We start from the raw sequence: 71,833 nt of genomic DNA on the forward strand, positions 1-71,833 counted from the left end.
TGACTTCTATGATTCTGAGAACATGTAAAGGCAAATGTGCATTTCAGTAAGGAAACAAAATCATCGACTGGTGTGTACTTTGCAGTTCTAAACAATTCAGGGTTGCCAAAAATCTCCACCTACGAGTCTTCCACTCAACTCCTAATTTCTTACTGAACACATCATCATATGATGCAGAAATCATCAAAACTGCACACATGTGAATCCCTTAAAGAGAAAATGCCTCAGAAAAATAACAGATACTAAAAAGAGTGAAATTTCATGACACATACTGGTTTATTTCAGAGTACAGCAACTTATTTCCAAAGTTGTTCAGAAAAGAGCATGGAAACACCCAAGAGAAGCTGCTATGAAACAATGGAAAGCCATAGAGAAGACGCAAGCTGAAGGGGTCCTTCCTTCGAGCAGCCTTTGGGGAAGGAAAACCCATTGGAGAGCAGAATTGAAAAAGGAGGTATTGGCTTTGGCCAGTGTAGTATTTGACAGCATAGGAAAATGGGGATTCAAACTATCACTGGATATAACAAACCTAAACTTTCTTTCCTAAAGAGCAAGTTTACCTGGAGAAGAACCTCAGCCACAGAAATGAGTCAATGCTGACATTTGTGGCCAGCACTGATGTGAAGCATCAATTGTTTAGGAAGAGAATACACGTGCTGTCAAACAGGGTTACTAAAGGTGAACAGACAATTTATGCTCAGAGCCTTGAAACCTTAAGGGTTACTGCCTAGGCCTCCTGAAAAATTAGTCTAGATGCTCTTTATTATTTTCTTTGACTGGAAAACAGATTAGGACCATGTGATATATGCATGTGAAGTGGACACAGCTTCATGTTGCTAGCATTCACTAGAGATTCTCACATCCACTCTTTGGGAAAGAAACATAGGGAAATGTAGGTTATGCAAGTGTTCCTCTGCCTTTGTGGTCTGTTCTTTACTTATCCTGTCACCCGATACAATGCTCTTCTGAGAGAAATCTAGACATGGTCACACTGAAAGAGCACAACATTTCAGTGGTATAGTATTTTATCTCCCCTTTGGCTTTATTGATCAACCATTAGCTTCAGATGAAATGCAGCACTGTGATTTTGATTCAGCTGCTGGAAGACCCTCAACTATGAAGCCTAATCTCTTACGCCCTGAATTAATTCCTTAAGGTAGGTCTAAAACTAAGGCTGAAGTGTTGGGAAAGATTGTTCCTCCCTCTGCCACATTAACACTTGTCTTTGTTACGGGTGTAACCATTAATAGTTCCATTGTGGTATGGAGAAGTATTTGTGAGGAAACTCTCTCCAAGAAATGCTCTCATACGCCTTCAGCCACTCGGGAGTAAAGTAGAGATCATGCCCACACTGGCTTGCATTGCTCATTCCCAGGATGTTAGCAGATCTAAACATTTTTGCTCAACTTTGACTTTTAAACAACCAGTTCTTTCTTTCAAATGAAGCAAAATCATTGCAGGAAGATTCTTGGCAGCACTTTTTGCTGTGGCTTCCTGAGGAATGTGCTCGTTTTAAAAGCTGAATGAAAAACCAATGGCACATAAAACTGCCTTATGACAATGCTGGCAGATCTACCAATTTCTTATCCACCCACATTTACCAAGCACTATGCATAATGTCAGAATTGTAACTTTGAAATGATAACCTCTGAGGACATGCTTTTTAATCACCAGTATCTCATTTTCTACTTTGTGTTGCAAAAGTGCTAATTGAATAGTGGGTACCAGATTTTAAATGTCTACAGTGATTAAAATATCCTATTAATGATAGTATTGAAAAAGTCCTTCTGCTGAGACCTTTTGGATTCTCACATTCAGAGTCAATAAGAATATTTTAGCCATCTGTACACCTGATATTTGCTACTGCCGAGATCAAAAATCTCAGTATTTTCCAGTCAGCTTAGGTCCACTGTGGAACACCTCAGTGGTCTTTTGGCTTCAGAAAACATCCTATTATGGTGACAGTTTGGTTATTCCTGCTTTATATCCCATGGAACAAGTATGATGCTTAGTATGGTTTTAAAAAGCCTCTTGAGAAATATTGACCTTCCTTTGCATTAGTCCATTTTTTTTTCTCAGCAATTGAAAACAAAACCAGTCTATAAAGATGAAAATATTCCTGCTCTAAATAAGAACAGTTTGAAGTTTTGTGGCTGAGAACGTCAGCATCAGATTTCCAACATGACATGCAGAGCTGAAGACCTAAATTAGAGGCCACAACAAACACAAAAGCTTAAAAAACAGCCACTTCCCTCTTCCAAAAACTCTCTTGTATGTTTTTGATTTCCCTAAGAACAAATTGTTGATGATGGTATTTTCCTACTGTATTTACACAAGCCTAGAGTTATAAAAACCAGGCAGGCAGCACTACCCAGGTGCAGTTGGAAGTCAAGATTCACTTGAGTAATGGGTGCCTGGTAGATAGGGCAGGCTTCTTGCATAGACTCAGATTTGTGGCACGTGACTTTCTTTCAAGCTCTGCCTGTAGCCCAAGCTTCAAGTGTGATCTACACTGATTCCTAGTTGCAGTTGCTCAGTATATCTGAAAATCATGTGGTCAGTACATACAGGTAAGGGGCTTAACTCTATATGCTTTGCTTTGATGGACTGGTACTTTTTTAGATGAAAATCTAAAAGCTATAATAGCTTTTCAAGACCAATAATAAGATTTTATCATATTAGAGTATGATCCCTTTAGTGGCACAAGCTGAGTTTTACCTAAATAGCTTGATGAGGCTCAAATGCCTCATGCTAGCCTCTTGCTCAGTGGTGTGTCAAGTGCAGAAAGCAGAAGAGGCTGAGATGGCCACTGCTACCACATGGACATGCCAAACATCAGCAAGGATCTGACTGAAGCAGACACACCCAGGTAATTATGGCTGGTGATCCATGCCTTCTTCCCCTCTGCCCCTTGCTGACCTAAGACATCCACTCCCAGGTCAGTGTGTACAGAGGATGGTTCCTACAGCCATATCCAATCTTTGGGACACCAGGCACTTCCAATCCCAGCTCTGCACATGCAGGAGGTTGGCTTCTGCCCCTTCTCACAGGCAAACCTCTTCACTAAAAGGGATGGCCTGGGGTCCCTAACCAGTGTCTGTGTTAATGTTGGTTGCTTACTTGCAGTCATAGGCACATTTTGGTGCACATGATGGGCCATCGGTGATTTCACTCAGTGCCTCCTGAGAGATACGAAGCTGAAAGCTCAGGCTAACCTGTGCATTTTAGAAAAAACCATCACCATGCGCCATCACCACATGGTGGTCCTGTTTAATATCTTTAATATCTTTATTGATGATCTGGATGAGGGGATTGAGTGTACCATTAGCAAATTTGCAGATGACACCAAGTTGAGGGGGAGTGTTGATCTGCTCGAAGGCAGGAGGGCTCTTCAAAGGGACCTGGACAAGCTGGAAAGATGGTCTGATTCCAACGGGATGAGGTTCAAAAAGGCCAAGTGCCACGTCCTGCACTTTGTCCACAACAACCCCATACAGTGCTACAGGCTGGGGACAGAGTGGCTGGAGAGCAGCCAGGCAGAAAGGGATCTGGGAGTTTGGATTGACAGGAAGCTGAACATGAGCCAGCAGTGCTCATGAGCCTGAACATGAGTCAGGTGGCCAAGAAGGCCAATGGCATCCTGGCCTGTATCAGGAACAGTGTGGCCAGCAGGACCAGGGAAGTGATTCTTCCCCTGTACTCAGCGCTGGTGAGGCCACACCTGGAGTACTGTGTCCAGTTCTGGGCCCTCAGTTCAGGTGCTTCTCCCAGGCGACCAGCAGTAGGACAAGAGGGCACGGTCCAAGCCGTGCCAGGGGAGGTTTAGGTTGGATATTAGGAAGAAATCTTTTACGGAGAGAGTAATCTGAACTTGGAATGGGCTGCCCAAGGAGGTGGTGGATTCACCATCTCTAAACGTTTTTAAGATAAGACTGGATGTGGCACTTAGTGCCATGGTCTAGTAACCACAGCAGTGTTGGATTTGATGATCTCGGAGGTCTTTTCCAACACGGTTGACTCTGTGATTCTATGGCTAATCGTTACACTGACTGCTGATAGCTCGCAATATTTGCTGTTTGCGTTCACTGTCCTGGAATCATTCACACACACACTCCTCACGAAGAGAAGATAACGATCGCATTCAGCGTCTTAATGCTGCAGGCATGCAGTATTTATAAACGTAGTGTGTATGACGGGGCAACACTGCATTTCCTTTTTTTAAAAAAAAAAGCCACAAACCACCCAGCAAGCCGAAGTTCCCGGGGAGCGCCCTGCCGCGGGCACGCCGCTCCGCCTCCGCCGGCGGCGAGGAGCGGCCACCCGCGCCTCGCTAGCACCGGGGGCGGCCCAGAGGCTGCGCCACCGGCACCGCGGCTCGCTCGGGTTGCTCCGCGTTGCGCTCCGCCGGGGAGGGGGGGTGATCGAGATGAACCAAGCCGAGCCCAACCACGCAAAGCCGAGAGTAGTCGAGCCGCGCCGCCCCGCCCCTAGTCTGTCCCCGCCCCCGCCGGTGCGGGCCCACCCCCCGGCGGCGGGGCCGCTGCGCCGCCGAGCCATGCGAGGCTTTAAGCGGCAGGTGCGGGGGAGCGGAGCACACGCACAGGCGGCGGCTGCGGCGGCCCGGCGGTAGCGGCGGGCGGGCGGGCGCGCGCCTTTGGGCTCGGCGGGAGCGGCGGCGGAGCGGAGCATGTCGGTGGTGACCGGGGGCAGCGAGGCAGCGGCGGGAGGCGGCGGCGGGAACCGCGTTTTCTTCCAGAGCCCCCGCGCCGGCGGCGGGAGCGGCGGCTCCTCCGGCAGCACCTCCCGGGAGGACTCGGTGTCGGCGGCGGCGGCGGTGGTGCAGGTCCAGCAGCGGCGCCACCAGCAGGGGAAAGTGACGGTGAAATACGATCGGAAGGAGCTGCGGAAGCGGCTGGTGCTGGAGGAGTGGATCGTGGAGCAGCTGGGGCAGCTCTACGGCTGCGAGGTGCGGGGCCGGGGGGTCCCTGGCGCGGTTGCTGCCGCCGCAGTCCCCTCGCCCGCCGCTGCCTCCCTCGCCCCCGGCATCCTCCTCCCGCCCCGCCTCGCTTTTCGGCGGTGGGCAGGGGAGCGCTGTCACCGCCACCTCCAAATGACATTCCTGGCCCGCCGCCCCCTCCCTGCCGCCGCCCCGCGCCTCCGTGGTGCCCTGCCGCAGGGAACAGGGGAAAGGCATTCCCCGTCCTGCAGAAGGGGTGTCCCCCGTACCCTCTCGAGCTGAATGGGAGGGGACCGCCCTGTGGGGACGGGCGGTGGCTACCGCACAGCCGGGCACGGAGCGGCCCCTCTCCTCCGGGGGTGGCAGGCGGTGCGCCCGCAGCGTGTTTGGCCGGGAGCAGCACCTGTCCCTGCAGCCCTCCAGGGCAGGGCGGACCGGGGCTCAGGGCCGGGCGAGCTTCGGTCTCCGTTAGATGCGGGGCTGGGCGAGCGCCGGGGCGGCCGGCGGGCCGGAGGAGGCAGCGGTGTGCGGCGGACGCAGGGGGAGGAGGAGGGAGCGGGAGCTGCACGGGGGCTGTGCGGAGGTGGCTGTTGTGGAGGAAGGACTCCGGTGCGGATACGGTCCCCTCTGGACCGTGGTTTTTCATTACCCCGACCAATAGAAGCGGAGTAGATACTGGCCAGGAAATTTCAGTGGGCAGTTCGGAGATCATTAGGGCGAGAATCGAAAACACTGGGGAGTTGTATGTACCTAATTTGTAGGTATCAAACCTGTTTTTCTGTTACTCTGGGCAAAGAGTGAGTGTTGCCAGAATGAATTCTCTTTTGTAGAGGACAGGTGAGCAGAACGATGTTTCAAGATTGTTCAAAGGAATGGCAACTGTTGTTGTTCTTATAGAGATAACAAAGTTGTAAGTAAAGGAAGTACCAGTACATTGTTTTGTCAAAGCTTCATTAAAAATGTAGACCTTCTAGTCCCCAGGAGATCCTACCTCTCTTCCACCTCAGGTATTTACTGTTATAAAGGATCAAAATGTTAAGGCTGACCTGACGTTTGCACATACTTTTCCCATCAGTAATCTAATTCACTTTTATTAGAGACTTCTGAAGTGAGATTTCTTCAAGCCAAATGTGAATTTTGCAGCTAGCATCTCTAGAGCAAACATCTCACACCAGGGCTCCTGGACATTCTGGAGCTAGGAAGGCAAAAGCTTGACAGTCCTTGAGGTGTGGATGTGAAAACATAAATAACCTGCATGGAATATCTAGCACACACGTAATACAAATGTTTAAAGAAACTCCTTTAATCTCAAAACCAGTTTATCAGCCAATTTGTTGGAAGCATGCATAAAAAACGTGCATGTGGCAAGTTAGACTTCCTTAACTATTCACATCCATGAGCTATGGGAAGGAAAGATACAAATGGAGACTCTGGTTAAAAATAATAAAAATAAACAGTTCTTACTCTTTGTTTTGGTGTGACTTGCCTCTCCAGTCTCATGACTTGTTTGGCCACATAGCCTGTAGGCTGCAAGGATTTCTCTGAGGTCAGGAGTGTTTACAGTTGTTTGTGTGAACTGATGATTTTGTGTCTGCGCAAGCTCATAATGTAGTTAGTGTCTGGTCTGCTGGATCCATCCTCTGGTTTGACTCTCGCTGTTCAAAAGCACCAGGCCTTTTTGGGCTGCGTGCTTTTGACATACAGGCGTAATTGTTCTGTTTATAAGAGAGTGCAACATATAGGATGAAACCAAAGCCCAGAGGAATTTTTGCTGCTCTTCACAGTATTCAAATCACAGACGTGTTGAAGGAAGATCTTTCATTCTTTTCCTTATTGCGCTTTTTGCCTCCAACTAAAATAGAAAAAGATCTGCTTTAGAAGGAGGGCTCTTCATTAAGGTGGGAACCGTATATGGCTGCATAAAACTTTTTTGACGATTTGGTTTCTGAGGTAACTCTTAGGGGTAAAAATGGTTTGACACAAAAGATGAAAATGCTTTTAGCTTTGAAGGCTGAGGGCAAAATGTTTGTCATCTTCTGCTCTTCTTTGCTATTATGCATGAACTTTATCCAGTGCCAGCACAGATGATGGTAGTGAAAAGGTCAAGCAATTAATATGCTGTAAGAATAAAGTTGAAGATGCATGATGAGTGTAGTGATTAAACACAACGGCAATTTAATGCAAGATGCTTTCCCTGAATCTGCTTGAATTACTTTTAGGCTTAGAGATATAGCTCTCAGGCTGAAATTTAATCACCTATGCAGACAGTTAATAACCCTGTCTGAGGGCAGGTTGTGTGTAGGGGGGAGGGGGTTGGGAATTGCTCACTTTAACTTCTGTGGAAGACAGAAGTTAACTTCCCAGTGCAATGACACTTAAATTCTGAAACAATCTGAAGTCTTTCATAATGTCAGAAATAGCCATCAAATTGTTAATCCTGAAAGAGCTAACCAGTGTCAGTGTTTCGTTGCTGTTCTGGTTTAGAGCTCTGTTTCTAAGGAGCAATGCACTTTATTCCTGAGAAGAGCAGAAATAGGTAAAGGGCACTTGCAGTGTGGTGCTCTGAAAGTCTGCAGGAAGACTTGAGTGTCTCTCTGTGGGACTGCATAAATGTAGTGCCTGTTCACTGTTTTCCATTTAAATAATCTTTCCTATTATGCTGAGATTCATCAATAAGTGGATACTTGCAGAAACACTCCCTTTATTTGAAGCTAAATATGTATTCAGAGTCTCTCAAGTCGGCTATAAGCCTCTCTTGGCTTGATGACAAAGTTTAGGAGATGAGGTTGGGAAATAAAGAGACAGGTTTGTTTATGTTCTTTTTCTAGTGGATCTTGTCTTTACTGATACACTTCCAGTTTCAATAATTGGATGCCAAGCAATATAATGGTGTTGGGGGGAGTGGTTTAGAAGGAGCTATTTGAGACTATTTTTAATGCAGACCACAGTTATATGATACCAAGATCAGCTTTAGAAAGGTTACTTCCACAGGATGCAGACTTCAGGGTTAAAAAACAGCCTGAATGGTAAAGGGTTACCAATGTAGGAAACTTTAATAGGACCAGAGAGACTTAAGCAGGATTTGTTGGGCACCAAAACCTTCAGGCTAATGTACTCAGGTCAAGTGCTTCAGGTGAGTGTCAATCTGGCTGTTTGTTTCTGCGACTGCTTCATTAAAAAAAAAAGTTTTACAACCTGTTTGTTCTGGTTTCTATGAATGCTGAAACAGGTTGTGGTCGCAGGTTAGTATATTGAAAATGCAGTGCCTTAATTGCAGGATTTGGACTGACTTCAGTGTTGACCTTTACTAGGTATCTTGTTCTAAAAATAGTTTCTCCACAGATGCTTTGTGTTTTGGGCTAAGTCCGTTATTGGTTAAGAATTGCAAAATAATGCAGAGAACAACTTACATCATCACTGTTCATTCCCTAATGGTTTGCAACTTGTAGTTCAGCATGAAAGTGATGACAGTCTAGTTTTCCAGATGTATGATCTACGTTGTGTGCACCTGCCAACCTTGTACAACTTTATATATGAAAAAAAAAGACACCACTGGATTTGTCCCCAGAAATCATTCAACTTTGCAGGTGAATTTCTGTTCTCTGGGATCCTATGTGCTCACAGTTGTAGCATTTGCTATAAATGGCACACAGATTTTGCACAGCAATGAAGAAAGATTTTGTTTGTACTATGAGTTTGTTGCTGAATGTTTTTTAATGTAGAGATTTGCATGTGCAAGTCAAATGGGCCCTTAGATTCTGCACTCTAGAAGCTGAGTATTAGACTTACCTTCTAATATGAGATATTAGATGTTGCTAACCTTTGCTGAGTAATAAACTATTTTATTAGAGTATGTCTACAGAAATCAGTACTTGTCAAAGGATATGATGTTGGTCTGGAAGTAAGAGGGTGCTACATCCAAACATACTCCTCTTCCATTTCAGAAATGGAAATGCCCTGGGATTCTGTTTAAAAATTCCCTGTGCAAGAAAATATAGTTGGAAGAGCTGCCCATGAAGGCTCTTCAGGCATTTCCTTTAGGAGTACAAATCCATGCCAGACTGAGAAAAGGGAACAATTTAAATCAGTACTGCATGGATCGAGAGCTCTCTTCCCCTGGGTGCTCTGTGACTGCAGTGCTGGAGAACACCCTCTTTGGCCATCCTCCTGAAGCTGCTGGGATATGCTAACAGTGACCACTGGTCCGTAATATAGCTCCAGAAGGTCTGTTGGTCTGTGCACGCTTCAATTTGAGCTGGTGGTTGCTAGGCAGGAGAAGACAAGAGGAAGGCCCTTATTTAGGCTGGAAAGAGTGATCACAAAAGTAAAAATTTCCTAGCCTTCCATTTCTTTTCCTGCTGCACAAATGTCTTGGCTGCAGTGGTCAAAAGCTAGTGGCAAGGTCTAAAAGTTGGACTGAGGGTAGGGAGGAAGGTGAGCTGTCTATCTTGTATGAGGCTTTCTGAAAAGGATGGATTTTTGCAAGAGGGGCTCTAGTCAACCCTAAGTTCTGAACAAATTGACTATATTTTCAAACTATATTTTAAATACTGGATATATTTAAAATATATTTTAAATACAGTTGCAGACTGATGGGAGGTCTACCAGGAGCAGTGCTGCATATGCTGAATAAAGTTCCTCTGCATTTGCATCCAAGCATGCATTGCTTGTGATTTGGTGAACTTGTTTGTAGCTGTTTCTCCACTACTGTTTGGGACTATATTTATATGGGGCACTGTCCTTTGGCACAGTATGGACCATCTTCTCCAGCCCACTTGCTCATGGGTCACAAGATTGCCCTGCAGATCCTGTGTCTGAGACAGCTGACGTGGTTACCAGTGATCCATTCTGTTTTGGGGTTGGAAAAATGCTGGATAAAATGGTGCAAGGACTTCAGGGCCAAACCTTTCCATCCCCAAATTCTGTTCTTTCCAAAACAGCCTGGTCAGTGTGCTGCTAAGACTGCCATGTTGTGATGTGGGCTTGAGGTGTGATCAGGTACTACTTATGCTTCAGGCTCTAGTAAGATAATGTTTGAAATTCATTATTCATTTATCAGAAAGGCATTTGATAGGAAAATCCACTGAATAAAACACTACAGGAGCAAACTTTTGCCTACTGTCTGACTCTTTGAATAGACTTCTAATTTGTACTAAGATCTCAGAAATGGTAATCATGTGTGGACTCCTTTCTGAATTGATCAAAAGTGAAAAGAGGCTGAGAACTGGAGAGAGTTTCACCCCTCCAAAAAGATGCAAGTCAGTAGGACACATAATAAAGGATTTATTTCTTCAGGAGATTGACTGTTGCAGTCTAGATGCATTGGAGTGGAGTACTTGGAGGTCCATCAAATTGCTTGTAAATGTATTTGGAGTATATATTATTTTATATCTTAGTGGTCTTGTGGACCACTAATGCAGATGTCAGATCTCTGTGTTGTATGGCATGAACTTTGGAGAACTCTCTTAGTGGCAGGGATGCTGCTCAACATACCTGTGTCAGTTGAAGAGCTGCTGTGATCAGGGACCTACAAAGTTGCAGGCAACACAGGTGTAGCGAAGGCTTATTCTGTCGTTGGCAACCACAGAAAGGTATTTGAATCCTAAGAACAGAAAATAGGAAGCTTAAAGAAATGCACGTTGTCGTAAAACAAACCTTGCAAAATGTGTGCTGTTGCTTTCAGAGGAGTGGCTTAAATACCTGTGGGGTGCCATCATCTGATTGTGATGAAGTCAAGAGTCTTTTGTTTCTAAATTCACTTCTTAAACTCTCATCTTTCTAGTAGGAAAGGTACCACCATTCAGCTACTTTCCTTCTTTTTACATGCAAAATTTGCACAACATCTCAAAGGAATTCAAGAAGAGAGAAGTTCATCAAAGTCAAGTGCATTTCCAAGCAAAAATACAGGCTGGGTGGAAAATGAATTGAGAAAACCCTGAGTAGAAGGGCTTGGGGGTGTTGGTTGATGAGAAGCTTAACATGACCTAGGAATGTGCACTTGCAGCCCAGTAAGCCATCAGCATCCTAGGTCACATTAAAAGCAGTGTGGCCAGCAGGTCGAGGGAGGCAGTTCTTCCCCATTTACTCCAGTCTTGTGAGACCCCACCTGGAGTACTGTTTCCAGCTCTGGGTCCCCTAACATAAGGAGAGGGACCTGTTGGAGAGAGTCCAGACGAGAGCCGCGAAGATAATCAGAGGACTGGAGCATCTCTCCTGTGAAGACAGGGTGAGAAGGATTGGAATTGTTCAGTCTGGAGAAGAAGGCTACAGGAAGACCTTAGAGGGGGCCTACAAGAAAGCTGGACAGGGACTTTTTACAGGGGCATGTAGTGAGATGACAAGGGGGAATCATCTTAAACTGACAGAGGGCAGGTATAGATTAGATATTAGGAAGAAATTTAATTACTGTAAGGGTGATGGGGCACTGGAACAGGTTACCTAGAGAAGTTGTGGACTCCTATTCGTGGATGTGTTCAAGACCAGGTTGGATGGGGCTCTGAGCAACCTGGTGTAGTGGAAGGGGTTGAAACTAGGTGATTTTTAAGATCCTTTCCAACTGAAACCATTCTATGATTCCAAGAAAATGATTTTTTCTACTATTTGATCTTTGTATAGTCTAGATGTCATTTCTGCATTGGTCATGGTTCATTGTTTTATCTGAACCAGCAGCAATGTTCTTCACTTCCAATTTAAGGCTTCACAACACAAATTATCTTTCATAAGCTATTCCATAGCAATTTTTTTGTCCTTTCCCTCTCTGTTCAAGATTAAACTGGTCTCTTTGCTGAAGCAGTAGGTGTGGTTGTTTTATAATAAGGTGAATAAATAATTGATTGCTTACATCACTTAAGATTTTATAATTGTACTTCTTATGAACAGTATCTTCCAATCTTTGTGGCTACAAAGACTCTTATACCTTTGGGCAAATTGCTTTACCTAGTGCCAGTACTTGATTATCCAGGGTGAGAAGGGAGAAGAGGGGGTGGAAGGGAGAACATGGATACAATGGAAAAACTGTGGATAGAAAAAATAAACTGTAAACTATGCTACAAATCATGCAGTGAATGTACAGCTGAAGGGAAAGAGGGGGAACTGGTCATTAATCTACCTCCTTCTGCCATTGAAGTTCATCACACAAACTCATTATATTGCTTTTCGACTCGAGTCCACCTTGGATGTGTCTGTACTTGTAGTACAATTAAACTACAACATGGATGATCTATCCACACAGAGGCGAGAGTGGGTTATGCTGCGCTTTGTTGAGGGTGCTGGGCTGACTTAGGTGCTGTTGTTCCCTTGTACTCCTGTGTTAGAGTGGGATCTCTCCTTATTCTCATAGCTTTGCATTAGCTGGTCTAACCTGTGCTATGGAAGCAAATGCCTAAAACAAAAATAACCCCGTTTAAATGAGGAAAATAAGTATTTCATGGCATGTTTTACTCTTCTTTTAAGGCATTGGGAATGTTTCTAAATAGGTGTTGTATCTAAATAAAAAGAAGCGAAATAAAATCTTACTTCAACTAGAACAAGTACTGTGATAGTTTAGCCTCATGAAAACCCTAAACTAATTGTCTATTGATTCATGCTTTGCAAAGGCTGGCTGAGCTCCTGTTTGCGTTCTTATAGTTCTCCCTTTAGAACAGCTTATGTGCAGCCACTTAAAAAAACACTGTACTTGGCCCCAAGCCCAGCCAAAACACCCTATACAATTTTGTAGTGCATATTACTGTACATAATGTGTACATACAGTATCCTGACAGTGCAGGAGATGCTGATAGAAAAAAAAAATGCTATCCCATCTCTAACCTGATTCAGTCTGAGTTATGGTCACCTTGTCTCTTGTCACCACAGGTGATAAAGCAGCAGCAGCAATATCAATCCATTCTTTCAGCAGCCCTGTGTCTTGCCTGCAATATTCAAAAGCTAAATTCTCATTTCTCCCTGTCTTACATCTAACTCCAGAAACTTCTATTTGACAGCATAAATTGAGTAGGTTAGACATGGCTATCCATCTTTGTCACTGCAACTTTTGGCTGCCTGTTGTAAAACATTAGCAGTTTGTTTTGCTGTTTCTCCCTGTAGAATGGGGAATTATGGAAGTCAAGATTTCTAGAACTTACTAATGCTGGAGAAGGGGGATAAAATCTTAATTGTAGGCAGTCCATACAGCACTCCATACCGTATGAATGTATTTCAAAGGGTAGAATAAATTTAGCATGTTAAAGATTTTCTTGGAACAAGGAATTGTTTGGGCAGAGGTACACACTGTAACAAATCAAGTCTTCTTTGAAGTGATAAGTATTTGATTCTGAGGATCACATTTGAATGGCAGAACTGTTACCTCACCACCACACCACCACTCCCCCCACCCTGGGAGCATGGTATCTATTCTCGGAACCAGTTCAACATGACATCTTAAACTATTTTTGGGGAACACACAGATTGCAGGCCCAGAAGGCATCTTGTATCTTTTCAATCCATGTGATATTTATCAGTAGCATAGATCTAGTGGATCTAAACCTAGAGAAAAATCACAACTATACATGCACTATAGGTCTTTAATTATTAGAATGCTTGTAGATAATTAATTCAATGTATTACTGTTCCGCCTGTAAAGCAAAGCTAGTACAGAAGACAGCATTAATTTAGTGGCATAATGGTAAGTAAATAAATGGCTACCTTGTGCAGTGGTGCTAGTCTACAGGTGACACTTCAGTGGTGACTGAGAAGAGTTTACCATTCTAAATGTGCTCCCAACAAAGGGATCACACACTTCAGTCCTGTGTGTCGGACTTCATAAATGCAAATGATGGCACAATCAATGCCTAATGAAAATCCTCTTACCAGACTGTCTTAATAGGATTACTTTCCAGAACACAGAATTGGGAAGGATCTCCTAGGTCACATGGTCTTCCTTGACATTTGCAGATAAACTCTTTACATTTGGTATAATTTTTTAAATGGAGTAACTCAGTTATATGATGTTTGTTTCCACATTATTTCATATATTTAAATATATGTTTTAAACCTTTTAGACACTAGCCACTTTCCCACCCCTTCCATAAAATGTAGAAAGACATAGACAGAAGATCAATACTTGCTTGGAATGAGCTTGCCTGGACTTTCACTCTGAGGTGAAGTTTAAACAGATTGTAAATGCACTTTGCTGCCTGTCCTTACTCTGGGCATCACTGGGCTCAAGTGATGACCACAGTCGAGGGGCAGAAGTATAAAGACAGTGATTCTGCTATAGTTCAGTTAATACTGCAGTATTTTGAGTAGATGACTGCAGACTCTGGGAGAAATATGCTTACTAATATTTCATGGAATTAATTTGCAGTACTTGGAAAATATATGTTAGTGGCTTAAGATCCTAACTTATTTTAGCACTTGAATGATAACCTCTTTGAAGCAGATATCTAAATTAATTCCAGCATGGTAGAAACAATTTGTTCTACTTTAGGTGACTGCTATATAACATTTTGACACATTTACTTTAAACACGAAGAATGCCCTAAGCCTTTACAGTTGTTTGCTTTACATTTTGAAGATAGTACCCGAAGAACATAGTGCACTTGTTTTGTCAGAAAAGAAGTCTAAATGTTCTGGAATATATTACTGTGTCTTTTTTTTTTGTTGTTATGCTGGTAGTAATCATGCCATTTTAGTCTTATGGTCAAATTCTGTTTTAGGCATGTTGAGGTAAAACTGTGTAGTCTTCTTTCTTAAAAAGCTAACAAAAGCCCCTAAAATTTGGATTATGTTAATATTGAAAACTGAATTCTCTCTGAGTGGAGAAACTGGTGTGGGGAGGAGCACTGGTGGTAACTGGCTCACTGGCAGGCAGAAGCATCTCAGCTCTTACTTCAGCTGTTGCTGTAGTACTAGTTTACTAGTCTGCTTAGCTAAAGATTTAATCAACTTGCTTATAGGTATCCAGCTGCTATTTGTTTATCAAACCCAAACTCTTACACATAAGGTTTGCTTTAGTGTCTTGAAGTAATTCTGATAACCAAAGAATGCATTTATATGAGGAAGCAAGATATCAATCTTTCACTTATAATTTGGAGACTGTCTTGTCTCAGGTTGCCTGCAAAAGAGGCTTCCAGGACTGTTTCTGTAAAAGCCAACACCTAAACAAACTTTCTGCCTTCTTTTTCAGTGTCTCTGAGCATTTTTTGCTCTCCATTTTTTTTTTAAATTTGTATCGGATTTCACCTTAAAATATGTGATGACTACATTTGATATTAGAATTGTTAGCTCTTACTCTCTGCTAGTAGTTTGTAGTGCATTGAATGTAGCAAGTGGAAGGAGGTAGGACAATGTGTCAAAATACATTTCTGGGAATCTGACAGTGAGAAGCATGACTGGAATCAAACAGGGGTCCCATACAGTCTTTAACTCCCTTCTCCCAGGGTATGTCATCCATGGTGGGATAGTCATGGCAGATTATCCCACCTCCTGGATCTGGAGTTGTTTGCAAATTCATTTTAAAGATCCCTCAGGCACTTTTCCATATTTTGCAGTACTGGGACTTGCTGGTGTAGCCAAGTGGTGTCTCTGGCCCCTGGGGAAGAGGAGTGTCTGCTTTAAAGCATGTTAGAACTCCTTCTGATATTTCTTGACATCAGTGGACCAGAGCCAAAATGCATTGACTGCCAGTCCCTGGCCTGTCTGCTGCTCATAACTAGTATCTTGGGGGAGGGAGAGGTCTAGCAGTCATCAGTGTGTAGAGCACACTGTTATGCCCAGGCAACACTTGAAGGAATGACTTGTTACAAACCATGAAAGCAATCTAGATCTCTTGCAGACTCAACTTCTTCAACAAGAATATTATGTTCCTTGTAGATTCTGCAGGATGCAAGAGCACTTGTTTTGATACCGCTCAATAAAACATTTCCCCCTAAAGCCCCAGAAAGCAGACTTCTTGTCTCCCATGTTAAATCAGAAAGGACGTAATACTTCTGACTAAAGAAATATTGACAATTCAAAACTGTCTCCTATTCTGACCAATAACACTTTAATTGGCTGGCAAGGCAAAAATGCGATGAGAAGACCCTAAGTGTGTCAGATGCTTGGTGTATCCACACTGTATGACTTTTATTGCAGAAGTCAATTTACACACAGCTTCTCAGGGTAAAGAAAATCAATACTGGAGACTAACAGACTGTTTTTACAGGGCTGCTGAAACTGAGGTGAGGAGAGCCATTTAGAAGCCTCATTATATCATGTGCTCTTTCCTTGTGTTCTTTCAAACAATCTGATGGAGTAATTAATCCTTGAAGTGCCTCAAGAGGCAAACCTACTTAATTGCACTGCTGTTTAGCCTAAATTCCCAGAGTGCAGAGGACCTGGTGTTGATCCTGTTTGATCAAATTTTTTTCAGAGTATATTCTTTAGGGGTTTTTCATCTCCATTCTTACAAAAAAGTAATCAGTCTGTCAAATTTGACCTAGTATGCCATTGTCCTAGTTGCTATTGCATTCTTCCTGTGTGCAGAATTATGTACAAATTGCAGGGAAGCAGTCAGCTGGATTTCTGTTACTTGGAGATGGAGAGTGACCTGCTCTTGTGAATCAGCCAGAAGTAGGGATGTCCTATGACTCCTATGTGGGAAATCATTCCACTGGCATAATCCTCAAAGCAGCAACATTTAGAAAACTCCTGATGGCTTCAGTTCTGTGCCTTTTGAGGGTGACTATATAACAGTGATTTAGTGTACAACATGTATTTGCTAATACCAAACTATTTCTGCTCGCTGTGAAAGTGGAGGATGACAAAAAACATGATGTGTCCTTCCTATCTGCTTTGGAGTGTTTTGCTTAATAGAAGTGACATCCAGGCATAGACTTAACATGCCCTGTTTTTATATCAAGAACACAAGGTATTTGTTTTGGAGACAGTACTTGATTTTTAACAAATGTCTTGTTGTTGAGATTGGATCCATGTTATGGGTATGGTTAGAAGTGCTGAATGCTTCTTTCTTCCTCTGCTCAGTATAGTCTGTGATCAATGCCTCTTCTTCGTTTAGCAATTTCACACTCTAGTGATTCCTTTAGACTTCTGTAGAGATGCACAAATTAGACAACAATTCCTTAACCAGCATGTTCTGGATATATTTGGATCAGCTGAAGTTGCTTTGATAGTTCAGTTATGAAAACAGTAAAATACCAGTATTAGTACTAAAGAAGGCTAAATGAAGTCTGACTGGATATCAGTTTCTTCTCTATGATTACTAATGACACTGCAGTTGCAGAGAGCAAAGTTCTTTACTTTGCATAATGAGCAGAGATTTTTTTTTTATTAGCCCTATGGCTGAATAGAATGCTTAGTGTGCTCTACCATGAGTGGCAGTTGGTTTTGGGGAAATAGGTATTTTGGTATCAAAAAATCTTTTCACTGTAATCACATCATCTCGCCAGCGGATTTTCTTGTGTGTTGTGCTAAAGATGTTAGAGAGCTGCAGCCGTTGTAGCAGGGGATTGAATTTTATCATCAAAGTTATGGGCACCATGAGGTGTAGAGTTCTCAAAATTCAGAATCTTGTGGCATTTGCTCTTGTATTTCATGTGATGCTTGTTTTTCATCATTTAGCAGCAATGGCATGAATCCCAGAGAACTTGCTGCTCCACCTTGTATTTTGCACACGCCCACCTGCTGGCTACATCTCTGCTTTTACTGCTGGTGGCTCTAGGGTAATTTACCCTCTTAGGAGGCATACCACAAGGACACATGTCCTGCCTTGAGAACTGCTCTGAAATTTAAGTGCTTGAGAGGATGGAGTGGTTGGTAACTCATTTGGAAACCTAGCAAGTGCAAAAGCTGCAGTTGTTGACAGGGCTGTGAGGAAATGGGGATTTTCCCACCTGTCCTCTACCTACTTTTCCACTGACAACAAGTGGAGTTCAAGTCCTGTGCCAGCAAGTTCTGTGTTGGCATAAATATCATGCCTTTGACTAGTGGAGAACAAATACACCTCTCTCCTCTAGAGCTTGCTTCTGTCCATCTCTGCAATAGGCAGTAGAAGGATATCCATTGCCTCTGAACCAAATGGAAGTGTTGTGTTATCGGGGCCACATAGGAAGAGACTGGAGAAGAAAAGAAGAAAATGAAGAGTTGGGTGGACCTGGAGAGGCAGAACTAAGGTAGAGATGGCATGTAGAAAATGTACAGTAGGCTGCCTGCCTTGTCTCCATGCTTTTCCAGGTTATTTCTTGTACTAGTGTGTACTTCAAATCCAGATGTGTGGGTATATGTCTCCTTGCCCAAATTCTGCCAGCTTGCTTATGCCAATTCGATAAATATAGGTAATTATTCTTCTGACTTGTTTTCATCCTGTGCCCTCTGTCTCCTTCTGTCTTTCTCCACTAAAGACTCACAGAAATATTCACAGTAGTGAAAGAGAGAACTTAAGAAGTCAGGGGTTGTAGGGACAATGAGATTGACAATAGTTTGTTCTGAGTCTGCTTCCTGTGCTCTAAATGTTGCTCTTCAGACAAGTGAGAGCCGGAATTTTGTATTTTAGGAAAAGTTGTTTGAATAGTGTTTAAAGTGGTGGAGAGTCCACTGGACATGGATTAGAGGGAGAAGTAATATGATCACTGTCAACAACTGCTGGTATTTCTACAATTAGTAAGGATGTCTGTACATTTAATTCTGAGACACATGATGTACCAAAATGCTTCTGAAACATTTGTTCAGTGTTTTTTGTAACTTGTAGGTCTAATCTGGGCATGTGTCTTCAGGTATGCTTGTGCAGTTGCCCCCTCACTCCAAGCCTAGCACCAGGAGGTCATTGTAAATCACTTTTCCTCAGAATTTTCTGGGATGATAGGCATTCAGTAAAATAAATTGTTTAAGGCCATAAGGACTTTCTCATAGAACGGGAGCTACCAGGTCTAAATGTCAGAGGTACAAGCTACAGAAAAAATGAAATAATAGGCAGTTTTGAGTTGATATTCTGCACTCTATACCTCCTAAAGGCATGTTGTGAGGCAAATTTTTAATAGAGGCAATTTTCCACTCACCAAGCCCAGCTAAACACTTATTTAATTTTAGTACTCCACCTATGGTACCAACAGTTAGTGTTAGAAAATTGCAGTCTTTCAACATTACTGTCAAAATGACCTGTTCACCCTGTCAGATTATGGCATCTGCTGTTATTACAGAATACCACTATTTTCTCATCCTTTTGACTTTTTAACTTTACAAAAAAGCAAAACCTGAACTATACTTGCAATTATTTTCACAGTGCTGAACAGGAGCACTAGAGATGTACTTCTGAAACACTGTGACGGACTGGCTGGCTGTGCCTTGAAAAAGCGTGTTTCTTCCCTTCTCATTTTCACAGCTGCAGTGCTAAGCATAAAAGCAGTGAAGTTAGAGTATGTCTGACTCTCTCCTTCCCCAGGGGCTTGTTTTTCATGTTACATGATTGTTTCTTTTAGCAGTCATCCAGGTTTATGTGGGTTTTGTTTTTACTTTTGCTTTTCAAATGGTCAGTTAGCAAATCAACATGAAGGAAGTTACATGAAAGCCTAGCCTGGGAATTTCTTGCCTCAGAAGACAAAATACCTAGACATACATAGACAAGGCAAAAAGAAGGGAAGCCATCTGTGAGTTAGCAAAGACTGACTCGCAGGGTAGCTGTGCACAGAGCAGTTGGCTTTCAGCTCTGCTGCTGTAGATGAGTCTTTGCTTGCTGTAGGCTGAGGAGAAGAATAATAGCAAGCAGAAGGTGTGTGTTATAGGAGGAAAATCAATATATGAGAAGATGTACTTGTTCGGCATTGCTCTGGCTTAGTGTTTTAGATGTTGCAGGAAACGAGACACAGAGTGAAAGCTGGAGGAAAAGGATGTGATCTCTTCTCTCCTCTCTCCTAATTTACAAGCACTCCCTTTTCAAATCTTGTAATACTCATCATGGAGCAGCAGTGATGCTGAAGCTGACTTCTGGTCATAACATGGCTGCACAGGAGTGGTACTGCTGGTGAGGCTGGCTGTCAGTGAGGGAAGGAAAACCTGGGCACCTTTGAGAAAGGAGGATGGTGATAAAATCATAGAATTGTTTAGGTTGGAAAAGACCTTTAAGAACATTAAATCCGAACATTAACCTAGCACTGCCAAGTCTGCCACTAAACCGTGTCCTGAAGTGCCACAGCTACACATCTAAATACTTCCAGGAATGGTGACTCAACTTCTTCTCTGGGCAGCCCGTTTTAGTGATTGACAACCCTTTCAGTGAAGAAATTTTTCTTAATACCCAATCTCAACCTCTCCTGGTGCAACATGAGGCCACTTCTTCAAAGCTAAACAACCCAGCTCCCCCGGCTGCTCCTCAGCAGACTTGTGCTCCAGACCCTTCACCAGCTCCATTGCCCTCCTCTGGACTCGTTCCAGCACCTCAATGTCCTTCTTAAAGTGAGGAGCTCAAAATGACCACAGTACTCGAGGTGTGGCCTCACCAGAGCTGAGTACAAGGGGATAATCACTTCCCTTGTCTCACTGGCCACATTGATGCTGATACAGGCCAGGATGCCACTGGCCAACTGAGCACACTGCTGGCTCATGTTCAGCTACCTGTCGACCAGGACCCCACGTTCTTTTCTGCCAAGCAGCTTTCCAGCCGCTCTTTCCCCAGCCTGTAGCACTGCACGAGATTGTTGTGACCTAAGGGCAGTATCCAGCACTTAGCCTTATTGCACGTCATACAATTGCACTCAGCCCATCGGTCCAACCTACCCAGATCCCTCTGCAGAGCCTTCCTACCCTCCAGCAGATCAACACTCCTATACAACTTGGTGTTGTCTGCAAACTGACTGAGGGAGCACACAATCCCCTTGTCCAGATCATCACCGAAGATAGTGAAGAGGACTAGCCCCTGTACTGAATCCTGGGAGACACCAATTGTGACCCTGTGGCTGGCTGCCTGGTGCTGGGTGGGAGGTGTTTCTTGCTGGGGTTGTCTCTGCCACTGGCTGCAAAAATGGTATTTGCTGAAAGATACTGCTCTTCATTGTCAGGTTTTATGGAGCAGTCCGGCAGTGCTGTGTGGGGCTCAGGTGCAGTGTGCAGCCCTGGGCCTTGCTGCTGGTCACCCAATGTGCTCGTGCTGCTCCTGTTCCACGTGAGTTGCCCAGGCCAGGGAATGGCAGCCAGGGTCTGTCCCACGCCCAGCCAAGAGCAGGCAGCCAGGGGCACGGGGGCAGCCCCACCTCTGGGCATTTCCCTGTGGCTGGGCCAAGGCTGGGCCCTGATGTGGGTCTGGCTCAGCAAGGCCTGTGGGTCAGCTGGGCTGTGAGGAGCTGGCCCTGCTGGGATGTGGCTGGGGCAGGGGCTCATGGTCCCAAGGGCTGACATGGCAGGCCATGGGGCCTGAGCACTCAGGAGAGTTTGGCTTCTTGCACTGGCTTGCCTGTGAGCAGAGCTTGCTTTAGGATACGTTCTTACACTGGCCTTTGGTCCTGAGTGCTTCTTAAGGTTGTTGGGGGCAAATGTGAGAAATTTGTCCTTGCAGGGAGAGCTCCAGGCCTGGATCACAGGCAGTAATGTAAGGCTGTGAGGTATGTTAACATGTGTCGGAGACTGAGCTTTTAAAGATGTTGGTGCAGACCCAGCTGAGTTATCATAACCAGAGTGGCCATGTGGAGCCTGATGAGAAGATGTGTGTCACACCATTAATTTAGTTTTTATGTAAAGACTCATTTTTTGAAGTCTTTGTTCGACCATGAAACCCATTTAAAATTCAATTTCTGAAATAATGTTTCTTATTTTATTTTCCTCTTAACAGTCTGATATGCTGAAAAATTTTGCTTGCTACAGACTTTTTGTTGCTAAGGATGAAATAGCTGCAAAAGGCAGAGTAGCTGTACAAGGCAGAGAAGGAGAAGGGAAGGGAGAAGAGGGGCAGGCTAAGCCCAGAGCCCATGAATGTTGTTTGGAGGAACTGCAGTCCTCCTAAGGACTGGGGGCTGGCTGGAGGTGTTAAAAAGAGAAAAGATGGTAAGAGCTCGAGTACTGTATCTGATCCAATATTCCTTCAGAAGCTGGCAATGCAACCCCCTCCTATCACTTTGTCATGGAAGTTCAGTGGCAGGTAAGACAGGATAAAAGGAAGTACTGGAGCTGATGACTTCTGTGGTTGCATCTTCATAACTACCTGACCTGCAAAGCTTTCTGCAAAGATTCATGTAGGTAAGAGAAAAAGGCTTAAACTTGTCAGATAATAATTTCTTTGCAGCAATGTAAGCCAGTCTTGAGTGCTGCTGTGTTAATGGTGCCTTAAAGGAAACTATCAGCAGACTAATGGCAGCTTTGAAAACAAAACTTTTCATATCCAAAAAGATGAACATTTCCAATCCTAATGATCCATTTAACTGCCATTATTAAATACATCACAAGAAAAATTATATGCAATTAAAAAGGAAGAAATCTGTTAATGTAACATTGAGGCTGTGCGATTGAGGACAGTTAACTGGAAGACCAATTTTTAAAACTAAGGTTAGTTTTCATTTGACTCTTACAGAATTTTATTCTTCCTGTTTCCCAGATAAATATTTACATTGCTTTAATTCTGAAACACAGCCAGTCTGAAGTGCTCAAAGGTTAATGAACAAAGCTTCAGCACTAAGGGCTAGCTAAGTATTTCCTCCACGTCAGAGATGGAAACTATCACTTTACAACTTGCTCAACGTCACACATATATTTCATGGTAAGATCCTATTGTAAGGTTATTGGAATCAGTCAACTATTTAGGCTGTGTGTAATTGTAGAACCAATTCCCTATTTGTAATTCTTGTTTCCTAAATGTGGAGCGCTTTGCTCTTTTCAAAAACAAACTTCCTTGTGAATTGCAAACTTCTGCAGGGTGGCAGTCTTGTAGTGTACAAATTAATTCATGTTCAGTTGACACGTTTATTCTGTGTGCAAGATAACCTTGCATGTAAAACACAGTCAGATGCAGAGCAGGTGCACTAACTTGGGCTCCTGGGCCCAGTGTACTCGTAAGCAGCATGGATCACTGTGTACCTAGGCACTTCAGTCCCACATGCCTGTTGCTAGGACTGCTGGTGTCTTATTCCCATAGTTGTTTTTTTTTTTCTGCAGTAAACTGAGCTGCTTTTTATTTCCCAGGGAATTGTGGGAACTTGGCTGTTCTTGGGGCATATTTTGAGGGGGAAGAGAAGAAGATATTGTGGGAAAGCATCAAATAACTGAAATTGCTTTAGGGCTTAAATCAAAGGGCTATAACCATCAAAAGGTGGAAGAGAACCAGCCCACAAGAAAGCAGCAGTGAGGGTTTTGCCTGTAGCTCCAAACAGGCTAGGGTGGCTGGGAGTGGAATGCCAAGTGCACGGTGGACTGACTACTTATGTGAGTAGGAGCTTGTTTGGAGAAATGCAGAAGTAAAGGTCCAAGCTGACTTGCTATAAAACAAAATGTTAAAAGAAGGCCAGAGTGGTTTCCTGTGATTAAAAATGTTGAACAAGACAGGTACCATTGCCTTGGCTTCTAGGGCAATGTGAAAATGCTCTGATGTAAAACTTTGGCCCAGTGCTCAAAACAACTGTTACCACCTAAACCAAATTGCCAGGTTGAAAGCATATGTAACATAAGCCACCAAGCTGCATGTACCAAGGGATAGATAATTTTTAACTGCAACTTGTTTTTCTGTATATTTGGAATCTCTGTAGGTTGGGAACTCAACCAACGTTGCTTCTCCTTTGGCTCTATCTGAAGTATTTCAGGATTTCACATGAGTATTCCCTGTTTGAGTCAATACATGGATTTTCAGTGATAAAAAGTAGTTATTTTTTCTTTATGTGTATTTTTTGTTTGTTCGTTAAGAACAACAACACAAAGGAACTTAAAAATTAGCCTGCTTTCCTTAGTGTAATTGCATAAATAGTTGTCCAGATCTACATCAGAAACCACAGTAGAAAATAAATTCTGGTTTGTGTTGAAACAAGGTGAAACTGACGTCCTAATTTTTCTAATTAAGTACGTAATTGTTTAATCCTTTTGCATTGGAAAATGGTGTTGCAAATTTGTGTATTTTGGTTTTGAATATTTTTATGTTACAAAGTATCTTATGACTTGGCTTGTCTTTATTCAGTGGTAGATGCCAAAGGCGTTATATGAAGCATCTTCAGCATTTTTAAAGCGGCATAAACGTAGAAGTACTCTTGGCACAGCTTATCTCCTGCTTGCAGCTGTGGGTAGTGGGTATTTTAAACAAAGGAATAGTGACTATATTTGATTTTAATGAGTGGCAGTGGGTTCTGCTACCTTCTTTTAACTCTCTATTCCATAGGCTAGTTAGAAAGCTTATGTTAGACTCTTTCCTGGTCATGAAGTGCTACCTGGATGCCTGTATTTTGCTGTGCTGAAATGACCAGGCAATGGCTGCTGCACCTGGTCCATATTCAGTGGATTTTATCCTGAGAACTCTTGTTATGGCACTGCTTATTACGAATGTAGGATTTATTAGTGTCCTGACTCCTGTGCTTGGCACCATGTGTGCAGAACTGAACCATTTGTGCTTAATCTAAGCTACCTACCTGTGGGAGGAAAATGGGTACAGTGTACTTTACACATATCTTCTACAAGCTGTGAAGACGCGTTTGAGGGGGTTGCTCCATCTTCTCTCTTCCAAACTATCTTCCAAACCATCTGGGTTTGGAAGAATTTGAGAAGTATTGAAAGTACCTATTTGGTAGCTTTGGGCAATAATGAGAAAGTGGACTCCTTAAACAGTACACAAATGTAGCTGCTTTAGAAAAATCTTGACACCTTTATTTTCAGAAAACAGCCCTTCCTGTCCCAGTCCTTTATGTTGTCTTTCAACCAGCAGATAGAGACCTCTTAAATGGCCTGAGCTTTCTAGCCCTCCATCAGCAGAGAGAATCAGACATTTCCTAAGCTGTTGCTGTGACAGTGAAGTTCAGTAAACAGGGGTGTGTAGGGATGGAAAGTGCAGTAAACAGGGGTGTGTAGGGGTGGAAAGTGCTTTTGCTGCAGTTCTGGAGGAATTTCTAATGTTTAAACATGTGCTCATTCTGGAGATATCCCAAAAGTGGTGAGGTGAACTTTAAAGTCTGCTTGCATTTGCCTTTTGAATGATTAAGAAGGCTAGCACTAAGTGAAGGTTGGTGGGAAGGAGCTGATGATACCACCTTGTCCTGACTGGAAGGACCCTGTGCCAGCCAGTGCCTTTTCTGAGCTAGATTGAGAATGCTTTGACTTGGTTTGCGGGAGAAAATCTTGCCTTTGGAGGTTGCATATATGTGCAGCCCAGCTTTACTTGGAGGAAAAAGTCTATCCACGAGCTTGGATTCAGGCCAATTACTGCATGAGAAAATTCTCATGCTGCTCCTGTACTTTGGCATGCTTACTCAGCCTGACCAGCTCTTAGAAAAGCCACTAGTGTTTCTTTCACATTTCAGGGTGCCAGACTACTCATCCAAACTTTTAATTTGAAACTGGGTATTCTATTATTAGCTGTAGCCTGAAGTGATTTTCAGAATCCACCTGTCACTTTGATTATGCTTACTTTTTATTTGCTTTGTTTCCTTGTTCATTGATAAGAGAAAATATTAAAGAAATGTGCATTCCTTGCAGCTTGTGGCTAATGTGGTGTGCTAACATGTTTTAGAATGCCTAAAAAGAGTTTTGAAGAAATCTGGTAATGTGGGTTTGACATGCAATCATGACAATGCATGGGAAGTCCTCTGAAGCTCAGGCTTCTGATTTGGGGGGGAAAAAAAGAGGGTTTGGGGCTACCTGAGCACTGATTTGCTGCTACCAGTTTTAAAAGGGTCGTCTTCCACTGCAGAAAATCTTCTGAACTGGTGCTACAATGTACTTAAAAGCCGAGCAGGAGCACATTATTTTTATGGGCATAAACAGTTTCTCCAAGCTCAGGACAGCTTGCTGAACTCATTCAAATACAAATCCTGAAAGCAGCTTTTCTGGCCAATGGTAGTTTGGACTGTAACTAGATCAGGGTTGGCTGTGTTTTTAATGCGTTAAGTGTATTTGTTTCCATTATTAAGCTAAAATGACAAGCTAAAATGTTTGGCAGAAAATTTGTCTCTGTGTGTGTCTTCTGCCATGCTAACTCCTATAATTCTAGCTTGAAATTGGCCAGAGAGCATGATTTTAACTGTAGAATTTAGGTGCCTATTTTTACAAAACTTACAGACCCCCTGAGTATCTTCACTGAAGGTAAGAACTTCCTTCTTTATGAAATTGTAGCGGATCCACACAGATAAGTTGTTTTACCTTCCTATATATTCTTGAAAAGGAAAGGGCTTTATTTGGGCACCTGAGAATCAAGACATGAAATTACAGGAAACCCGCATGTCCTTAACTCTGGTGCTCCCTAACCCATGTAATTGTTTCTGCTTGATGTAAGAACAGACCTGAGCAATCCAAACACAAATGTGATACATAGCCCAGCCCTCTTTTGAGTATCACTTTAAAGTGGATGTTTTACTAAAGAAAATGACCTGTTAGCAAGAAGTCAGACTCTGTGAAACATTTTCCAGTTTGTAGTCATCCCCTGAATCTGCTTTGTTGACGTGCCACTTCATTGGCAAAGGGAGTCTTCGCTCTTTTGTGTGCCATAGTGTAAAAAAACCCAAACCACAAACAAGCAAAAGAACAAAATTACCCCCCTCAAAATATACCTTCCAACCCCCAAAACTCCAGTGATCCTGCATGTTACCCTGGGAGCTAGGTGAACAGTTATTTCATCTACAAGGGGTCTTGTGGAAGTCAGCTGTTTCGGGGTGCATTGGATGTAGTTTGTGCTGAAAACTACTTTGACAACTGAAATCTTTTAAAGTGGAAAACAACAGAAACATGAGACAGGAGCAGCATGGATCTTCCTCTCTTATCTTTTCTTTTTCTTTCCCAGGGAGGGAAAGGGAGTGCCTTTGATCTTATTCCCTTCCTTCCACCTGCTTCTGCGTGTGTGTTCATGCAGTTTCATGTCTGAAGACTTGATTATCATCTCAGGTGTTCCTGAAATATCTCCCATTTGAGAAAACCTGTAGGTGGAAATAGAAAAGGCTTATGAGAATCTGGAGGAGCAAAGATTATAGGAGTCTTCTTCATTAACATGTTTGTGTCCAGGCTGATTTCTATAAGGGCTTCAAATCTTAAGACTTTGTATATTTTTAAGAAAAGTAGCCAGTTAAAAATAACTTGATTGTTTGTTTAACACAGTATTATACTTTGAATTCGAAGTTCCTTTGAACTGGCTATTCTGTATTAAACATAGACTAGCACGCAACTGGTACTTTAGAGGTGCACAGGAGTGCTTCTGCATTCCTTCTGATGGCATCAGTTCTGTAACCATGACAGTGAAGTCAAACTCAATGGGGTCCTGGTTTGCAGAAAGGGTGTGATTACTTATGGCTATCATTTTGTCCCTACAACAGAAATAGGCTGCTGCAGGTATTTGGTTTATATGCAGGAGTTTTGTAGGTGTGAGTCATATGAGAAGGAGCTCCACTGAAAGACTTTATTTTGGGTTCTTTGGGTAATGATGTTAAGTTTCTTATACATACTTCACTGCCACCTAAAGACTCTGGATTTCAGAGTATATGCTAAGTACAGTGTCAATGATAAAACTACTGTCCTTTATAATTTTATTTTAAGTGGCAGTGTTTAACTGCTTGAAATTTTCTTCTCCTGCTTTTCCAATCCTATCTTTTATTTCAAAGGTGGAGTAATGTGAGAAGAATGCAAAATAGTCAGCTATTTGACTAAGGTGTGCTAATGAGAAGAAGGTGATCTATGTTTAAGAACTGGAACAGAAAGGATGCTCAGATTGTATTACTTCCTTTTCTTGATATCTGGAAGTAGAAAATAATTTTCTACAGAAAAGAATACAGCACTATATTGAGTAAATTAGTTAAAAACTCTCCAAATTAAATGTTTGACTTCAGGAAGGTTAGGGTTGGTTTTTTGGTTTGTTTCTGTTGGTGTGCTTCTTAGTTTTGTTTTGTTGTTTGGGGTTTTTTTGGTAGTTTTTTTGGGGTTTTTTTTGTTGTTTTTGTTTTTTGTTTGTTTGGTTTGGTTTGGTTTTTTTTCTTTTTTTTTGTTTTTTGGATTTTTTTCCACACTGAAATTAACATTTGTTGGGTGGTCAAGGTAGCCAGCTGGTAGCGCCCATCTTTAGAACTTCTGATGTGTTTCATTTGATCTGGTAGTAAAATAATTAGTCTTAAAATACAGTGTAACAGATGGGAAAATTAAATTACATTAATTGTGATTTGTAACACGTGTCTTTTGGTGAAGCGTTGTAAGCTACACAATCAGCCAGACTTGAAGACAGTCTACCCTTTGTCTGACATCCTGACACAACCTTTATCATGGTATACTGATTAACTTCATCACAATCTGAAGAAGGGCATTGTCTCCAACTTCCTTGGACTAGGATAATACTGTATGTTGCCTCCAGGATCAAAAATAGCAGCAGTGAACTTCAACTACCTCCTTAACAGAAGGATATAGGTCTTCCATGTAGTTATATGAGAGGTACTATTAGTTAGATTCATCTGCCATGAGACAGACCTCCAGGCTGTAATGGGCTTGATGCTCCCTTTACAGTCTCCTCTTGTTTACTATGGATGGATGGTTGCTCAATCATAGAATCATAGAATGGTTTGGATTGAAAAGTACCTTAAAGATCATCTAGATCCAACCTCCCTGCCATCGGCAGGGACACCTTCCACTAGACCAGGTTGCTCAAAGCCCCATCCAACCTGGTCTTGAACACTTCCAGGAATGGGGCATATTCCACAGATGGGGCATGATAATGTTTCTGTGGTAGACATAGAAAACTGGGTGAGAGAATTCCTAGCTTGTGAGTCCTGGGACTTGGTAAAAAAACCCAGTCATTTTTGTAGTGTTGCTTTAAAATATTCCCCAACAAAAATTATTTTGATCAGATGAAGGTCACATTCTGGAAGACATCTGCTCCTGAGTTAGATATGACTGTTTACATATTAAGTGGCTTAATGTGTATGAATTTTAGTTGTCATGTGATCAATGTGTGTATTTGATAGCAGGGTAGATGAAGAAAGGAGAAGGCTAACCTCTAAGTGTTTCCAAGACATTAGGTAGTGAAAGGAAAGCAAGACTCACAAAAATGAGTAGCTGAAGTGTGATCCAGGTGAATTCTTTGAATGGCTCCTTGGGAGTCTGCTAGAGGCTAGAAACCAGCCAGTGTTGTCCAGAAGGAGGAAACACATGTTACAGCCTCACCTGATGGCTTGCTCAAGCTGTTCTGGCTCCTCGCTGTAAACATATTGTATTGGCTAAGTTCAAGATCTAGAAATTTTGAGCCCATATTACACAAATCATGAGATAATTTAGAAAAACAGTGTTGGTCTGTCTCTTGACTCCTTAATTGCTCTTGCCAACAGCTTCTGAATGATACCAACAAACTTATTAAAATGGCTTTGGCAGCTGTTACAGAACCTTTTGCAAGACCAAACCACTGTTACTAGAGCCCTACTGAGATAGGCACTTAGTTGCAAACACAAATGAGATATAGTACTGCCTGAAAAATGCGGTGTTGGGGTGTCTAGTGATGGTGACTGCAGTACACCCAAGTGAGATGGTGCATACAGAGATAGGGGCATCAGCTCACTGGACATCATCTCAAGACTGTCTAGTAAAGTTCCCATTTTGTCCGTTAAGTAAAAAAGTGCATTTTACCTTCTAACTACAGCATTTTTCTGATGCTCTTTCATGAGTTCTGTTGCCTGAAAGACACATTTAAGCTTTTAACCTCTCCTCAGGGAGACTTACAGAGAATTGGGCTCAAAGCTTTTTAATCTAAGCCAATTTTAACTATTTGAGCTAGATGTAGTGCTAGACCAGAAGGCATGTGTTGGTTTTAGCTATCATATGGCCGGGGAGCAGTACACATAGGCATAACCTGTGTTCCTTACAGCTCTGTGAGTAAAGCATGATGGCATTTTGTAAAAATGTTAAAACACTTGTCTCTGGAGATGCCTCAGAACAAGGCCCCTACATGATGAGTAGGGAAAGAGACTACTGTAGCATGAAGAGGCAGGTTTTAGCAGAACAGAACAAGGTGTACCTGTACATGCTACCAGAAACCTTCTCCTCTAATATGGCAAAGCTCGCGCTCTTTGCTGAACCAGACTTCCATTCTGCTTGGTTATTTGTTCAGAGCGTCTCTCTTTGTTGTGAGGATCAAAGTACTATCTGGAGGTGCATGTGAGGTAAAGTGTCTGAGATTGTTTTAGAGTTTGTGTAACAACAGCATTTTTAGTGAAAAGCAGAATGTATTTTGAAATTTGACTTGTTAACTGTTCCTTTTAATAAGACTTAGGCTGGGCTGGTTTCCCTGTTTGGAATTCAAAGGCTGAGGAGTTAATATTCGATTTCAATCCCAACTCTCCTGATTTACTTGCTACACATTTTTTCATTTTTTATTTTTAAGATGTAAACCTGTTGATTTCACAGATCAGTGGTTTCTTGGTGTAGTACAGATGATACTGCCTATTTTCAAATTTTTGCACCTTTTAATGAAATTGAGCATCTCTTAGCATGGTGCCTGGTGTGCTCTGAACTTCAGGATTGGAGCCTTGGGAAAGTCACTAGTTTAACTTTGATTCTTTTGATGCCAGCTTTTCTAGGAGGAGAAACTGAGCTGAGGTTGCTGAGATTTAGCTTATAAATTTTGGAACTAGCAGAGAGCTGTTTCGTGTCTCTTCATAATAGCTGGCCCTGACAGTTTAACAGAGCTTATTGACCATCTGCTTTGTCTAGTTTGCCACATGGCAGAGTAACAACTTAGCCAAAATACTGACTGCACAGTGTATTAATTAAATGACTTGCTTGTGAACACTATCAAGGTACTAAATTGATGGACGTTGTACATTGAACTTGAAGAGTTCTGTCCTTTCTCTTGCTGCAGTTGCTGGGTATATAGCTGAAGAACATAAGATTGGTGGTGAGAAAGAAGCTGTTTGACTGTATGTTGGGGTCCCAATTTGTGTCCTTGCCCTCTGTCTTCTTTTAACCCACTCTCAACAGATGGGACTTGGAGTATATTAGTCTTGTTCCCCTGCTGCTACTTCTGACTGCTGTTCTTTGCCTCTCACAAAGCTGGCAAAAGCAACAGCTGTTTCATAATTTCTCTGTTTGAGGGGAGAAATATAGTAATGGGGCCGGGAGGGAGAATAAAAAACTAGTCATCTGGCTTGCATAAGACTAGAGAGAAATGTCTTTCTTGTCTCTTTTTTGAGAGGCAGTCTCTCTTCTGAAAGTAGATTTCATATTCTTCAGTGTTTGTGTTCCTGGAAGTACAATGCATCTTTCTCCAGGGTGAGAGCAGAAGTTCGGAGCTTTAAGCAAATAGCATTGGTTATGTCTGCATATCTCTAGCTGGACAAACCTGACTGTGGGCTGCTTGTTAGTGTGACTAATTCTGCTCAAAGGCATAGCCCCCTGGGAAAGCAGTTTTTAAATCCAGACTGTGCTGTTGGCAGAGACATATAACATACTCCCTGAAAGGGATGTGGCAAGACTTCGGCAATATCCAACAATTGTCTGCTTGATCAAGGGACAAGAGATGCTGCAGGTAGCATCTCTGCATTTAGAAGCTGAATCCTGTTGAGCTTGTTATAATGAACACATGGCTTGTTAATATGCTGTGCTGGGCTGTGGCAAGCCATGCTTCTTCAAGGCTTTGCTACCTATACTTTCATTGCAGAAATTTGTGTACATTCTTTTTCTTCTGGTAATTTTCTGTAACAACAGGTAACTGTTCATGCATATGTGGATGTAGGTGCATATTTGTGGTTTATTAACATGATCTTGAAGGGTTAGTGTGCACTGTGTATATAGTGTGGTGTTGGATGGTGTAACATGAAATAGTATTGCAATTCAGCGTAACATCAGTCTGAATGAAGCTACTGTTTGGCTCTATTTTTAATATACCTAAGCTGCTGGAAATGCTTTGCTAGTATGGAAACAACTTCAAGAGAAAACTGAAAGAGTGCTGTACTCATTTGGGTTCTGTCTGAAAAGTTATGTCTAGTTGGCTGCAGACAAGGCCACTGATAACATACCCTTGTTTTGGCCTCTAGAAACTCAGTGCTAACCAGAAGCATCACTCTGATTTTGTTCTGGACTTCCAGGAGATGCAGAGGATCTCTGATTTACATCAAAGTGCTTTGGATCCCAGGTAGTCTTGGTGTGTGCGCTGTCCTACAGAACCGGGAAACTATTTAAGAAATGAGATCTTGAGTATGCATGAGAGTTCTCTCCTTTCTGAGAATCTCTGGTATTCCAGATAATTGAAGGTGGCGCCTTCTGGCATTTAAAGGATACTTGAGAAAATTGCAGTCCCCTTAAAATCTTTTTTACTCCCCACCGTTTTTTCCCTACTGTGTTAATTAACGTACTTAAGAGTAGTTTATCACTTTTGTGTTAACTTGAAAATGTGAGGATTATGGCCCCTCTGCCAGGGCTCTAACACTGATAATGAATGGCTAGGCTTAATACAGCTTTAGAAAAATATGCCTTTCCTGGAGCTATAGTTCAGTCTAGGAAACAGTTTAAGCAGTTGGTTTTTTTGGCATGTATATGGGAGTTGTACTGCTAAGAAGGGGGTGGAGGGGGTGGGGAAGTGTTCATGCTTCAGCAGCCTCTTGGAGTTCTTTCCCTTCAGTTCAGCCCAATTGAATTTCTCTGTTCTTGCTATTGCCACTCTATAAGTTCATCTCATTTAAGGACCTCATCAGTCCTGGGCTTGCTCTGTTTGCCTGCATCATCTTTCCACTACAGAGATTTGTGAGGGCTAGCAGCTGTTGCATGAGCATCTGGAATGTTTATGGTTGTGCTGGAAAATATTACCCGTTTGTGTATCTGAGGAGCAGAGGGACATCTCAGTGCTTTGGCCCCATTCTATTTTGAGCTTGCTAACACTGTCATGATCATACAGCTCACCACAAGTTTTCATTATCCAATGTGAAAAGGTCTGCTACATGTTTGCTGCTGGCAAGATAGTTTGTTGTGGAAGATGATAGGCTCTTTGGCATTTAAAAAGTAAAGCTGCAAGTAAATTAGAAGCTTCAGGAATGACTTCAGTTTCTTACTTTTATACAAAGCCAAAACAACAAATATCTTGCCTTACATTATACTTTTCTTCTTCTGAATGCCTTAAATTGTTTTTCAGGCTATGGTTATGGAACTACAAAGCTTTTATTTCTTAAAAAAAAAAAGTGTATATATATCCACATCATCCATAACTTGGTTTTTTTGAAATGCCACTGGGAAGAAAAACACTTTTTTCTTCTTCCTGTGACTGTTTCCAACAATGCATATGATTACAGATTGCTGACAAGTCCTGACTTCGCAAGTTTGTGTCTCTGTGAAAGATGGAGGAAAATATTTTCACATATATTTGACATCTGCTTAGGAAAGATAAACCTTGAAATTGAAGCAGAAGAAGGAGAAGAAATTTTAGGCTGATCACAGCAAAGTGAGATTTTGTTGAAAAAGTGCACTATTTAGGGGTCAAGGGAGCTGCAATGGGAGTTCCTGATGCTGAAGGCTACCTTGGAAGGCAGTTAAGCTGATGTCTCTTCTTAAAACAGTTGTTGCAGATCATCTGCAGGCTCTGCCAAGTGATACTTGCTCAGTTTGCATTTTCAAGGTGGCAACACAATTAATAAGGTTTGCTGGCTGTTCAAAGTGCAATTCTTTGGCAGTAAGCAGAGGTTAGCTTCTCTTTGGATAGGTAACTATGATCATAGGTACATAGTGAAATAGATATAAGAGTGCAGGGAGCTGGGGCTCAAAAAGGTTTGCTGCAAGCTTTTCTTTTAGTTGTGCTTTGGACTTCTTTGCAATGAATTCTTCTCTTGCATTTGTGCTCTAGTGGCAAGGATGTGCTCCTGATGTGTAATTAGTGTCTCCTTACAACTCATTTTCAGAGTCAGGAAAGTGTGAATGTGTATACTTGAACCTAAATGAATTGGAAGGCATTTTTGACACATTTTTGGGAGCTTTTAAATGGTGGTATCCTAAAATGCTAGCTAAAACCTAAATTCCTTTCAAATATGCCACACTTGGATATAATAAAAGAATTTTGGAAAAAATGAGTGGGCTAAAACTTATTGACAATTAGATATTAACTAAAATGGGATGAAATGACATGACATTGAACCCATGAGCGCAAATATCAGGTAGTGAAATGGTGCTTTTGCAAGTGTGAAGGAAGGGTGCATGGCAGAAATCTCAGTTAACAAACCAGCTGGGAAGACAACACTTCAATGCAAGAAAGAGATCTGAATGCTTCCATTGAAAATCCCTGTTTTGAAAGGAATTAATACACCTATAACAATGGCAGAGAATATAGTCTTAATTTATATGTTCAGCTTTCACCTTCCAGCACTTACTTGTTTTCTCTGTCTTCCAGTGATACAAACTTTTCAGATGAGACATTTATTAAATTGTGAAGTGTTAACAAAATGGATCTTTTTTTGTATATTTCTTACTGGCTTGGTCTATTTTGTACGTAGAGAAAAGTTGGGCAAAGATACCTTTTTCTAACTTAGCAGCTGTGTCTGCATTGGCATCATGATGACTCTTCCTTGGAGACTAGGCAAGAATTTCCCAGCCAGGAGAGGAAAGCACAAACAGGTATTTTGCCTGTTCAAGACAAGTGGGCATTTTTCTGTTGTACTGGGCAGTTGCATCAGTGTCATAGTCAAAACCATCTGATTTTCAAGGGTTGTAACAATTTTTCTGAAGTTTTCAAATACCCACATTGTAAAATAAGAGTAAATAGCAAGTTGTATTTGACTCTCAACTTCCATTTCCCAACTAAACCAATAAAAGTGTTTAAATGAATGATAGGGCCATGAACCAAGCAAGGCCTGCCAAACTGTGTTTTTTGGCCAACTTGGGATTCCTAGAAGCTGTTTTGTTCCAAGTCAGAGCCTATTTTGGTTTCTCACTGTTGGATGCTTTATGACAGGAGTTCTGAGCAAGTGCTTCCTAAACAGCTGCTCATACAACAAATACTGTGTATGGACAGACCAGAGTCAGCACTGCAAGTGTGTGACCCCTGACTAGTGTTTCAGTCACCCATTCAAGCAACAGATAAATACCAAACTAAAAATAGCAAGTCCAGGGCCTAGGATAAATATTTTCAGTCACCTACATAATAGGCTCTTTTGAAAACTTGTTAAAACACAGGATACCAAGAAATTGATTTGATAAAAAAACCCCTAGGTAGTGTGTGTATGCATTTGTTTTACTTTTACAAAATTCCATTTAGCAGCTAATTAGATGAAAAGTTACTCCTCTTGATTCTTTCGTATAATAATAATAATAATAATAATAATAATAATGAATAAATTAAAAGAAACCAACAAACCAAACTGAGAGGCAAAAATTCTTGAACAGGAGCAGGGAAAAGGAAAGTAAAAGGATCTATTATTTATCTTTTTTGGCCAAGGCACCTGCACAAGCCTCCAGTGCTGTTTGTCATTGCAGGCTGCATCCAACTCTGTACGAGTTACCTTCCTGCTGATGATGGGAGAATGCAGCCAGTGAAATGTGGCAGCCAGCCCAGGCATCTAAGTAAAAGGGCATGGTCTTCTGAAAGAGCACAGAAAGTCTTCCTTCCAGCCAAGAAAACTTGATGGGTGTGTTGGTGACCAACAATCGGCAGTGTGTCTGCTAGGCAAGCCCAGCCTCAATGAGTTGGCAGAGTTTGAAGTGCAATAAAACTCAGTTTAGCTCTCCTAACACATTATTCTTTCAATAGCAGCTTTGTGACCCTGCTAGCAAGCAGGATAGAGAACTGTGGAAATAGAGGAACTGAGGTTTTTTCTTCTGCATGCACACTTCTAGAGTATTTGAGTGAGGTCACCATGGCATTCTCATATAGTCTAAAAAAATATGAAGGTAACTCTGACAGTAGTGGTCACATTGGTGCAGAAATATACAGTGAATTTTAGTGGCTGGTTAGCCCATACTGATTAAAGGGAGCCCCTGACTTTCACTTGAAAATCCCATTGCCATTACTCCTGGGTGTAGGTAGGCCAGAATCTACACTGAAACAGCTTGTGGAAATTATTATGCTTCATCTGTTACAAATTACTAACAGTATAAAACTCTAGCTTCAAGTTGATATATCAGCGATTTTTCAACTACTTGCTCTTTTGTTGTTTGCAAAATGGTACCATTTTTCCTTCAAAGCTTTGTGTTGGCATAACTGTGTGACACTAAGGCAATTTAGATGTGATATGGAGCCTCTGTCTGTGGTGCAGCAGAACACAGTAGCAGGGGAGTGGTCCAGGTTTTCCATTGCTCAATTCAGAAAACCCATAGTTGCATAGTCTCTATAGATTCAGTTGTCCTCTGAAATTGGCCCTGCCTCTCTTTCAGCTGAGTAACTTCACTTCAGGAAGTGGTTTGGCAGTACTTGTACCTGTCTCACTGTGCTTTAACTTAACCTTCCCTTTCCCTTTTTTCAACTGGATTTTGACACATGGCTGTCTTGTTTTTCCTCCACCCCTTATACAGGGTAAAATGTGATGCTAACCATGTTGTGATGTAGGAGCTAACAGCTGACTTAAATTTAGTGTCTGTAGCTGTAAGTTTAAATCATGGTGTGTTGCCATTGTCTTTCTGCCCTCTAGCCTTCTAACCAAAGGAAAGCCAAAACTGCAGTATCATCTGCAAAAACAGCAGCTGCCTCTGTGTTGAATGTCAATGCAGGCAGGCTTTTGTTTTGGGGGAGGGTGAAGATATTCAGGGAAGCTGGGTGGAGAGACATGTGCTCTGGATGTGGATGTCCTTTCCCTATCCTCTTTCACAAAGGCTTGCCCATCAAGGAAGCTTTCACAAGAATTGTATTGAGGGATGATGATCTCTGCCCAAAACCCTAATCCCTCCCTGCTGATAGAGGAACCCCACATGAAATAGAGCACAACAGAGTTGTGTCTTTTTGTATCACCTAAGTGCCAGGATTGTGCTGTTGCCATTTTTGTGTACTACTGTGCTACAATAAAAACTTCGGGGTGCATTTACTGCTTTAGAAGGGCTGACTCTTTGAATGGAACTCAGAATTGGAATAACATCTGTCTACTTCATCTGCTCTACTGTCACTTGAGAGCCAAGAAGAGAGGCTGGTCTGTGGCAGTGCCAGCTTGAAACAAACAACAATGGCTTACAGTGACTGAGCCAGCGTGAGTAATGAGATGGAAGAATTTGGCATGAGTTGGTGCTCCTCCCCTATTTATTAAAAATATCAGTTGTTGCTCATCACTTTAATGAGGTTTGTAACTAGAATTTTAAATGTTTTATGTGTACAGCCATTGCCCTGTTAGTATATTTTTAACTTACACTTGAATTCTGAAGCTGTAGCTGTATCTAATTCCTGGCACATACATGAACATTAAGATGCCCTTATACTTAAATGATTCCCAGAAGTTTTTAAATTTGTTTTCTGCCATGTTTTTTCTTTATAGTTGTTTCTAAGTAAGGAAGTTTGAGCTGTTCTTGGCTATTGAAAAGTAACACTAACATACAGGATTAGTGTCCCAGTTTGCCTAGGGTGATATCCTTATACAAGGATTGTCCTGCTTTCTAGGCAACTTGCAAGAATACTGATTGACAAGTCATATTTTCGGGTAATATAACTCACAGAGGGAGCATGTCCCTGTTGTTTGACTGTATCAAATCTCTAAACTTGTCATTATGGAGACTGATTAAATCAAAACTTTGTGTCCCTCTTTTTGCCTTTAAGGGACATAGTGCTCAAACTGATCTGCTGCTACCTGTGACAGGAAAAGACACTGAAGATGGTGGTAGATATGGAGGAGGCCAAGAATTCCTAACCATGCCTTTTCAGGGAAGGTTGGCTAGGTTGCAGGATGGGCATGCTTTTCCAGTTGTCAAAGGAGCATGGTGGTATCTGTTTCAACATGTAGTCCTGTGCTTTTTCTCATAGTGTGTCTCTGGCTGGGAGCAACACACCCCGAAGTTGCATACTGGCATGCATCTGGGATGCTGTTAGCCTATGCTTTAGACCTTGGAGCTTGAGAGTGCTCCCTGTTGTTCCCTGGGTTCAGACATGAGTCTCCAACAGATTTCCTTGTGGAGATTTCCTTGTAATGTGATATGCACTTCCTAATATAAGATTTAGGCTGTTTGCCCACTTATCTACTTACCAAAATAGGGTGAATTGGCAGATGCAGAGAGGCTTTAGCTGTTTCTTTCTTCTCTGAGCCAGGTGGATGTGGGTAAGCTTTAGTCTGGAAATGTAATTGCTGTGTTAATAGACTATGGCACTTGAATGTACATGCTCTGCCAACAGGGTTTATTCTCTTGGTCTTAAAGCTGCCCTAATGCAGCTATATTTTCTGGACCATGCAGTATGACACACTGGCTGAGCAAACTGCAGTCCAGCAGTGCCTGCCTGTGTAGACACTACCATTGAATGTAAGTATCTGTCCATCTTTCTCACCTTTTCGGTGGGTTTGTTCCACCCTGTTCATTGCTAGACTTTGGTGATTCCTCGGTAAGCTCCCCCTCTGCTTCACAGCAAGGTGTGTAGTCCTCCATGCAGGGCCCCATAATCATTGTTCTTGGCATTACTCTTGATTTAACAACCAGCAAACACACTTTTAAAATGTTAAACTTGTCCAAATTGAAATAATCTGAGCTGAGGAGGTTCTCAGTATGTGCTTGCCTCAGATGGAATATCTTGGAAAGATTTTTGGGTAAGACTTCCGTTATTTCTGATGCTGAGACTAAAATCGGGAGGAAAAAAAAGGGTGGGTTTTTTCACATTTCTTGAGGACTTTCAACAGCTGAGTTGAAACTCTACTATGTCTGATCTTGGAAATTTAGGAAGGACCAGATTTGCTGTGTGTCAGAGATGCCTGTGGCCAGTTTATGGAAGTGTTCTCAGTTTAATCACATACCTCCCCTCCTCTTTCACTTGTGCTTGTCATATGTCTGAACTTGTTAAAGTTTGGCAATAAGCTCAAAGATTATCATATGTGAACAAACTTACTCTGTAGGGAGCTAGAAGTGGCTCGGCTCTTGCAGTTCCTTTTGGCAGGGAGCCCTGGTCACAGTGGCTGGGAGCTGAGTTGCTCCTTTCTCTACAGCAGTCCTTTCTTTGGCCCTCAGTTGAAGGGAAAAGGTAGATTGGATGGATGTAGGAGCAATACTCCAAAAAGTAGACACAGAGGTGGTAGGATTTTGCAGGAATCAAGCTGTGAGAGTAAAAGCTGAGGGCTACATTTTTAAGAACAGGAGTAGAGGACAATGTGTACTTGAGGACAAAAGTTAGACTGTTGTTCTCCAGATCTGAGAACTGCATCTGGGTCTCAGAAGACCTTACCATGGTCTACCAGCAACTTCAGGGGCCCTTGCTGTGTTTGCAAAGTGTTACCTCCCTCTAGTGGTATGAGTGCAAGGCTATGCACTGCTAGTGCCGGGGGTGAGGGTAGGTCATATCTAGACCATATAGCTAAAACACTCTCTCCTCGGCTTTTATCCAGCTGTTCGTACCGTGTTATGTACATGTGAGATACTGGGCAGCTTGCATAAGCCATTCTCTTGACAGGTGAGCACTTGATGTTCCTCCTTTCCTGTGTATTTAACTTAATCCATATGATGTCAGGCTTGAAGATGGGCTCAGCACAGGAGAGGGTTTCTGTTAAATGGCCACACTGCCACAGATAAATTATGATTATTCAGAAACAGTAGGATCATTGACTCAAATTGAGTGGACAAATCTGGTAACTTTGCCTTGAATGTGCCTGCACTTTCATTTAATGAACAAGAGTGATGGAGGAAGGTAGATTTGCTGTTGGTGGAAGAGGCTGCTGCTCTGATTAGAACAGATTGGGTACAACACAGGTTTTTCTAGCTCTTAGCTGGAGCCAATACTAAATGGCATGTGCTCAGGAGTGTGGGGCCTCGCACTGTGTGTTGCCTTTCAGATTTCACATTCAGTGACTGGTTGCTAATGAGATAAGTGCCTGATGAGGGAGAAAATAATATGTAACTGCATGCTAAAGATTGTATCATACTGGGAGCAGCATCCTAAATGTGTTCACTGATTATCAGCTGTACAAACTAATATTCACTGCTGCATGAACCACTTCACCAGGACCAACAGAAATGAGAGATAATTTTTTCCATGTCTAACATTAGATCATCATGTCTGCTATGGCATTACTGCTGCCAGTATTTCAGGATTGGAGAAAACGTGCTGTCATTTAGTAATTGGGTTGTACCACTGAGGATTCTTGTTCCTACTGCAAGTTTTACAAACCCTGGCACTTTTGAGTCTCTTCTTGCTGTCTCCAGCATCCTTTCCTAATCTTCTCTTCCTCATACCAATCAGTAGACATGAGCCGTCTTTTTGTCTTGCAAATAGCTTTATTTTACCTATGTATTTTGACTCCCCACTTATTCTTTTTTTAGTCTCGCTTTTATCTACTTTTACCCTAACCCAAAACAACTATAGGCTTTGAAACAAGGAACACATGGGTTTTTCCTTTGTTTTTTAGACAAATGTCTAGTTGGTCATAGTCATTTACCTGGATTAAGTGCAATCCATTCGTAATCCCATCAGGTTACACATGCAACCGATGACTTCTAGTCCTGGTAATTTATGGCACTTTTATTTATCATCTTGAGACTTAAGCCATTGTCTAGCAGTGCCATCCATGTCTGCAGATGACCTTGTTTAGAGCTAACTGTATTAGATGCCCATCACTTGTCTGTTCCAAAATAAATAAATATTTTCTATATTAAATGGATATTTGTAGAAAAACTGATCCTATTTTGTAGTTCGGTTTTGGTCACTTACATTGGCATCTTCCAGGACTTTGAGAGAAATCCCTGATTCATACAATCTGAGACTTCCATACATCTGAATTGTATGGTTGTCTTTCCTTCCTTTGCTTTCATTTTTCTCTTGCTGTCCTTTCATGTTGCTTCCAAACTCACTATACCAATATTGGCTTTAACTTTTCTTCCTGCATTTAACTTCTCCTTTCTTTGCCAAATTTAAAATCTAAAGTAAACACCGAGCAAGCCTATTTAATTATTTCCCAGCACTGCAAATGAGATGATGCACGGCGAATGGGCAGTGAGGATGTGTGATAATAGGCTAATTTAAGAGTTGGATTTATAGGGGAAAGTTATCTATAGGGCAACTATTGCCTTTTAAATTTTAAAGCCTCAGATAAATGTTTAGTTAGTAAATATCTGGAATTATGTCAGACCAGCTTTTGCTGTACTGGAGGTGCTGTCCTCAAGGTCAGCAGACTGGGATATGTAAGTGTTCTGCAAGATGCCCTTTGGCTTAAGCTGCTGTGGGAGCTGGTTTCAAGGGCTTTTTTCTGGTTTCACTAAAGGATGCTCACCTGTTTCTGTTCCATTCACTACTGAGGCTGTGATCACCTCTGTCAGCTGGAGAGGTTGTAATATCTTAAACTGCTACATCTATTTACTACATAATGCACATCTGTGCCCAAGGTCTTTTGCCAGTAGCCTGCAAAGAGTTCATGCAACCTAAACAGTCATGGGGCTGTCTTTCAATGCAAGGTTGAATTTATGTAGCATTAAATATAGTGGAAACTAACTTTCATATTTTTTGACTTTTGAATACTGCAACAGAAATCAGCTCATGTTCTGCCTTCATTGTTAATGCAAACTGGTGAGGGTGCTTAAAAGCAGAGTGTCCATTCTCTCCCCCCCTCCCGCCATGTGTTTCAATTCATAGATAGCATCCGCAACCCCCCACGTCTTCTATTTTAGCGTTCCTGGGGGCTGCTCCCTGTCAGCACGCTGCTTGTTGTTTCTGCCTCACCCCTACCCCTCCCATCATCTGCTACTTGCATCACCTTGTCTCCGCTCACTGGAGCAGAACATGGCAGTGCTTTGGGTTTTTTTTCACAGCCTTGTGACACTAACAAGACCCTCAAAATACCACCTTTTGGCTATGCACAGACCCTCTCAGGCTTACCCCAGACTAATCTGTAGCTGCTTAATTGTAGTAGGAACAATCACATTTATCTCACCAATAAAATGTGTCAAACAGAAGAAATGACTGTGTCTTCTTTCCCTCTGTCATTACAGCTGTTGTGGAGCAGTCAGGCTCCTGACCTAAGGGCATGTTTTTTATGCCTAACGTAAAACTCTTGAGATCATGCAGGTATAGTAGTTCAGATGGAGAAAAAATGCTTTGATTATGTTTGTTCTTTCAGCCAAAAATAAGAGCAAGAGTTACCTTTTTGGGCTTCCCCCTTCATTTGTGTTGTGTATCGGAGTTCAAATCTGCTGTGAAGTGAAGAAGATACACATGATCTTTTACAGAAAATGTAACTTAATTGAATGGCAGAATGTCAGACACAATTAAAGTTCCTCATTTCGGAAGTATTTCTAATTTTTTTTTTTAATGGCTTTCTGTGATGTAGAGGAGCTGTGTTATCTCTTACACCAAAGCTTCAGCGGTACAGTTGCCCTCTGGACTGATGGCACTGTGAACCTTGAAGATGTAGGAGAAAGTTGACTTCAAGAAGATGAGAGTGAAGGAGGATACAAACAGGGATTTCTTCCACTTTATTGGTACCAATCAGAGTAAACCTAACCTTTCAGGAGCACTCAGCTTCAATGAAGTGTGATCACAAAAAAGAATTATATACCTTACAGACAGTTCCCCCTCACTGTTGCTTTCCAGAATGCTGCTCCAACAGACAAGAGTTCAAAATGTGTATCTGACAAAATATTCAATGTGCTGAACAGCACTTCTGAATGCAGAGAGGTGCCCAATTGGCATTTATACAGGTCAATGAATGGGTATTTTGATAAGTTTACAGTATTAGCAGTAACTCCAGGCGCCTTGTTTTAACAGTATTTAAGATGAGCTGCTTAGATAAAATATTCAGGAGGTTTACTATCTGTTTGGGGAATTTCTGGTTCTTAGTGTGATATGCTAATTAGCGTAGAGTTGGGATAGTAAGCTGCTAAGTATATCACTTAGTTGTGGATTAATTTTTATCCTTTCAAATTCTAATGGCTTTTGCTGAATATCTTTATAGTCTGTGGAAGACTTCTTTCCTCTTCTCCTTGTTGTTTAAATTAGTAATGAGTTTGTATCATTAGCTTAGAAACTCCCTTTTTGCCAGATTGCATTACAATAACTAGTATCTTTGATTCATCTCAAAAAATGTCCATGCTTCCTTTCTAAACCTGCTAACTGGGCAAAGAGTGTTCTTTGTGTATTTTTATTCATTGGGTTTAACGGCCTGTACAACTGCACTATTGTGCTCCTACACGCTTTCCTTCAGAGATGGGGAGTGGGGAACTTAATCATCCAACTTCTGTCCTTCCTTCTCACACTCAAAAAGATGTTGAACAGTTGGCATTTTAGCTGGAGTTTCTGATACAGGTAGTTGTTTGCTACCTTGGTGTTTAACTTCTGTTAGAGTAACTCAAGCTAACTTGTTATCTTCCTTGCTAATATTTGATCTCATCTTTTATCCAGTAGAAAAGTAACTTTAAGAGATGGTGGCTTGATTCCTTGCTCCCGGGCTAAGAATAAGTGTTACCTGGGGCAGTTGCCATTCGAGCTGTTAAATTATGTCACAATTGTTGAAACTTTTGAAAATTGCTGGAACCACCACATTTTTGTCAAAATGTTTCTTTAAAGGATCTTGAAACGTGTTGATGAGGTTCAAGAAGACAGTTGCTGCTGGGGATAGTGGTCTTGTTGCTTCATCCTGACTCTCAAATCCGCCCTTCCTTTGGAGGCTTTCAGGTCCCTGCTTTCATTCAGGAGGTGCCAAGGTGATGCTGTGTTAGTGAGTCGATTGATGGCAGTGTACATGTGGGAAGGGACAGTTTTGCAGTGCCTGTGTGTTGGCTTGGGTGGAGGAGGGACAACAGAGGAGCTGTGTGTCCATGACACTGAGGGCACTATCAGGGTTGGGCTTGATGTGGGAAAGAGCCTAAGACCCGAGTTTTGTATGTGCAGCGAGGTGCTGCGTAACAATTTTGATGAGAAAATACAAAAAATGGCCAGAAGAATATTTTTTGCGTAATTGAAAATGCAATAAATGGTGATATCTGTGGATGATGAATTCTCATTGGGATTCCAGAGTTCAGTGGTCCTTCAAAATGTGTAGACTGCTGCTCTGACTCAGGCAACAATGCACCTGAGGTGCTGATGATGCAACGGGAGAAGTGTGTGGGTGGAGGAATTTTAAGAAAAATTATCTAAAATACTCTATGCCTTAGACTTTGTGCTCCACTGCAGACACTGAAAATCTGAGCTCTTCTGATAGGACATGTATGTCATCCTTGTAAGCCAGCTTTAAGCAAGGGAGATCTTCCACGGTGTTAACAAAATAAGCAGTTCAATCAAGAATGCTTTCAGAGCAATTTTGTGCCCTGCTGCAGCTGTTATCTACTTCCTCTTCCCTGACTACTTCTTCATCCTCTTGCCCAGTACTGTGAGAATAGCATGACTTGTGCTGCTGGGCATGAGTTAGTAACACAGCTTCTGGCTATGAGTGAAGGGTTGCTTAAGAGCCGTCACCTCCTGTGTGGCTGAGGCTTGACCTTCTGCTGGCCTGAGAGCAAGGAATCAAGCCACCATCCCTTACTGATTTCATTCTCTGGCTCCAGGAAGATGGGTTTGTGTGCTATCACTATGCTGCTTTTGAGGTTAGTTAAAGGATGGATCTATGAACTAAGTGGGTATTTTTTCTTTTCAGGAAGAAGAGATGCCAGAAGTAGAAATTGACATTGATGACCTTCTTGATGCAGCCAATGAAGAGGAGAGAGCTCTCAAATTACAGGTAATATTATTTTATAATTTTAAATCAGAATGGGGCTGAAGTAATGCATCTGGATCCATATCTTGTGTTTGATTGAATCCATTGTCAGTGTAGAATTAGAACTGAGAGACCCTTAGGTCTGAGTTTAGCATAATCTACTAGACTGTTCAAAGGTAATCAAAATCCTTTTAGATAAAAAAATTTCTGGAAGATAGGTGATAATAGGAGTAACTAAAAGTTCAAAGAATCCAGTATTATAGGGAAATACGCTAAGCCATATAAGCCTCATTCTAATTTGTACAAGTATAAAAAGTAAAGAACAGAAAACATAGAAAAATAAAGAACAGTCACATAGGAAAAACTGTAAGACCGAGAGTCAGTTATGATGGCCAGATAGTTTCTTTCAGCAGCAGAAGCATACATGCATGTGTATACAGACCAAAAATCTTCCCTTGTCCTTAGACTATTGGCAATTACATCTCTGTCTATGCTAGCTAGAAATTGTAACTCATCAAGCTACCTTGAAGTAACCTGTCAAAAAGCTTGAGGAAAGGTAAGATGATCAGGAACAGGAATTAATATGGAAATTCAAAAGGGGTCTGCTGAAATGACACAGTTCAAAACAGCTCTCTAATTCTTTGAATCCTCTGTGAGGTAGAAGTTAATGAACGGAAGAATGAGAGGGAGAAGAAAAGAAATATAACTGTCTTAATATCCATCTATCTATCTAAATCAAGGTGTAAAACCAATATGAAGGGTCTCTGTTTATAATCTTTTCAGATGCATTACTAAAAGAAAACTGTTCCAGAGTTGTGGTTTGCCCTCAGCTTCTTCTGGGAGGTGACTAATGGGGTGCTTAGATGCAGCACATCTGATTTGAGTGCCTGTTGGCACCCTTTCTCAGTGCCCACTGGCCAGCCACAGAGACGTGGGGCATGGCCCTGGGCTTTTTACTGAGTATTCATTAATAGCTTTACTGCTTCTGTTTAAACTAGCTGCAGCAACTCCCCTGCTAGGAATGCCCTGCTAGGAATAACTGCCTGTATTTCTGCATTACAAAAACTCTGGTGCCCTCACAGAAAGCTGCCTTTCACATTTCTGTTGCTGGAAGAAATATTCTTGGATTCTCCTCCTCTTCTCATTTTTTTTTTTTTTGGAGAGAGGGGTTTTGTAACTTCCTACCTGGAGGAAGAAGCCGTTATCTCTCCTGTTGCAAATCATTCTGATCCAACTAGAGAGCAAAGATAACTTGCTATAACACTTGCTTTTCAGTAGCATCTTCATTCAGTGATTCCTGGTTCTTGCTCCTTTTCTTTCCCCCCTGTCTTGTCAGGTTTCATAGTGTGACTTGTTTATGTTCACTGTTATTCTCTATGGGAACTGACTCTTTCATATTTTGCTTCTAGGAAACTCTTGTAGATTGCTACAAACCAACAGAGGTAAAAGACTTTTCTTAAATACTATTCACGTGTGGAAACTGTAGCTATGTTCAAGATAAAGTAACTTTATTTTTATAGTTATGATAAAGTTATTAGAGGAATGTTAGTGGATAGCTGATGGACTTGGGGCTTTATATCCTGGAAATGTTTGTGCCCTGTCCCTTAACTACAGTAGGAACATGATTTTGCCCTGTGGAGGAACTGCTGGTCATTCCAGCTGAAGTATCGATATTGTCTTCTGTAGTGTCCGTACTGACCATACTGATACTTAAGGCTGTCATGTGATAGAAAAACTAAACAATTCTCATCAGATGGTTAAAATATTTGCATGATAGACTGCACTCTTCAATCTGAAAACATTTAATTTTATCTCTGACAGTAAAATTTTTTATTCTGAGAACTGTTATGCAGATACGCAGCTTGGCTAATTGTATTTGTGAGTGGACTTGAATAGAATTGTGGGGTAACCTGAACTAGCAGGATTTAGTTACTCAACTTTCAACTTGCGTATCTATTAATGTGTCCAGTGCCAATATAGCCTACTTCTCATATAGTAATGTGTGCTTACCGGGAAGAGTAAATATTGTAAAAAAACCTTGGACTCATTAGAAAAAAAAAAAGTCTAGGTCATGGGTCAGTTTGTTGGTTCCATTTATAGAATCAGTGTTTTCCCAGAAGCGGCTGCTGCACAGCATTTAGTAGAGGGGGGTGGCTTACAGGACTCCCCTAATCAGACACCTTTCAGCTGTGTGTGTCTAGTGGGTTGACCCTAGCCAGATACCAGGTACCCACTAAAGCTGCTATCTCACTCTCCCTCTGCAACTGGACAGAGGAGAGAGCTAAAAAGAAAACAGCTAAGGATTCATGAGTAGAGATAAGAGCTGGGAGAGGTCAGTGACTGATTACCTTCATGGGCAAAACAAGACTCAAAGTGGGGTTAGTACCTATATTTATTACTAACAGGATAAGAGCCAAAGAGTGAGAAATAAAACAGTCTTAAAAACACCTTCCCCCCACCCCTCCTTCCTTCCATGTTCTCTCTCCTCCCCCCCAGTGGTGCAGGGGGACGGGGAATGGGGATTGCGGTCAGTTGTTGTTTCTGCCACTGCTCAGAGAGAGGAGTCCTTCCCCTGCTCCTGTGGGGTCCCTGCCACAGGAGACAGTCCTTGATGGACCTCTTCCGCATGAGTCCATCCCTCAGGCAGCAGTTCTTCCCAAACTGCTGTCCCGTGGGTCACTCCTGCATGGGGTGCAGTCCTTCATGAATGAGCTGTACCAACGTGGGTCCCTCACAGGGGCTACAAGTCCTACCCGAGAAAAACCTGCTCCAGTGTGGGCTTCCCTCTCCATGGGCCGCAGGTTTACGGCAGGACCCCGCTCCATCCTGGGCCTCCCACGGGGTCACAGCCTCCTTCATGCATCCACCTGCTCCAGCATGGGTTCCTCCATGGGCTGCAGGTGGGTCTCTGCACCCCGATGGTCCTCCATGGGCTGCAGGGGCACAGCTGCTTCACCATGGTCTGCACCACGGGCCGCAGGGACCTCACGTCCAGTGCCTGGAGCACCTCCTGCCCCTCCTTCTGCACTGACCTTGGTGTCTACGTTGTTATTCACATGTTCTCACTCCGCTCTTCCCTGGCTGGAATTTCTTCTGCGCAACAATCTTCTTTTCTTAAATATGTTATCACAGAGGTGTTACTATTACTCCTGATTGGCTTGGCCTTGGCCAGCGGCAGGAAGTCCGCCCTGGAGCCGACTGGGATTGGCTCCACGGAACAGGGGAAGCTTCTAGCAGCTTCTAACAGAAGCCACCGCGGTAGCCCACCCGCTACCAAAACCCAACCACAGAAACCCACTACAGCATGACTAGAAGCCAGGCGTTGGGTTCTTGAAACAAGGCTTCATATAGGTTGGTTCTTCTGTAATATCTGCAGCTGTTACCACATAAAGTACTGGGGCTTAAGGATAGTCAGACTGTCAGGAAGAACCACTGGGTGGTTGAATAGGCACTTCCCAATCCATCAGATACTTTCTTCAAGACTTTTTCATTTTTATTGATTCCTATGGTAGATTGGGGAAATTCTCCGTAATTGTTATTATAGTTGCTGGTACAAACTTTTTGACAGTGCAGAGAATTCACCTGGAAAGACTTACATGATAACGCATGTGTAGCTCGATCTGTGTTGTACCTTGGTTTCTTTACAGCAGATAACACACATCTCCTGTTGTGGAGATGCTATAATGCCAAGTCTTCAGATGTCTCACTGTAGTAATGCTACACTATAGATGACCCCTGTCAGCCTCCTCCAGCCTTCTCTAAGCAAGTGCAAATGAACCTTGGTGGCTCTTCTTAAGATAGGTGTGAAGACTGATAGGGCATGTGGAGCCTGACATGGCTCTTCTTGGTCATGACCAGGTGGTAGGAACAGGTTGCCAAGAGTTTAACAGTCATTCATGTGCTGACCTCTTATCTCTGTGTTATCTGAAGGCAGATGAAGAAAACGGAGACTCATATAATTACTCTTCTTCCTTCCTCATTGAACGTGTAATGTGAAACTTGACACAATGCAAGGACAAATTCAGTGAACTGAGAAGGGTACATGACAGATGTTAGTGAGTTTTGCACTGGAAACCTTGGTCATAGACCTACAGGAAATACTTGTACCACGCTGGGAAATTAAGTTGGCATGCCAATTCACAGGAAAAAACATCCTGGACACATGTGCTTGACTGCCATCAAGGCACTTGGATGAGGGTGAGATTTTAATACTGAAGTGGTGACTTGCATCTTCAGTCATCTGCTGATGGGATGGAGGCAGCTCCCTTATCTGGGAGAATATTCATCTTCTTTGATAATCTTTTGAGACAGCCAAGTTGAGAGGACTACTTAATCCACTCTTCTGTTAGGATAGTTGCCAAAATGAGTGTCACTTCCCAGCAGCAGCTTTTCTTCATCTATGGCATGTAATACTGCATGACTGCTAACTAAGGCCACTTAAAAATAGAGATTTTTAACATGCCATGTGTGGACTAAGAACAGCCTTTCAGTTGGCTTAAAATCGCTATATGAGGATCCACACTTTGTCTAGAAAATCTGCAATCTTTTTATATTTGCAGAACATTCAAAACTATTAAGGTAATTGACTTGTGAAAGGATTTTTAGAAGATTTGTGGAGAATGGATATGAGCTGGTGGAATTTATCCTGGCCAATCAAATACAGGCAATCAAGTGCACTAGGGTTTTTATCATCAAGGGTAATATAGTTTGCAAAAGGCAGTAATTCCTAACTGGGGAAAAAGTTATGTAATATGATGTCTCTGCTATTTGAACATAAAGAAAAATAGTAGAGGCAGAAAGCTTAATATCTTGAAGCTCTTATCCCATCTGTTAAAAAAAACCTCCAAACCTGCAAATGTATATCTTAAGTCAGTTTTGCTTAGTACCTTCCCTTTAGACTAAAAGGTTAGGAAAGACTGAGGCATTTTTGCATGTGTTCTGGATTGACTTGTCATCAGAGGAAACAGAGTCCACCAGGTCACTTGAAAGATAGAAAGAACTCTGAGCCTCTTTAATAATTTAGTCAAATATAATAGCTAGCTGTAACTTATGAGGAACTGTTATGAAACTTTTCTTCTAATGGAAATATAGCTAGACTGTTGAATGTACTCTAAAATGTTAAAAGCTTTTCTAAGGTAGCAGTTATGGCTGTTTTAATTGGCATGGAAATATGCTTAATGTGGGAACTTTATGTAAAGAGTCATGCACGCTAATTTGAGGGGTATGGTATCTGCTAAATCAGTGCCATAACCAAATTTTGGATCTGAACTTTTGTGGCTGAAGAGTAGCAGGTAGCAGCGGCATCCTCCTGCGTCATCCATGTGCCAGAGCAACCAGTTCTTCATTCAGTCCCATGGAACTGTGGAACCTCTGTCAAGTTGCTATCTCAGTTCTGTCTATATGATGGAGAATCTTAATGTAGATCACAGGGAATTTCAAGTCGCACGTTAGCAGTGTAACAAAGAAATTTAAATATAATCTTCAATCCTGATGATAAGGTTTAGATACTCGACAATAGACTTTTATTTAGGATAGGAAGGCTGTTGTGGTTGTGAAATCAATGAGGTTTTTTCAAGACATTTGCTTTGAAGAAGGCTGACTAAATCTGTGTTACTGTATCTCTGCTATTGGTAGCAGCAAAGCCACTCATTTAGACTGGGCATTGCAGAAAATCTGAAATATTTGTGGTCAATGTGAACTAGAGCTTCCGCTGGTGGGACTGCCAAAGTGATGACAGGAGAAATGACAAGGAAACTCTTAAACTACTATGGGAGGGAAATCCAATGAGTGGGCAATTTTTATGCTGACTCCAAAAGATGCAGCTAAGCAGCACAATGGCTGCAGATGATGAATGTTTTAAGAGAACTGGATTAATTAGATTTGTGATTTATTTACTTCTTTCTTTTCTTATGGAAATATACAAAGCTTCAGATGAATGGGCTGGAGAGCTCTCTCATTCAATCAGGATTAAATCTATCCAGACCATTTTGTTAGTACAATTCGTCACTCAGTGCAAAATGAGAGAAATCGGAGATGAAGTTGCATCATTAAAGAAAGTTGCATTGCCGGGAACTTTGAATTAATAATGATTTTCAGTAGGATTTGCAAACAAACTATGTTGAATTGTTGTGCATATTTTCTGGAAAACTTAGGCAGAGATTTAAGTCATTGACTACTCAATTACTATTTCAGCAGCTTTTAAAACTTCATTTTGAAAAACATAGAAATGCATTTGCTTAACTATGTATTTTGCAAAGTTTAATTCCTCGTTGGAGCAAATGACAGGCTTGTGATGCAACTTTCTAGAGTGGTCTAGGCACTGTGGATTTAAAGCTAAAACCTGTTTTGTTCAGATAATATATGTATTTAGTATGCAGGCATGAGTAGAAGGCTCAATGTCTCTGAAATAGAACCCCTAAACTTTTGAAGGATTGTATATTTATTTTGGTACTACTATGTAATGAGTTATTTCAAGTTATTGTTACTACTTGTTTTTTCAACATAATTGCAAGGTAGCAATATGTAGGATAGCCATTTGAAGCAATAGTCACTATAGATGTGTCCTAAAGCCTCAGTGCAGTGTACGGCCTTACATCTGGGTGAACCTAGGAACTCATAGACATGTATTGCAGGGCAGCTGATGGGTGGTAAATTATTAAGTCACAGTAACTGTATTATGTGCCCATTTTACTTGAAATCAAATAGGACAATTTGTAGAGAAAAAATATTAAGAATCACGCATATTTAAAAGCAATGCAGATGGAGGCATTTCTAGTAAAATGTGATTTCTTGTTCACCCATTTGACCACTGAATTCAGTGAACTAAAACTCTTTATGTGGCTGCTGAGATTTGCTCTATATTGTACTACAGTGTTGGAGGGAATTAATCTTTCATGTTTTCATTTCTGCAAGTACTTCTAACAACTAATAAATACCCGCAGCAATATTCTTCCAAGAATGGAGGAGCAAACGGTGACTTGGCAAGAATAAGCTTGTTTACATGCTGCCAAATTGGAGAATAACTGGACTGCAGATCTTTACCATGGCTAAGCTTTGTGGTATGTAGTTAGTGCCTTGTACAGGGCTCAGTGAGAACCTAAATTGCTGCATATTGTTGTTGTCACTGCATATTGTCGTCCTCTGGACACTGATGGTGCTGTGGCCTCACTGGAGAGAGCGTATTGATGGGATAGTTCAGTGAGGCTACAGACATGCTGCACTTGTTCTTGCTAATAGAAGGCAGCTTCTGGTCCTGTTCTTCCAAAACAACCGTGTCTCATCAGTTCTCTTCTTTCTGTACAATTGGCTTCAGGTTTGAGCCTATATGGTAAGGAGGGTGTTTGGCAGTAGGACAGGTAGTGTTCCCTTTTCTTCTTCCTCCTTCCCACCCTCGCCTACCCCCTTTTCACATTCAGATGGTGCTTTTTTTCTTTTTTTTTTTTTAAGTAATTATTTAATTTCTTCCACAGGTAGCTGTGGGATTGCTCTCCAGACTGCCTGTAGTTTTTACATCCAACCAATCAGACCATCTCCAAGAAATAGCCTTGGGCAAACAGTTAAGGAAATTTTGATTTTTGACTTGGCTGCAGGGAAGTAAAGCTGTGAAGGAAAGCTGACTTAGGATTCATTTCATGCTCTAGTGAAGCAGGTGGACTAGAAACTCTAAATTTTAGTCTAAGAACTAGTCCTACTACATGTGTACAGTTTGTGGAAGAGAAATCTGGAGAGACAGAGTCTAATTAGTTTCCAGAATTAATTGGAAGACTTGAATAGAAAGCCTGGAATTCATTGTTGGGCAAATGACCTCATTAAAACAATGAGTCACACCACCAAAGCAGAGAGGTGAAGTGATTTTCTCCCCTTTCCTGAATTATCATTTCACCTTTGTTTGTCATCTTTTGTTTTGGTTTTTTTTGCCTAAGGCTAAATATAGATGAGTTCAAATGAACTATAGATTTAGTCTCTGTCTCTCATTTAAATTTGCCTTTAGAATTAGAAAGATGTCTTCTAGAAAAAATAATTTAGTATTATAAATTAACAGGATTCTCAGTACTTGTAACAAGGGCATCTCCTTGCAGAATATATGTAAAAAGAATTTAAACCAAGTTTGTGTAAACTTTTGCTTGTTTAAAAAAAAATTATTTTTTATTTTATTTACCAATATACAAAGTGCTGCTGCGGGATTTTTCTTCTATTAAAAGTGGATGTAGCCTGTGTATTCCTGGCTGTAACCCTCCAAGGAATAATAGGTTCTTGAATCTTTAGCTGAATTTTTCTTGTATGTTTTTCAACTCTGTGAATTAAATCAGTATAATAGGTAGGTTGAATTATCTACTTTTAACAAAGATTTGTACATGATCAGCTTTCAGATGCTAAATTTCAGCATATCTCATTAAAGGGGATTTCAATAAAATGCTCTGTGTAAAATGATTTTTGTGTACGGGGTGGAGGTAGATTTGTATATTAAGCCTTGACTCAAATGACCACAAGGAACAAAACTGCAATTTTTGAGTGATGGCTAAAGGGAAAAAAAAAAGGTATTACTGTCATAAAGCGGAGTTAGTTATAAAGTGAAGGCTTATTGAAATGCTGTGAAGTCTCCTTTCCTGCCTCCATAAGGGAAAATGTACATCTTTTCTAGAATGCTGCCTTTTCTTGATGGGGAGCTGCAAAGCAGGAAAGGCGGAAGTGCACCAGAGCAGAACTGTGTTAATGACAGCCAGCTCCATGCAAGTGTCAGATGCAAAATGATACTTAAATCAGAAGTGCACTGAACCAGTGGTGTGGTTTGTGCACCCATGGGACGTGCACAACAGCCCTACTGCATTATGCAAAATGTCTGCCACATATAAAATGCTCTTGTTGGTTTTTACTGTTTCATACTGCAGACCCTTATTTCAAGAAAAAATAGCTCCTGAGGGGTAAAGCATTGTAAATTATTATATATACTTCTTCAAATGAATGCTTCCTGTGCCTTAAGAATAGCTGCAGTTACCTCAGATCTGCTTAGGGGGTTGCCCCTACAGTGTGGTTTATTTTGGCAGCCCTAAGAAGTTTCCAGGTGGTGTCAAACTTGCCTGAAAACTTCAAGCAAATATCTTGTTTTGCAAAAGAAGGCACTTGTGATACCTCTTAAAAATATAAGGGGAGGAATTCCTCTCTTGCTTTAATGTCATATTGAAAAGCAACTGACCCGTGGCTATGTTTCATATCTAAGGGAAACTTGCTCTGAACTCCCCTGAGAGAAAATGGGCAGAGAAATGGCAGAAGTGCCTCCCAAACAGTACCATAGATGTCCCTGTTCACTCTGGATATGCCTCTTCCTTTAAGGCTCTTACTTTCAACTTATTTGAAACTGTTGATCAGTTTCCAGATGCAGTATCTTGTTGCTGCCTTGATGGTGAATGAAGATGATATAGAGTATTTGTGGATTGAACAGAAAATAAAGTTTTTCAAAGGGAAGAACTGCACTTCTACCCATTCTTTCCCAAAGCTGTCTTAATCTGATGTTTTAGCATGGGAGTATAGCGGCTTTTTTTATGGAAAGAGCTGTTGAAAGGTAATAATAGTGGCCTTAATCCCAAGTAAAAATCTTTTAAGATCACTTTAGGGCATTTATTTCTGTAATGATTTTACTGCAGGGCTTTATTTAAGTTTGATAGTAAAAAATCCTAAAGTGTGTTTATATGTTTCAAGCAGCACCACGCCACATAGTTTTGCATTATCTGTCAGGTCTTTACAATGATGAAACATTGAGACAACCAATGCAAAGTGCATTGAAAACTGTGAATTTTCAAAGTAATGTCTTCCTCATTTCTCTGATTTTTTGAGTGGAAAAGTACTGGATTCTGACAAGTTTAGAGTAGACATTGTTGCAGTGGCTTGTGCCCATGTGAAAAAACATAACTTCTAGAGGGTAGAGGGGGAGAATTTGGTGTCTTAACAAATCTGTTTTTCTGGTCATCTCTTTAGGCTGTCTATCCAGATGGGAAGCGTGGTATTGATATATGTAGATGTATTCCTGAACTGGCCTTGGCTTAGTTCAGGGGTGGAGGCCCAAATATCAAAGGTTCTTAGTGAGTGTTTGTAGACCACAGTGACATGTATGCTGCTCTGCCTTTGCTGCTATTAGTTTCAGCCATAGGTAGTGTAGGTGCAATGATAACCATGGTGCAGCAGCACATGCAGCTCAGTATAAAGATGTGTAAAAGGTCAGGAAAGGAAATTGCTTTCTTGGGATGATACCTGCTAGGATTGTGGTCCTGGCATATTTCTCAAGTTAAAATACACATTTACAGAGACTTTCCTTATGCAAAGTGTAGTACCTGGATAATATAATTTTCTGTGTGACCTTTTTTGAGAGGTACTGTTGTCATTTAGGTGGTAACTTTGTTCACTGGAATTTTTAGCTTAAGCATTCAGACAGGAAGTCATGCTTTTTATTGTTTCATAGAATCATAGAATGATCTGGGTTGGAAGGCACCTTAAAGAGCATCTAGTTTGACCCCCTGCCAAGGGCAGGGACAACTTCCACTAGACCAGGTTGCTCAAAGCCCTATCCAACCTGGCTTTTCACATCAACCTGACTGACAAAATCCATAATTCCATTCCATGTTTGTAGCTAACAGCTTTCATATACAGTACTGTGGGTAAATATTATTTTCCTAGTGTGACAGTAAGGAGATGATTTACCTTTTAATGCATCTACGGTTACCATCAGAAATTTTATACCAAAAGAATTTCAGATAATGATGCAACTTTGTAAGCTTCTGTTCTCACACAAACTGAATTGGTTTGGTTTGGGTTTTTTTTTGGGGGGATGAGGGTGGGTTTGTTTGGTTGGTTGGTTTTTTGTGTGGTGTTTTGGGTTTGGTTTTGTTTTTTTTTGTTTGGTTTAGGGTTTGTGTTTGTTCTGTTTTGTTTTGTTTTTTCCCCAGAGTAGTGTCATTCACTTAGTTTCACCCATCATAAGCCAGTGGTACTACTTCTGGCTCCTTGTTCCTGCCTTGTCTCACTCAGTGTTAGTGTGGGCTGAGTGGTGAGCCACTCAAGTAGTAAGGGAAGAGGAAAAACAGCTGATTTTTTAGCCATATCTTCTTTCTGTTACAGCTGAGTATGCAGCCAACTAAAATGCTAGTGCCAGCAGGTAGAGTGGTGAAAGAAACACCTCTGTTGGCAGGAGTGCTGATTTCTGTGCAGGCTTAAGCTGTGAAAGTCTGCTTTGACTGTTTGCATTGTATTCAACCATAGATTTTGCTTCATTCAATAGTTGGTAGAAGGCCCTGTGTGGCAAAAGCCTGAAAGATGACTAACAACTTAGCCAGCACACTCACAAGGAAAAGCTAGTTGTTCACACCTCTGCTGGGTGATGAGGATATGCTTATAAAGTTTCTGATGATCAGGCCAGAGAAATTCTAGCTTAGCAGTAAAAGCTTAAATAAAAATGTATAGTTTGCTTTCTAAAAATTCTCAGCCATGGTATTATGGGATCATTAAAATTACTCATATTTTCTATTTTTTCCCCTAGGAATTTATCAAAGAGCTGCTAACTCGGATAAGAGGAATGAGGAAACTCAGTCCCCCTCAAAAGAAGAGTATATAAATAACTTGAAGTAGTAGCACTCTGTAAAAGACATGGCAAGGGAAACAGGACTTTGAATACAAGACCTTTATTAAAATAATTGTCTTTCTCCACAACTTCTTTGATTTTATTCAGTTTTGACTCAAGGAATTTCTTTTGTGTGTTTTAAGGGTCCTTTTTTAAGTGTCAAATTTTTTTTATCAAAAATATCAACAATTTGGATGCTGCTCAACTTCCAACTGAGGATTACTGAAGCAAGTGAAGAATCCAAGAGTTAGTGATGAGGGGCAGCAAGCCTATGTGTTGAATCAGAAGATCTTGTAAATTTACAGAGCTAGGAGACTTCTCCTTGCAACTAGTTGGATAACGTTTCTTAAGTTGGTTGTACATTTAACTCATGGATGTCAAGTTTCTTGTGCTTGTCTGTACATAAATTTTAAAGTGGGTTGTGAATACTGTTTCACATGGATGAAAGGAAAGGTTTGTTATAGTAAATTATTTAAATGGTGGTTATTGCAAATTTGCTAGCAGAAGGTACTAATTCAGATTACTAAAATAAGTGCTCCCATTTTTCAAAATACCCTTAATGCAGCCCAGTGAAGAATTTTATCATATCTCCTTATTCAGGCTGCAGCATATGAAAATTGGGAATTTTAAGGACTTAATGTGTAGACTTAAAAGTTATTTGATTGACTTTGATGCTTTGCCAGGATCACATCCTCTTCACCTCATGGTGTCTTGGAGCTGTGCAAACCTATACTGAATAACGGCCTGGAGTGATATCTAGAGAAATGTCCATCACCATTTAAAAGCTGCTTCAGGCTGGAGGAAAGGCAGTGATACCAAAATGAATTGCAAATACTGTATTGCATTTAATGATGTGGTCTTAAGCAAATGCAGATTCCTCTCTTATAAAGGTAGGCAAAGAATAATACAGTCTTTGTTTATAGCTCTGCCCTGAGAAGTTGGGAGACTTCTTAACTTGGGTTCTCTTACTTGTAAAAGCAAGAACAGACAGAGATCCCTGCTCCCTTCTGAAAAATGTCCTAACTGGAATGTTTAATAAGCTACCATTTACTGCTAGGTGACACTAGTCAGACATTTTATATCAAGGGTGCTCTGAACATATTTTATTTTTCAAAAGAAGTACATGTTTGTGAATTTCATGTATACTGGCAAGCTTTTTTAATGTATTTAATTTTGTAATGTTTACCGATGATTTTATTTACCAGATATTTACTCAAATAAATGGAACAACTTGTGACTTGTTACATGTACACTTTACAAGACTACTGTTGCTGAGTAGGTTTGTAAATGGAATTGCTTGTCAAAAAGAGAAACCTGTGAGGTGGTAAGTACATGCGAACCCAGCTGTACTGACCCTTATTGGCTTTTAATGTGCGCAGTATCACTCAAACTCCTGTAACCTGGTGCACGGCTTCACTTTTGAAACTCTACTGCAGATGAGGCCTTCCTTTCCTGTGCCTCAAGGGATATAAAACAGGGTGGAAAAAAAGCTTGGAAATTCTTTTATATAAATGCTGGTAAGTTCAACTAATTTTTTCTGTCCACCAGAGGTGAGTGTAGGGGAGGGCTTACATGCTGTGGCTCTCAGTTTTCTACTGAAGGTATGGCAGAAGGGGGGTCTTTCAGCTGGAAACATTCTACCTTTCTTCCATTTTGCACCTTTCTGAATTCTCAAGAAATTCCAATGGCCCTCAGAAAAGGCTTGCCTGCAGCATTTTAAATTTAAATCTCATGTTTTGCTGAAGTTGCAGTTTAGCTCTGGATTCCTAAAGAGTGACTGAGCAAATTTTTTTGAAATTGTGAAGTGAAATCAGTGCTTCAGGGATATCAGAGAGAGCTTGTGAATTCATCTGTTTTTGTGTTGGGATATCCAGCTATTGTTGTCAACATTATCAGTGGGATGTCTTTGGTTCTGAAAGAGGCCCATGTGAATGATGTGTCTTGCCACAGGAAGACTGTCTCTCCTTGATCTGTGCTCCTTGCAGAGGATCTCATGTAGCTAGATCTAAATGACCAATTTTGTATAAACATCACCCTTTGAAGGAGGGAATGTTACAGGAAAAGCTTCAACTGCTGAGGTAAGCGGCCTTTTGTTAGATTTTTCACTCACCTCTGGAGGCAGGAATCGGTGGTGTTAGTAAAGAAGTCTTACTTACTAGCAAGCCTGATGTTTGAGTGGGCAGGTACTTTAGCTGGAAAACCTCTTGGTTTGTAAACCATTGAGAGCCTTTTTTGAACTCCCAGGTTTAGTATGTCCAAAATTGGGAAAAACCTTTTGATTTGAGACTTGTTGGCAACTCTCAAGTTTAGAGTTTTGAGTGCTGGAGTCTGAAATGTCTGCTTGTGGGTACTGTTCCCTGACTCATAAATTTATTCACATGCATTTGATACATGGGTGAAAAAACTGAGAGCATGTAATATACCTTTTCAAGTTCTGAGGTGGTTACAGCTGCTTACATTTTGCAGGTGGTATTTAGAAACAACCCAAAGTCTGAACAATAAGGGTTCTAGCAATTTCAACATCCACAGATGCATTTTATGACTTCACTAACAATTCCAAATATAACTTTTTTTTCCTTTATAATAATGGTGTGCAAAATCAGAAATGTGAATTAATCGCAACTGCACCAGTTCTTTCCTTTCCTACAGCAAAATACTATCCACAAATATTTTTTCTTTCTGTTGTTTGACTAAAAGCTGCCCACCCAACTCTGTGCATGACACATTTGTGTCTTTTGTCCTACTCATCTTGCACTGAAGTAGCAATGGAAAGTAGCAGTCTACTCCTTCTAAAACCAGTAGGTTTGATGGTACACTTAGAAATGGCGAAGACTGGGACAGCACTTACTATTTTCTTGCCTTATGTAGATGGGACAAGTCGCTTCTCTGAAGAACTTCCTCTCCTCCAACTCCACAGATTTTGCTATCTTAAAAGTGTCAGTGCGCAAAACCCAGCTCTAAATAGCTTTTGTTTACAGCTGGCCCGATTTTCCTAGGGACTTACAGGGTCTTGTTCTTGCTAGTTTTTACTTAATGGAGATACTCTTGGCCTTGGTGTAAGTGAGAAAAGAATTGACTCATTCACTAAACATTTAATTGTGCTTTATGTCTTTATACTGTGTGGGTGTTCTTGGCTTTGGGGCAATATTCAAGGGGCGTATCAATAGCACACTGTTACTGAAACAACTTGAAATTAAATCTTACAGCCCAGGCTCTTCTCTGCCTTGGCTTTTATGAGAAGGGCCAAGTCTGGCTGCAATGAGAGCTTCCTCTGGGCTTTTTAAGTGAAAGGTACGAATGAAAGGAACTAACGTTCCTCCTTATAAATATGTAGTGAAGCTGAGGTTTTTGTTTTGAAATTGAAGTGCCTCTCCAGTGTACAAAGATCTCCTGCAAGAGTGTGTGTTCCTGGGGTCTGCTTCATGACATAATTAGCCTTTGCATGTTTTACAGCAGGAGCTGACAGTGTGATGTCTCCCATGGTTGCTCTTTCAGTTGGCTTAGAAAGAAGAGGAAAGTGCTTGTAATCATATTTAGTGTGCCTTATGAGGCTGCAGTGACTGGGTAGTGTATTCCTGTGGCACAGAAAAAGATGAGCCATTCATCTGCTGGTGTCACTTTTGTTCCTTCACCTGAACAGTGGGGTTTACTCTTAAAGTTGTCATGCATGCAGGGAACATGAGGGGATATGTGGAAGGGAGAATTTTTTCTAATCTCCAAGAACATGACCAAGAAAACTGAGAGCAAAATGTCTGCTGTGTTTGTGCACTTCAAAATCTTTGACACAGAGTATTGGTAAGAGTTTCTGGTACTTTGTGCTGTTAGGTATAATAGTGCATGTGAAATTGAAATTACCGAGCGATCTATTTCTATGATGGTTTTTCAGATTTAAGACAGCCTTTATGTAAGCATGCACCTCCATAGTAAAAAAAAAAAAAAAATTACCTGGGCCACATCAATGGAGGGCCTATTTGCTTGGACACTAGAAGAAAATACAGGTCTCATTCTGAACAAAGAGCTGAACTTAAAACTCTGGTGAAGTGCTGCAACAAAAGGACAAATTGCTTCTTGACTGTATAAGATTTGTCATTGCCAGCATCATGCACAGATGGTAAACAGGTACTGAATAACTGTATGCAACGCTTTTTAAAGGGTGTTGAGATTTAGGGAGGAAGTCAGAAAAGAAAGCAAATGTTGGAAAGTCCAGGAAAAAATCACTAAGAAAATAACCTGTTATATGTTTAGCTGTTATAATGCAGAGGAGTCTTGCTTTGCTGCATATATTTCTGTATGGGAAGAAAATGAGAGATGAGAGTGTTTTCATGTATTGGAGAAAAGCATAAGGAGGAGGAATACCTGGAAGATAAAGGAAGGAAAATTGAAGTGTGGAAGAAGATAGAACATCTTGATGATGATTGGTGAGGAGCCCTTTGAGCTTGCTACTGTGGGAATAGGTGAGATTGACATCTAATATTATCTCCAAATTGAAATTGTATGCTTTTCTAGAAAAGCTTTCACTAGATGAATTATTCAGTTTCAGTCAAGGTAATCAAAGGCCTTAAAAATCTAGACTTCTGCTTCATGGAGTTTTGTTTGTTTGTTTGGGGGTTTTGGTTTTTTTTTGTTCGTTTGTGGGCATTTGTGGGTTTTGGTGGGTTGGTTGGTTGGTTTGTTGATTTGTTTGGTTTTAGATTTTTGTAAAGCAGAGGAAACTAATAAGAAACTGATTTCTATGTATTGTGGCCATGTAACTACATGCTTGTGTAGGAGTCAAGTCAGATTACCAGTAATAGCTACACATATTATGTACAACTCTATTACTTTTTACTTGACTTTCATATTTCTATTTTTTTTTCTGGAAGTAAGCAAATAGTAAGTGTGAGTGTAATTGAAGTTGCTATTGAAAGCTAGAGAGCTTCAAGTGATGAAGAGAAAATGTGACTAGAAAGTGCTTGGTGCTGCAAATTTTATTTTTGACGCTGGAGGATTCTGCTGTCAGTGTAAATACAGAGTGTTTCTGAAGTTTTGAAATTATTATTCATAATAATCTAACCTAGTGCTGATGGGGTTTTATTTGTTTTGGGATTTTTTTGGTACAACTAATAACCAAATTCTCTGAGATATTAGCTTCCACTATTTACAGACTTCTCTGTTTTCCAACAAAAATTGACATTAGCTTTTTAAAGAAACTGAGCTATTTTTAAAATGTATATAAGGCTGAAAATTCTTTTGGAGGTGCAGTTAACAGGTTTTGTTTGGTAGTAAACTCAGATGTCTTACTGCATTGGTATTTAAGTTGAACTTTTTTCCTTCTAAGATCAAAATCAAAACTATCCTGTGATATCCCTTAGCAGAGGTTTCAGTCTGAGTAACTGCATAATACTGGGTTGGACTTGAAGCACATAAATAATTGACAAAAAATGTAGGAGCTGACCCACTTCAAGGACAGAGAATTGTTTGACTACTGCTTCTAGGGGGTAAAGGGGGATCAGAGCACATGAAACTTTCCTGCCTCCTTAAAGGAGGATCCTACATCAGTGTCAGCCCAGGCTTTGTGGATAAGTTCGTGTCATGCAGCCCACAGTCATACTGGGGCTTGTGGGAATTGCAGCAGTGTGTACTATCACATATATGGAGAACTAGATCACGCAGGTCTGTGACAGGATTGTGCTTATCCAGGATCCACGTTTCCCTTCATGTTGCTTGACCTAAGGCAAAACCAGGTTGGAATAGCCTTTATTTATTATAATGATTTACAGTAAAGAAGGACTTCCAATAGGGATAGTATGTTGAAACTCCCATCAAATACCTGTTGTCTCCTAGTTAGAGAAGCCAATTTGTGACAGTGGTGGCTGTGCAGACCCTGCAGACAGGTCTCCTTACAGCTCTGTCTGAACCTGGCTTTGGGTCCGAGCCTGCCTTCCTATTTGTTTGTTCTGTTTCTACTACTTCAGGAAACCTCATAAAGCAAATGAAAAGGCTTCAATGGGTGCTTCAGGCTTGTCCCACAACCAGTACTGAGCCAGAGCCATATCAAGACTACAAAGAGTGTGCCATGATGGTGTTTGAGACAGAGGCACTAGAACTGACTTGGAAGTGTTTAAGGCCAGGTTGGATGGTGCTTTGAGCAACCTGGTCTACTGGAAGGTGTCCCTTCCATTAGGGTTGGAACTAGATGAGCTTTAATCAACTCTTCCAACTCAAACCGTTCTATGATTCTATGACTTAGTGAACTACAACTGTGGAAGGCTGGATAGATGGGCTTCAGGTGTGTTCTAAGAGTTGCCACAATGGAGAGGACTTTTGGATGCTGCATGTTGGTTGCTTCCGTTGTACCTAGACAACACTGTGGGCAGAGGGGGACTGCGTTGCCTGATACCTGTAGAAGTGTAATGGATCACATGCATTATTTGACTACCACATCAAATAAAAAATGGAGTTGAATTCAACCTGCGTTCAAGGGGGCCCTCAGACAGTTTTGTACCTAGTTTCTGTAACTAACCATCCTCAATGAAATGCGTGTATTCTGTTGTGTCTCTCCAGACTTAATTTCAAGCCTACAAAGGCAGTAGTTACTAAATCAGTTTTGCCATCCATTGCTTCCAGTACCTCATTGTGTGTTTGTCTACAGTTTGCATTAATTTTCCCTGTTCCTCCAACTTTAACAGCTTGATTATTTCTCTTAGGGACCTTTAACTACTCAATGGAAATGTGTCATGGTGCTATTTCTGCCACAGTGGCTCTGCTGTTAATACCAAGTCAATCCAATAAAACTAGAAAAGATGCAGTAAAATTTAGTGTCTTCTGATTTATGACCTCGTATTGCTGGAGCTTACTCACTTTTTGCCTTATTTCTTTACTTCCCCAAGTAAGTTTTCATCAATGTGTGAATGGAACTCAGCCACACACTGTAATAAGAGAACAACGCTCCTAGAGCTAATCAGTTTTTCTTACATTCTGAGAAAAAAATATAAATGTGGTCTTTATTTTTCCTCCAAATATCTGGAAGATGCTCCAGTAGCATTTGCAGGGCTGCAGAAATGTTCCTGTTTAGAAACCTGAGGGTGTAGTGCAAGTAAGGGATCAAGGAATAACTAGTGGCAGACACACAAACTCTCCAAATGGAGACATTCTTTGTGTCCTTGCAAAAAAAACAACTGTCCATGTCTCCTAAACTCAGTTCTTGTCAGAGATGAACTTACTTCCATCAGGCTGCACTGGGCTTTGCACTGGGTCTAGGCAGTGGCCTGGTGGAGAGGTGAGTACTGGTTCTTCGGGAGTAATGTAGGTATAAGCACCTTAGTGTAATTGCTACCAGCTAAGTTGCTCAATGCTGAATCAGTGTTTGGGTTGTTACTAAGCCAGTGTGTCAGGAAGAGCATTGGTAGGATGTGTCATCACCCTTTTCCATTTTGCAGTGACTGTGGTCTCTGCTGCCACTGCCACTAAAGAATACTGCAGTTTTTCAGGCTTGAAATTAGGGAAGAACATGTTTTCTACTTGGAAGGGACAATAGTTTGTTGCCAACCCAAACATACAAATAACTTTGTTCCTCTGATATACATACCTGAAAAGCAGGTCTTTCAAACAGGTATAGCTGTATGTATGCTATTACTAACCAATAATGTCTGTTTTTGTGAGAAGATGAAGCTGTTAAATGTTCTTTTATCTGAGCTTATTTAATTCATGCCTCCTAAACTCAATTGCCCTTTTAACATAGATTTCAAAGTTATCAGAAAAGCTTCAACCTATATGGGGCATTTTTCTAGTGCTGCTTTTAGACTTAAAATCAGGCACAAAATGATTACATTTTGGAAAAGGGCTATAATATTTTTTTAAGATTCCCCTCTTTATAGTTATCTCAAAGGTATTTCTGTTTCCATATCAACAATGCACCACAGTAGTGCATGTTTTATAATGGCAAATCCTTAGAATTTTAATAGTTTACCTCAAGTATCTGCTCTTTCTTTTGTCCTCTGATGTGCCTTGACCAAGAGCTGCCGCTTAACACATTGTATTGATTATTTCTTCATCTGTGAAGCTGTACATTCAGCTCAGCACTTAATCACTCTGAGGCTGGATTTTTTGTCCTTGGGACAAGGACAATGTGTTTAAAACTCTTCAAAAATTAAAAATTTTAATGCTAGGTTTGAGTGAAGTGATAATTTTTTAACTTTTCCCTTTCTGATTACCTTTGCAATCTGAAAATCTGATCACTTCCTGAAGTTAGTATGATTTTCTCAGCTCTGATCTTGTTAGATGCTTCCTAATTCATTTAGTACCTGTATTTCTTACAGTTTTTATTTATGGTTGCAGTTGGTGTCCTCTCTAACAACTGTTCCCCCTCCCTCAAAATTCTTCTCTTGCGCTCTCATCCCTTTTGCAACAGAAATTCAAGAATGTAAAAATTGTGCCACCTCTGCAGCACCAGCAAAGATAACTTGGCGGGGATTCAAGAGAGATCAAATAAATCAGATTAACCCACAGTATTGCTGTTAGGCTATCATGCCCAGCCCACTTCTGAGTTTCGTATCTTCTCTTTCTTGCACAAGCAAACTCTTCCCTAGGAGAGTGTTTTTATTTTTCTAGTCTGGAACTACCCAAAATAAAGTGCTTAAAACTCTGGGAGTTGGTTCAAATATGCCAAATGAAACTCATTTACAAGGTTGGCTTTTTGAAAACAGAAATAAGATTGGGACTATTCAGAGGCTTTGTATCCAACCACTGAGTCTTGTTAAATAGAAATTGTGGAGCAACTGTCAAATATGCATCAGGGCAGGGACTCCAGGTCAAACAACAGGCATGGTACAGGAATATGCTGACCTTCCACTTCTTTCAAAGTTTCCTCACTGTCTGAAACTTGCTCATCTCAAATACTCAAGAATTATGAGGCAAGTAATGTCGGCACTCTGAGGCTATGGAGTCCTGAATCTTTTATAATGCATAGTTTGATTGTTTCTTGAGAGATGCTTTCTCAGAGGTCCCTTGTAAGTTGTTCATGCTGTTGATGGGGGACTGAATCTTCCTTTCCCATCTCCAGCAATTTCAGGAACAGAAATCCTAGGGAAGTTTCTGGGCTTATGATAAAAACATTAAGGTCAGGAACGGTCAGGGAAATAACATTTGTAGATGCTGGAGGTAACCATGCTCCTATTTTGCTACACTGCCTGTTTTGGTGCATTTCATGTAGCCCGTGGAGCTCTCCCTGTGCTGGTAGGACCTCAGGTCTGCTTGTGCAGAGAAACCTCTGAGGTAGACAAACTAGGTAAAATTTAAATATGCTGGTGTCACTTGGCATTAGAGCTGATTTAGTTTGTCCTTTATCCATTTAAATGCAGACTTCTCGTTTCATTAACTGGAAAGCAACCTTCATTTAAAATGAGTTAGTGAGGGGGGGTTTTATATATCACTTCATCCATGCTTTACTGCAGTACACAGGGTGGAAGAAACAGTTTTCGGATGTGTGCTAGAAACAATAAGCTCTTTTTTGGTGTAAATAGTTGAGGACAGAGAGAAATAAGCTCATTTTAAATATGTTTAGATTGAAAGTGTTTCAGTGGAGCCTAGCTATCACCCCAAGCAATTATACTTCCCATTTTGCCCTTTGGGGACAGAAAAAGGCTGTCAAATGCTGGGCTGTCCACAAATCAAGAAAGCCTTTTGAGTTCTTTTCATTGTTAAAAGTGTCACTTACTGAGAGCAAACAACTCTAATAAATGAATGGTAGTTGATGCTCAAAACTTGGCAGAAGGTTTCAAAGCTGTGTAAGGGCATTTGGGAAATGGATACACAGCTTTCTGTGCCACATGTTTGAGGGAAGCTCCATAGGGAGAGCAAACTAAAATGACAACATTTTCATGATATCCTGTTTTTTCTGTAAATGACAGATTAGGTGTGGGGTTCAGTTACCCACAGATCTTTCCTTCACGATGTAAGACTGCTGTACTGCTGAGGGGTTGCTTTCTTTATAAAGCTTTGGACATGGATAATCTTATAAGAATTTTGTGATTGCTGTTCGGATATATTTAATTAAGCAGTATCTTATTCTCCAGTTCGTGGGAACCCTCCCTATCTTAGGGTAGGGCAGGGAATTGGAAGGGTTCCCAGAGAAAGACCAGGGTTGCATGGAAGGGCAGGGGATCCCACCAGTTTTTCACGTGTCAGGCAACTTGGAGCCAGGCAGAGGTAAATGCTTGTAACTCTTTACCACAGCAGTGCACGGAAGACTTAAAAGTTATTTACTTAGGGATAGCAAATGACTGAGCTCTTATATTTGAAGTAAACACCACAAAACATCCCCCCCCCCCAAATTTGTTGGCATTAATTAAACTGAATTGAGTTCTTTGCTTCATCTGGTATTCTAGTGCCCACTCAACTTGTCAAGCCTGAGGTTTCTGTTCTGACCTAAGTATCTCTTACTGTCTGCCGTTTTGTTGTCTGTCTTCTGCTTTGCAGATTTTGGAGAAGTGTTTTCCACAAGAGGGTATAAGACAGTATTTTGCGTTAACCCACTGCCATGAAATAGGCGTTAATTCCTATTACTTGCACTACCCTTGCTTGGATCATGACAGTGTATTATTACCCATCTCTGCTTAGGGAAAGAGAAGGACTCCAGTGAGCACAACCTGCCCACTTGTTCCTGTTGGGATTCAGGTAAAACACACAGATTCTCACACGCTCAGGCAGACACCTAAAATGGTGTTAGCAAGTCCCATGGCTGAAAGCCGAGACATGAGTAGTGCTCCCTCCTACACATCTCAGATGGGCCTGTCACCACTGCTCAGTCAACAGCAGTGTCAAAAACCAAGGAGCAGTGCTTCCTCTCCTCTTCACAGAGCTCTTAACTGTTGCTGTACTGAAAGTTCTGTGTAATAGACAGTCTGTTGCCTTTAAGAAAACAAACATGTGAACTCTCCTGCATCTAATATTAAGTGACACTGTCAAAAAGAGGTTGTGGTCAATCTCCTTGAGGAAGGAAAGGAAGCCCCTCATAAGTTTTGACAGTAGAGCTTTTCAGGACAGCAGTTTCCTAAACAAGAACCTGCTATATCTAATGGTATGTGAGTATTTTTCCTTCCTTATGCCCTGATTTCTAGTTTCCTAAAGGAGTAGAGTTGGTCCTTTTAGCAGCTGACATGTCAAAAGCATCCAGGAGGAAACTACAGGAAGCTGGAACTGACTTGGAAAAATGAAGCAAATCTGCAGGGAATTTCTTGGCTGATTCAGTGGCTTTCTAACATCTTTCCTTCCCAGCTGGACCTGCCTCCTGGTAGCAACTAGTGTCTAGGCTGAACACATCAGAGTCAGAAGCAGCACACTGACCTCTTTAATTTCTAAGGATTAATGAGGTTTTACTGCTTAAGGAGAATGCCTAAACGAATGCTGAGGAGCCTTGCTCATGTTTCTCTGTCTTTTTCTGTCCTCCACCACCTCTCAGTTGCTCACTGGCAGGAGTCATAAGTAATGTAGTATTTTTAAAATACCTTTGAAAATGTTGAACTGTGTAGTACAAGATCACTTGTGAAGAGGGAGCTATAGCAGATGTAACAACTGGGAATCCTGCTGAGGCACTGTTGTTGTTTGGGTATATTTCAAAGGTTTAAATAGGATTAAGGTATTTATTATTATTAATGGGAAAATAATCTTCATCCCTCCAGAAGATTAGTGATACACCATTTTTTTTATGGCAGAGAGAAATTCCCTATGGGCAAATACAAGGTTCCTGTAGTCTAAATAGTCAAGCTTGAAGCTTACCCAACCTAACCGAGGATTTTCTCTTGCTAACAACACACACTGCTATTCTGCTGCAAGCTTGTTAAGGCTAAGGCATTCATAATTAACTACTGATTTGAAAGGCCTTGATTTATTGGTTTTTCCAGCACAGGGCATTTAAAAAGACCTTTATTTATAGAATAATTACTCTCTTCACAATGCTTCTCACCTGGAGCACTAGGAATTTGAGGCTCCCAACTCACTGGCCATTCTTGAAAACTTTCTGGATATTGACAAATAAATGAATAGCATATATCTAGTTAAGAATTACTGTGACTGCTTGGTGCTATAGCAGTAAAAGAGAAAAAATAAAAAGACAAGTTTTACGGTTAAATATACTGCCATATTCTGACAGGATAATGCTAGCATCTGATTTGTATAGCAGGCCAAAGGCTTTTTTTGCCATAAAAATATTGGGTTAAATTAAAAACCTCCTCTCAAGCCATCTTTTGTTACCCCAAGAACTCTTATAAATCCAGTAGGTAGCATTATGTAAAATAACTGTTTTACACTGAGCTCCTTTGTGGCTCGTGTGTGCAACACTTTCTGCTATTTGAAGGGGGTGATGTGTTTCAGCGTGATTGCATGCCTCAGTTCAGGACATATGAATTTTTTTTGCTGTAGAGCATGGCCTTTCTGGTGTGTGGAATGGAGCAAGGTCATCTGCAGCAGGCTAAGGAAGGGAATAAATCAATGAACCAAGCACAGGCAGCCACTGGTAACTAGCTAAGAATAAAGAGTCAGGCTCAGGTATGCAATGTTCACTGTCAGCAAACAGAACTTGAAATCCTCAAGCCAAATGGTGCATTTCTGATCTCAGGTCAGGCTTGGAGGAAGCTGAGTTGTTATTGGAGCTCGGAATCCTGTGGTCTAAGTGAAGGTCAGCTTCCAACAGTGTTTGCTGACAAGTGCAATAGATAGTTGCTATGTGAGCTCCCTTTAATGGACTTGAATGAAATAAGAAACATTGGACCCCGAGTGTTGTTAAAGGGGTTTGTGTATGAAGCCATTATCTCTTGCTTTTGTAGCCTCACTGGTTTTGACTGGCTGGTAGATGGCAGAAAACCTTGTGGGGTTCATTCTGACCCAGCTGGGTGTTAAGAAGAGACCTGAGTGCCTGGCTGCAAGGTTTCCGGCCCAGTGGGCAGCCTGAAAAGACCTGGATGATTCAAATGCACTATTACAACACTATAGCTGCTCTGGGAAGGAAGTAGCACATGTGGGGTTTCTTGGGTGCTTTTAGTCTGGTTTTAGATTCATGTATTGCTCTTTTAAACTGGCTGCTCTGACAAGGTAATTCTGCCTTGACACACTTGCTTTCAGGTGTTGTTCCCCTGCACTCGACCAGGGCTTGATCCAACTCAGTAGAGAAGTCAAATAAAATATTCCTGACCTGTTATAGAGAAAGTCCCACTTTGCTTCTTGCTCTGCTTGCCCCCATGGGGCACACCACTGTCTGTCCCTATGGTCTCCAGTCTCTGGTGGCTGTCCTTGCCCTCCCTCACCCGTACTCTGACCCATCCTTCTTTGGCAGCTCTTCTTTGCCCCACAGGTGAGGGTAACTTGAACTGCCTCCTACCTCAACTCCCTCCTGTCCCCATGGCTCTGTTCAGCTGTAGCTTTTCAGTGCTGTTCAACAGTGTGAGGAAGATGCGCATGTGTCTGGTCGAGCTGAGGGCTGGTGCTTACAGCCAAGTGGCTGCACAGCGTTCCCCTGCGAGAAATTACAGGGATCTCCCAAGCTATTACTGCTGTGATGTACCTGGGTTGTGGTCTGGGGATTTCATCTGTTTGGCAGGGAGGCAGTTGCAATACAAATGAGCTTGGCTGCAATAAAGAACAAAATGCAGTTGATAAAGGATATTTGCTCCTCAAACTGTGATTTTAGTTTGCAGTTCCACCAGTAACCTTCTGTGTAGCCTTCATAAAGTCGCTTCTATGCATCAGCTCCCCCCTTGCACTAATGGTCCAGGGCTGATTTTGTCATGGGGGTATTGTCAGGATAAATGCAGCTGAGGCCACAAAACACCGTGGTGACATGAGCCACTTGACTGGCTTGATTGATTGAATGCAAAAAAATAGGATGTATAATTCACCTGTGTATTTTCACCTCGATGAAGTAAATTTTTTTAGCTTGCATTGAAATTGTATTGATATTTTAAAGCAGAAAACAAAACCAACCCCAAAGTCCAGTGTAGAGACAAGAAAGATGATTTTTAACAGTGTGGGAAGTGCTGTACTCACAAGGCTAATGCTACCCTTGCATTTTGCTTAACAGAAGCGGAGGCCTCTTGAGTTACGGAGCTGACAGGGAATAGCAAGTTGGTGTGCTAATAACTCCCATGTTACTATTTTTAAAGTTCTGTCTGTGTGCCTATGTTGTTTGTAGTGTTGTTACCCAGCAGTACCTCTTGATGCTAGGTTATTTTAGGCAAAGTCAGTGTTTGCACTTAAGTCTGTATTAATTCTCTGGCTTTTTGTTTGCTTCCCCTCCTCACTGTCTCTTTTACTAACATTTTGGTCTTATGCTCTGTACATAAGAAAACCAAATATAAAATAATCTTGCAGCCAGAAACTTGAATTTGACAAAGCTTGTGATGTCTTGTTCAAATACTCAGAGCTCTACTTGCAGAGTCCCAACTCCCTTCACCTGCCTTTGTGACCTTAGTTGTGGGTACACAAAATGACTTCTGTGAATTTTTATCTTGATGGCTCAACACTTTCCTAGTCAGTTTATATGTGAAAAGACCATTGAACATGTCTGGGCAAGCTGATAGGTCAAATAATTAGAAACACAAAGCTCCTTTTAGCATGCCTGCCCTGGTCCCCAGTGGAAGCTCAAAGGGAGGCTTGGTCTGCTGCTGTGGAGTTTGGTGAAGCCTCTGCTCTGCTGCCAAAGCTATTTGGGAAGTCTGGTTCCCTTGCAAAGGCTCTGGTGATATGTATCGATAAGCATTAAGATGTCTGAGAAAGAAGAGCTGCTTAATGAGCAAGGAACACAGTTATAAGCAATAAAAGCTGGAATATTTGTGAGAATTCCCCTGGCAGGAAGGGAATTTTCTAAGGGAGTGGGAAAGGCCAATGTACAGCTTGTCCTGCGCAGTAACGCTGTTTCTTACTCCTTCAATGCACAGGGAGATGCCCGCATATCCCTTGCTTGTCAGCCTGTGGCACTCTGATAAAGCATCACCTACCTGGAGGCGACAGGACTGCTGACTGCTGCTGTGTTCCTAGAGTGACAAGCAGCTTTGCAGGTGCGTGAAGCAAATAAGGAAGGGGGAGAGCTGAAGGGGGAAGGAGGAAGTTCATTTTTGGAGTCACAGGGGCAGAAGGAGCAAGAGGGAGAGGAGGGAGATGTGAATGAGGAGGTCCTTATATGTTGAGCTGTTTCACTGCAGCCTCAGAAGCTCCTTACTGTAGTATCCTATCTGCCTGCACACAGAGGTGTAATATAAAGGTTATACCAATGCACTATTCCAGGCTTCATTTTTATTCCGGGAGGGGGTTAAATTATTAATGTGCAGCACAGCAACAGCTGAACCTGCTGTTAGATGGTACCTTGTAAGACCTTTTTAAATATTTAGTACTTACAGAACGAAGCAAACAAAAAAGAGTAGCTAAAGT

General features: G+C 41.4%; 1 protein-coding gene across 3 annotated transcripts; it reads left to right on the top strand.

The window, feature by feature from the left end:
- The first annotated feature begins 4,566 nt into the window (after window positions 1–4,566).
- On the top strand, window positions 4,567–57,687 carry PPP1R14C (protein phosphatase 1 regulatory inhibitor subunit 14C). Of its 3 annotated transcripts, XR_003534963.1 has the most exons (5): window positions 4,567–4,966; window positions 32,095–32,192; window positions 44,770–44,853; window positions 46,239–46,271; window positions 56,357–56,439. XR_003534963.1 is itself a non-coding variant. In XM_027688134.1 (4 exons), exons 1-3 carry the CDS (start codon window positions 4,688–4,690, stop codon window positions 43,422–43,424), a joined length of 408 nt encoding a protein of 135 aa, XP_027543935.1. In that variant the 5' UTR covers window positions 4,567–4,687; the 3' UTR covers window positions 43,425–43,442; window positions 44,770–44,832. The 3 variants fall into 3 exon arrangements, 2 of the variants coding, with proteins under 2 accessions (XP_027543935.1, XP_027543927.1); XM_027688134.1 differs by lacking the exons at window positions 46,239–46,271; window positions 56,357–56,439 and adding an exon at window positions 43,394–43,442 and having other exon boundaries at window positions 44,770–44,832; XM_027688126.1 differs by lacking the exon at window positions 32,095–32,192 and having other exon boundaries at window positions 4,573–4,966; window positions 56,357–57,687.
- Window positions 57,688–71,833: the final 14,146 nt, after the last annotated feature.

The sequence above is a fragment of the Neopelma chrysocephalum genome, unplaced genomic scaffold (genome assembly GCF_003984885.1).
Source record: "Neopelma chrysocephalum unplaced genomic scaffold, ASM398488v2 Primary Assembly neopelma1_23, whole genome shotgun sequence".
Lineage (NCBI taxonomy): Eukaryota > Metazoa > Chordata > Aves > Passeriformes > Pipridae > Neopelma > Neopelma chrysocephalum.

Coding starts and splice junctions, on each gene's coding strand:
- PPP1R14C (XM_027688126.1), top strand. CDS start 4,688: ATGTCGGTGGTGACCGGGGGCAGCGAGGCAGCGGCGGGAGGCGGCGGC. Junction 4,967..44,769: donor GGCAGCTCTACGGCTGCGAG/GTGCGGGGCCGG, acceptor TTTTCTTTTCAG/GAAGAAGAGATGCCAGAAGT. Junction 46,272..56,356: donor ATTGCTACAAACCAACAGAG/GTAAAAGACTTT, acceptor TTTTTCCCCTAG/GAATTTATCAAAGAGCTGCT.